The 68,912-nt window shown below is 39.4% G+C and overlaps 8 protein-coding genes across 19 annotated transcripts; 4 read left to right on the forward strand and 4 right to left on the reverse strand.

The window, feature by feature from the left end:
- Positions 1-402: 402 nt before the first annotated feature.
- On the reverse strand, positions 403-4,531 carry btbd17b (BTB (POZ) domain containing 17b). Its single transcript, XM_034710858.1, has 3 exons — positions 4,224-4,531; positions 2,537-2,822; positions 403-2,228 (listed from the first exon to the last, which is right to left on the reverse strand). Exons 1-3 carry the CDS (start codon positions 4,492-4,494, stop codon positions 1,154-1,156), a joined length of 1,632 nt encoding a protein of 543 aa, XP_034566749.1. The 5' UTR covers positions 4,495-4,531; the 3' UTR covers positions 403-1,153.
- A 2,960-nt stretch (positions 4,532-7,491) lies between these two features.
- On the forward strand, positions 7,492-12,499 carry LOC117831952 (G-protein coupled receptor family C group 5 member C-like). The gene is made up of 4 exons (XM_034710859.1): positions 7,492-7,969; positions 8,660-9,650; positions 10,903-11,006; positions 11,094-12,499. Exons 2-4 carry the CDS (start codon positions 8,678-8,680, stop codon positions 11,190-11,192), a joined length of 1,176 nt encoding a protein of 391 aa, XP_034566750.1. The 5' UTR covers positions 7,492-7,969; positions 8,660-8,677; the 3' UTR covers positions 11,193-12,499.
- An 810-nt stretch (positions 12,500-13,309) lies between these two features.
- On the reverse strand, positions 13,310-20,032 carry ccdc137 (coiled-coil domain containing 137). The gene is made up of 6 exons (XM_034710860.1): positions 19,846-20,032; positions 19,464-19,606; positions 18,119-18,344; positions 17,685-17,767; positions 16,827-16,906; positions 13,310-14,294 (listed from the first exon to the last, which is right to left on the reverse strand). Exons 1-6 carry the CDS (start codon positions 19,914-19,916, stop codon positions 14,097-14,099), a joined length of 801 nt encoding a protein of 266 aa, XP_034566751.1. The 5' UTR covers positions 19,917-20,032; the 3' UTR covers positions 13,310-14,096.
- Positions 20,033-21,083: 1,051 nt separating this feature from the next.
- Positions 21,084-23,757, forward strand: LOC117832531 (retinal rod rhodopsin-sensitive cGMP 3',5'-cyclic phosphodiesterase subunit gamma-like). 3 transcript variants are annotated; one of them, XM_034711697.1, is made up of 5 exons: positions 21,084-21,199; positions 21,928-22,026; positions 22,947-23,108; positions 23,186-23,226; positions 23,335-23,757. In XM_034711697.1, the coding sequence occupies exons 3-5, from the start codon at positions 22,963-22,965 to the stop codon at positions 23,409-23,411; spliced, it is 264 nt and encodes an 87-aa protein (XP_034567588.1). In that variant the 5' UTR covers positions 21,084-21,199; positions 21,928-22,026; positions 22,947-22,962; the 3' UTR covers positions 23,412-23,757. The 3 variants fall into 3 exon arrangements, with proteins under 3 accessions (XP_034567588.1, XP_034567591.1, XP_034567590.1); XM_034711700.1 differs by lacking the exon at positions 21,084-21,199 and adding an exon at positions 21,206-21,546; XM_034711699.1 differs by lacking the exon at positions 21,084-21,199 and having other exon boundaries at positions 21,581-22,026.
- A 583-nt stretch (positions 23,758-24,340) lies between these two features.
- On the reverse strand, positions 24,341-27,384 carry LOC117832626 (tetraspanin-10). 3 transcript variants are annotated; one of them, XM_034711835.1, is made up of 4 exons: positions 27,338-27,384; positions 26,317-26,656; positions 25,581-26,176; positions 24,341-25,469 (listed from the first exon to the last, which is right to left on the reverse strand). In XM_034711835.1, the coding sequence occupies exons 2-4, from the start codon at positions 26,404-26,406 to the stop codon at positions 25,154-25,156; spliced, it is 1,002 nt and encodes a 333-aa protein (XP_034567726.1). In that variant the 5' UTR covers positions 26,407-26,656; positions 27,338-27,384; the 3' UTR covers positions 24,341-25,153. The 3 variants fall into 3 exon arrangements, with proteins under 3 accessions (XP_034567726.1, XP_034567725.1, XP_034567724.1); XM_034711834.1 differs by having other exon boundaries at positions 26,317-26,660; positions 27,338-27,357; XM_034711833.1 differs by lacking the exon at positions 27,338-27,384 and having other exon boundaries at positions 26,317-27,108.
- Positions 27,385-32,700: 5,316 nt separating this feature from the next.
- si:dkey-282h22.5 (uncharacterized protein LOC107988040 homolog) lies at positions 32,701-35,543 on the forward strand. Of its 7 annotated transcripts, none has more exons than XM_034710635.1 (4): positions 32,701-32,989; positions 33,757-33,859; positions 33,973-34,102; positions 34,858-35,543. In XM_034710635.1, exons 2-4 carry the CDS (start codon positions 33,766-33,768, stop codon positions 35,135-35,137), a joined length of 504 nt encoding a protein of 167 aa, XP_034566526.1. In that variant the 5' UTR covers positions 32,701-32,989; positions 33,757-33,765; the 3' UTR covers positions 35,138-35,543. The 7 variants fall into 7 exon arrangements, with proteins under 7 accessions (XP_034566526.1, XP_034566528.1, XP_034566525.1 ...); XM_034710637.1 differs by lacking the exon at positions 32,701-32,989 and adding an exon at positions 33,408-33,638 and having other exon boundaries at positions 33,724-33,859; XM_034710634.1 differs by lacking the exon at positions 32,701-32,989 and adding an exon at positions 33,408-33,638.
- Positions 35,544-36,891: 1,348 nt separating this feature from the next.
- LOC117831785 (immunoglobulin lambda-1 light chain-like) lies at positions 36,892-41,731 on the forward strand. The gene is made up of 4 exons (XM_034710632.1): positions 36,892-37,016; positions 37,109-37,434; positions 40,449-40,482; positions 41,208-41,731. The coding sequence occupies exons 1-4, from the start codon at positions 36,977-36,979 to the stop codon at positions 41,531-41,533; spliced, it is 726 nt and encodes a 241-aa protein (XP_034566523.1). The 5' UTR covers positions 36,892-36,976; the 3' UTR covers positions 41,534-41,731.
- Positions 41,732-45,389: 3,658 nt separating this feature from the next.
- Positions 45,390-50,102, reverse strand: LOC117831815 (immunoglobulin lambda-1 light chain-like). 2 transcript variants are annotated; one of them, XM_034710694.1, is made up of 4 exons: positions 49,984-50,102; positions 49,572-49,891; positions 46,874-46,907; positions 45,390-45,873 (listed from the first exon to the last, which is right to left on the reverse strand). In XM_034710694.1, the coding sequence occupies exons 1-4, from the start codon at positions 50,021-50,023 to the stop codon at positions 45,545-45,547; spliced, it is 723 nt and encodes a 240-aa protein (XP_034566585.1). In that variant the 5' UTR covers positions 50,024-50,102; the 3' UTR covers positions 45,390-45,544. The 2 variants fall into 2 exon arrangements, with proteins under 2 accessions (XP_034566585.1, XP_034566584.1); XM_034710693.1 differs by lacking the exons at positions 49,572-49,891; positions 49,984-50,102 and adding exons at positions 47,223-47,548; positions 47,662-47,792.
- Positions 50,103-68,912: the final 18,810 nt, after the last annotated feature.

The following is a 68,912-nucleotide window of genomic DNA, read 5'->3' on the forward strand; positions in this document are numbered from 1 at the left end:
TTCTCAATAAACATAGCAAAGCAGAATACACCCATGTATTCTTGACTCCACCTATTTACATTATGAAAAAAACAATGTTTTGAGATTTTAAAAAAAAGTAGTTTGAATACTAAAGTATTTTTCCTACATCATGCTTCGGGGCTAAAACAGATTTTTACAGAGCCATATATTTGCGCCTTTAGCATTGATCTGTCAGTCAGAGTTGGGTCAGTCAACACTGAGATCCCCATGAAATCTGTTAAAAAAGATAAGCTCAGTATGGACTGAATTAAGCAAATACTCCAAATAATGTCGCTTGTGTACTTTGTCCCCCGTCAGTAATAAACCTTAAACGGTGAAATAACACTTTCATTTTTCATCTTTGAAGATTATTTGTAGATTCCGCACAGACTACAACAGGAATAATTTTGTGTAATTCTCTTTTATTGCTATTTTTTTGTTTGATTCGGGATGAAAATCACATACTAGCATGGTGTCTTTAAAAGACAGATAAGATACATGTGTAAAGACATTTAAGAAAATAAGAAACCAAATGACTACAACTGCAGCCAATACTGTCTTGCAAGTTAACTACAAAGGAACAGTGATGATGGGATTGACCTTCAATTTACACAATGTTGTATGTAAACAACAAACAGGTATATATGTGTCACAGGATACAGTACCATGAACAAAAAAAATCTATCAAAACCTAAGGTTGACCGCTTAATTGTGAAATGCATTAAATTGATAACAATTACATTTGATCTAAAAACAAATCTATGTAAGCTATGCAAACATCATTAACCATGACAGATATTTCACACATTCAAGGAACATACTACCAGACATAAAATACCTGAAAAAAAGAAAATACAGTACACTGAAGTTTATTTTTCTTTCTTAGTAAGCCAGTAATACTGATTAACCCACCATCGTTACACTGATTAACACTGCTGAGCGCTTGAGTTGTGAGTCTTTTTTGTACCAATCACCTCCTTGCTAAATAGTTGGAAGACAACAGAATGCACAAACTACTCAACAATGGAGATGTCACAGACCTGATGCATAAACACGTTCTGTGATATGAACTTACTTTGGAATATGTGTGCGTGTAATTGTGCGATTGTGCAGGGTGGATAACCGATGGTAAGGCCACGCCAGAATACTGCCTTCACTTCCTTGCAACAAGGAGGGTATGGTAGAGAGGTTTTATTATGATGTGCAGGTAGAGGGAGCTGTCAATCAGGTACTCTGATGCACGGCGCTGCAGGTCAGCATCCAACAGGAAATCCCCGGCCTCCTCTGTGCTTTGGTGGAAGTTGTAGACATGACGAACCACCACCTTACCTTGCTGTCTTGCCATCACAATCACTGTCTTCTGGAAACTCACTCCGGCAAAGTCTGGACTTGAAGTAGCTGGTGTTACAATGATGCGAGGTCGACCGCTGTCTGTGCGTGTAGGCTGCATGGCTCCCAGCTCGGTATAGGTTGACCGGGCACTGAGGGGGAGCCAGCGAGGGGAGAATAGGGCGTTCCAGGTCACCTTCTTGCTGGAGTCATGGCCACTTGGGCCGAGTTGGGTCTGGAAGCTGAAGCTGCGGTCATCACGTGTGGGGCTGTTGATGACCCAAGGGGAACCCCAGGAGGAGGACAGGTAGTTACGGGGGGTGAAGATACTGCAATTGACATCAAAATACTTGGCCAGTTGGATAGGTGAGGCAGAGTGAAACTGGAAAGCTAAATAGAGGAGATCTCGGAGAGACTCGTAGTTCTTCTGCATGAGGGCGGATTGCTTCTGAAGACGGAAGAGGTGCTGAGGAGGGATCATGCCGTATCGAATAGCCCTTAAGGCAGTTTCCACCGTCTTGCTGATGGGCTGGTTCTGGCTTATCCAGGCTTCCAGGGCCTCATACAGCTCCAGCTCACTCTGCAGAATGAGGTCAGAGCGCTGGAGCAAAGAGAGAAGCAGGTCTTCACTGATGGAGCTCCATTCTCCGCTCTGTAGCACAGATGACAGGTTCCAGGACAGGTACTGCAGGCAGCTGTCCCGCAGGGCCACGTCACCAATTTGTAGTGCATAGTTGTACCAGCCGACCACATGGCCGGTGGGAGAATCACTTGACAGGTGTTGGGTCATGTACTGGGTCAGACCCTGTTGCAAGCCCCACACGTGGTACTTGCTAGCTAGCTTGTGCAGAGAAATGGCCTGATCCAGCCGTACTGAGATATCACCGCAGTACAGATACCTGCAGGAGGAAAAAAGGTTGCTTCAGTAAAGTGTACTATATTTAAAAAATGTTCTCTCCTCACATGTGAGTCACTGAATAAACCCACACTCTCCGTTTTTCAGCTGTGTGCCTAAAACAGCAGATGTAATTTTAGAATAGTTCACACGCTGGAGCTTCTCATTTCTGCACAGGAGGGAGGCAAATTGGTGAAGAAGATCAGTCTCTTGTACCGTGGAAAATGCAAAGGCATCTACAAGAATTTCAAGAGTTTCTTAAATATGACTGAACATGATGAACTTAAAAACATTTTTTACAGTCAACCTCACCTGACAAACTTGTCAAACACAGCTGCACAGTCGGCCGTCTCCCTCAGCACCATATAGCTGTTGTTACGAGTAAGCAGCAGTTCCTCAAACACGTCACTCTGCAGTGTGAGAACCAGACTGTGGGCCTGGATTACCTTCACCTCATCCGTGCTGATGGTGTGCACCCGGAGAGTGACATCACTGCCATTCCCCATGGCCAGCAGGGTCTCCATGCGCTGCACCAAGCTCATGGAGTGATTCAGCACCGTGGCCCCGGTGTCCAAAGCTGCCTCCTGCTTCAGGGCAGCTGTGAAGAAAGTAGAGCAAGATGGAGGACAAGGTGCACTTAAAGGAAACACAATACACACTTTCTAAATACAGAAGAAATTTGCTTTAAAGTTGCAGCGACACTCTTTTACTTCCATCACCATCATTTTCACCAACCTGGCTCTACTTTCCATAAAAAATGTAAATGCATTTGTTCTTCAACCTAAATCAGATTTGACAAGGCAAGTACTAGAGTAGCATCTCTTTGGCTTAACCACAACTGACAAAATGTGTCAGGGGGAAACCAGAGTTGCATATACTTCCATTTTTCTGGTTCTAATTAATAGAGAAAGAGAGCACAAACCAGGTGGCTGACTCAGAAAGCCTCTATTAACATGCTCTTAGAGAGGATCCTGAGTTTGCAGTGCAACTTTTATGCGCTCTCATGTGCACAAGTACAAGTGGCATAGACTGGAGGAGCACACATGAAAGACTCGGCGTGACAAGTTAGTTTCCATTCTGCTCTGCCACAGCCATCAGCAGCCTTGTTGGCCTGTTACTGAGGGTTTAATGAGACACTGGGGGAGCACTCTTCTTGGCTCCCTGGAATGCTTCACAGTCTTCATATCTTAACCACAACCAAGCACCCCCTCTTCAAAGTAACCTTTTTCCAATTAGTGAGCCAGCACCCTGAGCCAGCTGAGCATGGTGGAGTGCGTGGGGGTGCGTTTCCACAAATGACTGGCACAGTGCAGCCATTGGAAATATAACCAAATTCATTATTACGAGAGAAATAGTGGCTTCTGTTACATTATTTTTTTCTTTTTTTGAATTCTCAAATTAAAAAATAAACATCAGAGAGAATTACAAGAAGACCAAAAACTTATGAATAAAGAATGTCTTAGTCTCTTTAACTTGAGCTGCTAAGAGCTGAAAACATTAAATAAAACATTGTATACTGTACACAGCCCCTAAATATAGGATCAAAAAGTCTGTACTCACATGGAATACAAAACCTAATCTGACAGCAGAGGAATGTGGCCTTCAATAGCCGTGCTTAGGAATCAGTTATAGTCAGATCTTCTTTGAGGAGTAAGAAAAGCTTCCTCTCTCTATGCTTCTGCTCTTTACTGTATCACTGAGCCGGCACAAAGCCAGGCAGCAAATGGACTTGCCTGTCTCTCCCTGCACCCATCAGACAGATAGATGAGGACAGGATGAGTGGAATAGATAAATACCCATGCTCTGCCCTGAGGCTGAGCACGAGCCACACATTCATGCTGTGCCCTACTATCAACTGACTGTATGGAGGGAAGCTGGAGTGAATTAGAACAACACAGCTTGTTTTCAAAGATGCGTTAAAAAAAAGATGGAAAAAGTGATATGACTCTTTTAAATTAAACAATTCAAACTGATGAAGACATTTTTTTTTTTATCTTACCTCCTCTAACTGTGATAGAGTGGATCATGAGGAGCAGGGTGCCCACAAAGACCCATGCAGGGATCCCTTGTTCAAAAGAGCGTACCATGTCTTCTCTCCTGACTCTCTTCCTGTATTCCCCTCTCTTCCTCACTCTTCTCCTGACTCTTCCTCTGGCTGCTGTGCGCCTCTGTCGCGTGCGAGTAGAAAGGTGTGTTGCCCCCCGTGTGTGTGCCGCCCGGCTCCCTGTCCCGCACTCTTTATGTAGGACGCTGGCCTTTCCCTGGCGCATCTCGCAACCCCACGGGCTCCATTGATTGGTGGAATCTGGCAGGGGCGTTGCTATAGCGACAGCTTTGATTTTGAATTTCTCCCTTTTGGATGTTACATGGTATTGATCAGCGGCACCGGGCCAACTGAGGACTCAGCTTAATGGTTTTTGTTTAGCTTGTTTTTTTCAAGTTGAAAAGTTAGGGGAGTTAGGCACTATTAACAATCAATACATCTTTGTGTTTTGATGGTGCTCAGAAAGCAGTAAATCTCTGCACTGCTGCATTTTCTTTATATGTTATTAGTCAATTAATTACAGCAGGTTGCCACTCAAACTGGGAGTAATTGGGTTTCTCATACGTGTGACCAATGGCAGTCAATCAAATTTTATAATCCATTTTGTCAGACAGTTTTTCAACTGAGACAATTATTTTTCTGATGGCATGTTAATCTTACTAATGGGAGGATAATTTATTTGGTGCTCCGTCTGCTCCTCAATTTAAGGGAGGCTCTGTTTATCAAAATCAGCTGCCAATCAGGACACACTCGTACTGAAATAAATGTATTTTCATTCAACTGTGTAAGATACGCTTTCGTGAATGTCACTTTGCATAACTATGATCAGGTGCTGGAATTTGTGTGCGATGCAAACTCCAGTCTCGTATTGAGTTTCTGGACAGTGTATAAGTAAGGTGAGAAAATGTGTATCATGTATGTTGTGTTGTCAAACAATTAAGTGAGAAAATAAACTGAATATGAATGTAATATGAATATATAGACTGCCATATTAAAATCCATGCTGAGAAAATCAATGTAAAAAGCTGTAATGACTCAAAGTAAGTCCTTTGTGGGTATAGAATCACGCAATGTTGTATTTGTGTAGACTAATGTCTGCAAAGCAAATTGCCCCACAGAGACATTAAAGTTTTACTCTACCACTCTACTCTATCCTGCAATAACATACAGCACTGCAGAAATGCTACTTAAAAGTAAAAGTGCAGCAATGAACTACTCCCACATCATGCTTCGGGGCTAAAACAGATTTTGACAGAGCCATATATTTGCGCCTTTAGCATCGATCTGTCAGTCAGAGATGGGTCAGTCAATACTGAGATCCCCATGAAATCTGTTAAAAAAGATAAGCTCAGTATGGATGGAATTAAAAAAACTGAAATCAATGCATCTGACCGTGCCATTAGTCCAATCGTGATATTTACTTTCATGCTGCAATGTGATAAAATGGCTCAGAATCTGCAACAACAGAGACACAGACAAGGACAGACATCATTTTAGAGGGATCTGGGTTGTGGTGAAGCCCCGAGGCCTGCCAGGCTGCAGAAAAAATGCGAGAGAAGAGATGCCCTGTGAGACCCTGACCTGAGCTACTGCTATGAATAACCTGACAGGTTCCCTGAAGGGAGCGGTGCGGCTGAGGAGCCCTAATGAAGCCGGCTGCAACAAAGAGGACCAGACAACACAGAGAGGCATAGACAAGGCAGCGGATCCTTCTGCATATGGCTGCATCTTTGTTTGACTTTCTGGAGGTGGAAACCAATGCACACAAACAGATTCCATGAATGTTATATGACTGCAATAAACCTGCTGATAATAATAATTAGAATAGAGTGATAAGTTAGTCTTCTGTGTGGTATTATAATACTGTATTCTACATGCATATTTGGCCTGGATGTGTTTACAGCTTCAGAAATCAGTTGTTCAGCTTTTGAACCGAATGTACCCCGCCAACCTCTATAAAAACAGGAATGCCCTCCATAAGGGTGACATTGCTCTCTCCTTTTAGATCAGTTCCTGTTAAGATTCTGATATGCAAAGGGATGGATTGATGAGCTGCTGGGTTCGTGAGAGCACCCCTCAGGACGAGATCCATTGAGGGATCGATGCACCACAGGGGGCCCATCACGCAGCATAAACAGTGCGTTTAGTGCAGGCATGATGCCAGAGCAAGGTTTGGCAAGGTTTCCTGGATGACCTTATTTTTGTGCTGAACCCAGGATCAGGTCTTTGAATCGTGACACAAATGGCTTTTGACATAAACACACTTTAACATGTTGCAGGCATCAAATAACTGGTGAATATAAGGGAAGAAGTACTAAATATATAACTCCTAAAATAATCTGCAAACATTTTTTCTGGTTATTTCAATGTGTCAGTCATATTGCAATGCTTGGTAAGTAAAATCAATTGAGTATATTTGATTATTTTTCAGGTGTAACCTGCCCTAACTGTGAATTTCACAAGTAAATGAGGAAGCCAGATGATGAGAGAAGTCTGGGGACTTTTCGGCTACTCTTGACTAGACTCTGCCTCTGGAGAATAAATTCTGTTCTTGTCCTGTCTCAATAATTTAAGATTTGACAGAAAACTAACGTGCATTGTGGTTTTTGAGCATCTTATTCTGCAAAAACATTTTATCTAACTGTAAATGCACTGTAATTTGATAAATTCCAAATGTGTTGGCTTACTTATTGGAAAAAAAAACACTGTACAGAAATACTAAAGACAGTTTAAAAGCTTAAAATCAATAACTTCTATCAATATTGCTTTTAATCAAATGGTTGTTAAATGGCATGGTGACAACAGATCAATAACAAGCCTGTTCTGTTGTGTAATCTAATTTGATTATGCAACACTTCAGTCCATCTTTTCTGTAACAACATTTTCCACCAGGTGGCTCTGCAAACTGGGTGCACAGTTTTGCCCTCTGTTGATGACTGCACTGTAGAGAAAGTAGATTCAGGTTGTAGTAGATTTTGATTGTTGTTAAGATGGCAAATTAAGTGACATAAATGATAAACATTAGAGTTGAATTTCACTTCAAATTAGTTTAAAATAAAACTGAAACCAGCAGCAAAAAAATAAGCATCTTTCATGAGGAATCACCTTTAAAGTTCAATCAAAATGTTGCTCTATCCCTAAAACTATTAGTCACTGATCATCACTGTCCTAGAAATCAAAGTCTGTTCATGTCAATCAGGCCAGACCATGTCCTACGACTTGCAAACACAAGTTACCCTACATGTCGCACTTGAGAGGTGAGTGGGTCCTTTGTTTGGGAGTAAGCTGCCTGAAACAAATAAGCAGGCTGGGTGCTAATCTCACAGAATATGCAAAGCTGCAGAGAGGTTGGATAAAGACAAGGAGCGGTTTCAGCTGGGTCCTTAGAGGAAGTTACACACACTGGACCATAACAAGTGTACATGACAGGAAAGCTATTATGAGGCGACTGCCGGTGAGAGCAGTATAACATGGCTCAATAGCAGCAGGGAAGAGGCGGACAGATGGAGGACTGTCCATGATTCCACCCGGAAAAACACGCTGGATTGAGCAAGTGACGCGAATAAATCCATCGAAATATCCGTAAAAGTTCGACAATATAGAAGAAAGATTAAACATACCGGAAGAGTCAACTTTTTGGGGGTTTTCCTCACTGGGAGTAAATCTACTCGAGTCACCTGTTGGAGCGGTCACAAGTCCAGGTAAGCTGGTCCTGACAGAGCCATTAGATATTATTCTAATACCCCTATAATAACCTTGATTTTGTTGCTCATTGTTGCACTCATGTACATTTTGTTGTAATGATTTCAGCCTGAAATCATTAGTTTGAACTTTAGGGAAGAATCATAATTTGACAATAAGTCTACTTGTCAAAAATGCCTGTTACATTATTGATGTGAATTTAGCTACAGAATTAAACTATTTATCCCTCACCAGTCCAAAGTAAGCCCACTGACTGTGATAAAGGATTATAATCGTGCAAAAAAAACTTTACCTTCAAATCAAGCAGAGTACTTTTGCTAATGTCTCCTGTTGGAATGCTTAAATGAGGCCTCTGAAAATTAGATGTTGTAGGAAGACCAGACTGAGCTGTGATTACATCATGATTCCATGTTGTAATTAAAGACAGGCGAGACAATTTGTTGGATTCTTCAGAGACATGAATGGATTTAATTCAGTCAGGAGTATGACCCAGTTACTTGATAGGCTATGCACAGTGTGAGAATGAAACTTTTCAATGTGTAAATTTAATCTGGGATAACATCATTTGTTTTAAGATGTATTCAAAGTCAGTGTTTGCATCTTCTCCTAAATACTCAAATGCAAATACTCTTGTTTTTCTGACAGAATTTGCATGCATATTTTAATAATCTGGATGTTGTTTTTCTCAGAAAAACTGCAGTGAAGCCATGGATACAACCGGCCCTCCAAAAGGCTGTGGCACCAATATCGGCTTTATATTCTACAACCTTTGTGACCTGACCACAGTGTGGGGGGTAGTTGTGGAGGCCCTAGCTGCTGCTGGAGTTGTGACCTCCTTTGTACTCTTCATCATCCTCATGTCCAGCTTACCATTTGTGACAAACAAGAAGAGGAAGGCAATGGTGGCCCTGCAAGGAGGCATTCTGGTCTGTACCTTGGGACTCTTTGGACTCACTTTTGCCTTCATTGTGGGTCGATACTCCGCCGGCTGTGCTGCACGGAGGTTTCTCTTCGGAGTTTTGTTCTCAGGCTGTCTGTCCTGCCTGATGATGCACGGATTGTGGCTGGCTCTGCTGCAGAGAGGCCGGGGGCCCAAATGCTGGATGTTCTGCCTGGGCGCGCTCGGTCTGTGGCTGGTGGAAGTGATCATCAACACTGAGTGGCTTATCACCACTGTAGTCAGGAGTCCAGCTGGAGTTGAAGCTGTCCCTGAGCTGTCCTGCAGCTTTGCTAACCTGGACTTTGTGATGGCTCTGATCTATGTCATGGTCCTTCTGGTCGCTGTGGTGGTGATGCCGGTGTTCACACTGATACACCAGCAGAAGCAGTGGCGTCGAGATGGAGCTTTCATCCTGGTCACTGGGCTCTTCACCCTAGCCATCTGGGTGACTTGGATTGTCATGTTCCTCTATGGAAATCAAGCAGTTGGAAGTCCCAGCTGGGATGATCCGACTATGGCTGTAGCTTTGGTGTCAAATGCCTGGGTGTTCCTCTTCTTCTATACCATCCCAGAAATCAGCTTACTGACCAAGGAGGACTTCGACCAGGAGCCACTAGACGATGGAGATCATGTTTATCCCACCAGGAGCTTGGTTTATGACAACATCCTGAAGGATCCAGAAACACGCCCACACAACATGTACATAGAAAATAAAGCCTTCTCTATGGATGAGCCTACAGGTAGCCTACACAGTGCTGTCTTGCAAAACTCTTACCATAACTATGTATGCAGACTCCCTTTAATAGTGTGCCATACTCTTAGAAACTGGCCTTTTTTCCTACATTAAATAATGAAGCACTTCACAGTTGTGAATGTGAGGTACTGTTAATCTGCAGCTTCCCCAAGCACACGGAAATATTGGGTACTTGGTAGTTTATTATTTCTATTTTTGACTAACCAGCCAACAAGTGGCTTCTTAACCTATGAAATAGTAATCTGCCAATTGCTTGTTCTCCATGAGCCCAGACCTTCTCAGCAAGTATAACAATGAAATCCACTAGAATAACAACTTACGAGCAGGTCAAACGTTTCCCGTAATGATTCGTCCATAGATTATAATCTTTGTTCGTATCCCTTCACACACAGAGAGAGAAGACTGGTGCAGCAACACATGATGATTATAGTTTTTTGCATTTTTTAAATGGGGGATTATGTTGAATTCTGCCTTTGTGTCATGTGACTAGTCCAGGTGGGAAAACAAAACAGCAGGAGGAAATCTGTTTTGTGTTTGTCTGCAATCAGACCAGCCATGTGACAGTGATCAACCGAAAGAACACAGAATAGCACTGAAGTGAAAAGCAAAAACTCACTGAAAAGACCTGCAAACACACACAACTGCTTGAATTCTGTGAAATAGAATGGATACTGCAATGAAACATGTACATTCATGGCTCTGCCTATTGAACATGTTAAATAGGCCGGCATCTGCCATGCAAACTATGGTGGCTGTTCAGTTCTTTCCGTAAAAATTGGGCTGACGACATAATGGCTGCATTGTAATACATACAGCATCGTCTCTTTAACACAGCGCTGCTTGAGGCGTCAGGACCACAGACTGTTAAGTGCTGTTTTGTCCAGATAGATTAATGTCTGGCAGAACCCCAGGGAGATCTACTGATAAGCATATAAATAAATGTATGCCATTCAGAAACCATTAACCCCTTTTTTAAGGACAGAGGTCTGTTCTACTTACTAAAGGTTGGGTCCAAAGTTACAGAGCAAATACCTCGGTAACTTTGAAGCAACAATCGACACACCTGAACTCATAATGTAGATTTGCATATCAGGGATGTATAATTTTACAAACTTAGCGATGTGCCTGTTTTATTGCACAGATGGTAGGTGACATTTCATAGTGTGGTGCAGTTAGACAGTATTTCATTCCCAACTGATGCCAATTTTTCCATCTTCTTCTACCTTTCCTTTACCCAGTCTCCATAAGGCCAGAGTCCCCATACGGTTCTTACAATGGTCAGCTGCGAAGTTGTGTGTACCAGCCTACCGAAATAGCACTGATGGCCAAGGGTCTAACAAGGGTGAGTGTGTGCATGTACTTTTCCAATGAAAAATACTCCTCCACTATGACGACTGCATCAATCACTTCTTTGTGTGTGTTTCTACAGATGGACCAAGAGGTGATCATCCCAAGAGCCAGAGCCCCGTCTTTGAATCCTGGGAGTGTCAGCTCCCTGGCTCGTTCACACATGTCCTTACCTTCTTAAGGACTGTCACATGCAGGCAGTGTTTCAAGAGTTACAAACACTTAAAGCCATGAGATTAAGCTCCACCAGGGTTTTGTTGTACCCTCAGAGTTCCTAGTATGTTTGTGTACATAGCCTTAATTATTCTCACATGGAAATTTCTACTCTCCCAAACAACGTTTCCTTCCTTCAGTCGACTATAAACCAGCTTTGCTCACTTGTAGAATCAGCTTTATTCGCCAAGTATGCTTGAACACACAAGGAATTTGACTTTTGTAGCTTCACTCATTGGGTTTTAAGAAAGGACAGCAAATCTAGAGAAAGAACTTCATGTATGTATCGCTATGGTAAAGAAATTACTCCACTTTCTGGCTTGGTGAAAGACCTAGAACTGTTGTATCTTGGCCTTTCATGTGCCTACAAAATCAAATCACTGGTTGAAACAATTAATAAAATCTATTGGTGGAAACTTACCGTCTTTATGTGAGACTAGTGGACATGGGTTTGGCACAGAATTTTTAATTTGACTGTTTCATCGTTGTTTATTTTGGGTTTGTTTTGAACAAGTGTTGAAAGATGTCATCAGTTCTTAGAAAGATAATTTGTCAGCTGATTTAAATGTTTTAATTTGTTTGCAGGAAAGCATACTGTTAAATCACTCTGCCATTTAGACTTCCACTGAAAGCCGTACAAGTCTGTAGTGTGTGGGATTTATAGAAATGTAATTTTATGTTAAGTTGTAAAATTCTAAGTTATTAAACCTGTAAAGGGTCCTGAAATGTGAGGCTATTAGATCTTCAGGTTGCAACAGGAAAGGCCGATAAGGGGTAATGAGAGAAACAGTGTCACAGGTATTGTTGGCTGCCCAGGGGGGATTTGCATATTGGTGGATAGTCTTTAACAGTAAACATACTGTTGTGTACAGGGTTTCAGTATGGAAGAAAGCACAGCACATCATCAGGTGGCTATGAGAGGGATGTAAAACTAACCCTGTTGAATATTACAGACATTGAAAGAATTTTAAATCGATTCCAAACTTTCCAAAAGACTGACAATATTGGTGAAGTGGAGAATGCGCCTGCTGCTGCTTTGATTTATGAAGAAGAGTTCTTCCTTTCCTCCACAGGAACAATTATTCACAAATAATTTGTCACACACACATGCTCACACTTTCAGAGCTTCTGAGTGAGCTGCGGCTGCCTAGCAGCAGGCTGAGTAGGCTCTCTCAATCACTCCCACCATCCTGTACTGTCAGCAGCCAGGGGAGGAAATTGCTCACAAACTGGAAATCAGACTGATTAGAAATGTACAACAGAACATGTGTGAAAAATATCACACTGTTACTCCTCCTGCCTGCTCCCCTTTATCTCATTGTTTGGTTATGAAATAGATGCAAAGTGCTGCAAAAGACACGCAGCAGTCTTCACAAACAATGGGATTAATGTACCCAAATTTAAGCAAAGTGAGGCTTTCAGACATCTCTGGATGTTTTCTTTGCATTTCTATCAACAGCCCTCTTTTCACTTGTTGGTTACTCCCTTCTCTATGTTCTGACAAGCTTTAGAGTAATAGGAAAAATGTAAGGCTGACCCAGAAGAGCTGAGTTTAACCCATGCATGTGATCAAGAGTTAACTAGTAAGATGCCTCCTCTTAAGGAAATAACATAAATAGATAAAACCATACGACACATCAATTCCTAATAAATGACTTGTGTTCAAATCCAATCCCTCTCTGCCAGGCAGCAACTTCAAACCCCCTGGTAATATGATTAGCTGTCTTGAGCACACGAACACAGGTGGTTCCATGACCAGTGGTGGTTAAACTCAGCTCAAGGGAGTCAGCACTACCAATCACAGGCAGCTGTTCCCACTTAATGCATTTCATTGTCACTGTGACAACCTTCTGTGGACAAACACAGCTGAAAAAAAAAGAAATGCCTGTGAACCCACAGACCAGAGGACAGGGATTCAGTATTCATAGGTCAACACATATGGTGAATGTTATCAATACTTGTATTTGCACAGTCTGTCCCAGAAGCCTGCATGTAAACAAAGGCCTTGTTCATGAAGGTAAACCTTTTAAGGATTACAAAAAGTAACTAGCTGTGCCAGGTTCTAATGAATTTAAATGCAACGCATTTAAAAAGGCTGATGTGATTTATTTATCCAAGGACTCGGGCTCAAGCAGGGGTACAGAGTAAAACAATTTTTTCACTTCTTTTAATGCTTGTTTAAATATCAAAACATCAAAAGATGTATCTTGAATTTGAAAACTGAGGTTGTGAAATATATCCAAAGATTTTGTAAAATCTATAAATGCTTATAAATAGCTGTGCCAGTGAGATTGTTTTCTCAACAGCTGTTTCTGCCTCATCTTTTAAATTAGTATGCATGAAGAGCATGACAGCGCTCATTTGGAGAATTTACAATTCAGTTAAAAAATTCCTTCTGTTGACAATATAGTCATAAGCTCCACAAAAGTTTCAAAGTAGCCTCCATCGTGAGATGATTCTCCTGACTTTGTTTATTATCTTACTTTTTCTACACAAATCCTGCTTTTTTCCCATTCAGAGGAAAATATGGTTAAACACAGTAGTCATTATTGTACACACATTGTTTTCATTGAATGCAAATAAAACTTTAAAAAGGGTCCAAATGTTCCGTCAGCAACTCAATGAAAACCAGCTTTCTGCATGAGTACTGCCATCTAGTGGAACCACAGCAGACACTCAAATGACTTCCCTCTCACTGTGGCCTGTGGATGCAAATGTTTGCTCATTTGCCCATAGGTAAGCTACACTGTGGTGAGCTCTTCCGCAAACACACCAGCTCCAGAGTAACGGAACACGTAAAGTCAGTCTGCTGGTGATTATCTGATGATCCCTCTCAGTTCTTGAGTGAAGCCCCGGGACATTTAAAAAAACGTCACTTTAGATTTTTGAGTTTTTCCAGGTTGGCAGTCTTGGCTTCTTGCTGTAGCTGTCTCTGTTTCTTAAGATGACGGTAGGCCTCCACTGCTCGCAGCCTCTCTTCCTCCATGATTCTCTGACGGGCCATGGAGGGCTTGGCTGTAGATGCTGTGCTGTTGCCCAAGAGTGAGTGAAGAAGCAGCTGCTTTGATGCCTGGTGGATAATGGAAGCACAGCAGAAAGTGAAGTCGCTATTCAACCATAAGAATTAAAAACATTGGGCCTCATTCACCAACAGTGCATACGCACGAATATGTGCTTAAACTGTGCGTACGAACATTTGAAGCGCAAATCTGGGATTCATCATCATATTCTTACTTGAATTTGTTCTTACACTGCAAACAAAAATAGAACTTCCTCAGACCATGCGTACAGACAAATGATAACGACCAAATTTCTCAGAAAATATAAACACTAGGGGTGCAACGATACACAAAATCTATGGTTCGGTTTGGTTTGATACGTTTTTGTCACGGTTTGATACATTTTCAATACAGACGAAAGGGAAATTTCCATGTGTTTTTTTTACTTGTAGTTTATTGAAATTGCCAACATTTGTTTCAGCTCAAAAGCACAGTTTTTAAATTAAATTAAATGTATCAGGGGCAGCTACCTGACATGTTCTGCTGTGCATGAGGGGGTTGTGTGTGCGTGCGTGCGCGTGTGTGTGTGTCTGCGTGCCCATCTGCCGTGCGGGATACAGAGAGCAGAGGAGAATTGTGAACGCGCGACCATGTAGAGACAGAAATGACATCCCGTCATGTAAATAAGATAAATAGCATAAGGATATTTAGTCTGTTAAATAAAAGAACAAGGTATAGACCTGATCTATGAGAGAGGTAAACTTAAATCACTTCTGCTTTGACTTCCAAGGGGGGGTGGGACCCGGCGGCAGGGAGGGAGGGAAAACACTGTCCGGTATCAGGAAGTCTACACAGCATGCAGTATAAGACCACAAGTAATGCATATACGCACTTTAAAACCATGTCACCCAGTCTAGCATCACTACAGGACCACGGCTCCAACTCTGCTCTGCAACCAAAGAGGACACTTGTGCTTCCCTCTCGTGCGGGCGCGCACTCACACACACATATGTGAACATATGAACCCAGCAGACCGCCGTATGGCAAAATATATATTTCCAGCTGAAGCACAGTTAAAACAAACGTGACCAGCTTGGACTGAATGAATGTGGGAGGAGCGCGCAGTTCAGTGGACCTGCGCTCGACAATGCAGCCCGGAGGTGTCGAGCGCAGATCCTCTGAACTTTCAGCACAGAGTGCCTCATCAGAAGTTGATCAAATAAATATAAAATTGCGTATTGTTCGGTTCATAGGGCGTACCGAACCATGACCACTGTATCGGATGGTTCGATACAGATGCACGTATTGTTGCACCCCTAGTAAACACATACTCTTTACACTTTTAACTAAATGCATGACATATTTTGCTTTTAATTAAATCAAATAATTATTTATTTCTTAAACTGAAACTTTTTATTCTTGACAATCTATTGTCACTATTTTTAATTTCATTTAAATGTCTTTTAATATTCAACTGATTTTTAACTTTATTGATCATTTTATGTAAAGCACTTTGAATTGCCTTGTTGCTGAAATGCGCTTTATAAAAAAAATTGCCTTGCCTTGGCTTGCCTTGCCTTAAATTATTTTCAGTAAAAAAAAAAAAAGCAAAATGACTGTCATATAGCCATCTGGCAAAAAGAATGGCAGAAAACTGATCACATTTTCTATTTTCAAGGTTTTATTTAAAGGTTAGCCATTATTTTTGTCAATATTTTATTTATTATAATGGGTACTATTTTAGACAACTTAAAAAAAAAAAATCTTGGAAGACAACTCACAACCCTACATTTGTGTCTCGCGACCCTCCAGGGGGTCCTGACCGCCACTTTGGGAACCCCTGCTTCCGGGATCCTGGAAGTCCTGTAAATGCGGGAAACACAATGCCCCTGAGTGGACCAATCACAGGGCTTGCGGCCCGTGTCAATTCTACGCCTAGTTACATTTTGAAGGAGGTGCACGTCAGCTACGTGCGTATGCCTCTGCGTAGGTACGGGAGCTACGCGGACCTCCGGCGTAGGGTACGCCATTGATTCGACGCAGAAGTATAAATCAGCCCTAAGAAGCGGATGGCTAGTTGGTGAGCATATTTTATGTTATATTTAGCTTAAGTCTCTATCCTGTTTATGCTTAAATGTTGTTATTTATACATGAGATATGGCCTTAAAACCTGGCTTATGACTCAATTTGTGAGTCCAGAACTTAAGGAGACACAGCATTAACAGCCTAAGTAATTGAACCCAGGCTTTCTTCTTTTTTGTCATGGCGACTCCTGCTGATACGCTTCGGAAAAGTGTTGGTTTTCTTGCCTTAACCTCTGCAACATTTCACATCTACCCGTCTTGATGCACCGAACAATGTCCTTATATAGATAAATTGGGGCATGGTAGTATGCTGATTGCAGGTTGCGGGCATGCGCCTGTCAATTTAGAATGATTCTGATTCACTAATATACGAAGATGGTGAGAACAAAATTGGCTGGTACGCACATGTCATGAATCCGACGGTGATTTTGCGTATGCACTTATTTTATGCGCAGAGTAAGAATATTTCTACGCATTTATTAGTGAATGAGGCCCATTGAGCGTTGCACTGCTGGTTACCTGAGCTTTGATTGGAGCTTTCTTGGGTTTGGCGCTGAAAGAAGGTGGGGCCATTGAAACTTCACCAAATGGAATATCATCTACAAAACAAAAACAAGAACATCACTTAACAGTTATGCTGCAGCTTTTATTCTTCAGTCCTGTTCTATCTAACCTCTAAGATAAATACCTAGCAACTTAGCTACTACACACTCCTTTATGTTCACCAGCTAGTTCCATATGTTAACTGTCATCTGATGCTGTGTAGGTGGAAAACAGTTGGTTTATCTGAGCTGTTTTGAAGAAACATGTAAGGTGTCAGCAAAAATGATTGTCTCTGATGTGGACACACTCACACACACACACTAACTACAAATGGGAAAAAGATGCTATAACCTTTTTTTTTACTAAAACATACTGACAAGTTTGGCATCACCTTCAAGTAAACAATTTTGCAATTCAAAAAAATATATTGCATTTAAGTTAATAAAAAATATAGCAGTCAAATTTTGACAATAATGTGAGACATAAGCATAAATATCTCATTACAAATAATTTAATTAAAAATATGTATTTTTAAAATGCTTTCTTTGACTTACAAATAACTTTAGATAATAATAATCTGTCTGCCCCTGTTAGGAAAAAAATCTAGTCTTGGGGACTTATTGCTTTTCTAATACACTTTAGGAATATTAACCAGTGGTATTTGGTCAATCTTTAGAGAACAGCTGAAATCTAGTACATTTTGGAGATAGAAACTATCTCAAATTGATATCACATTCACCTTAAAAGTGACTGATGCCTGCTCATATTGATTTTAGGGGAAGAATCTACTCCTTTTACATCCCTTTGTATCAGGAAATCACATATTTTTATTACCTATGAACATCTCTTTTTCCATGAGGTCCTCTTGTTTGTTCAACTTCTTCTGGTGAAGCCTCTGTACTCTGATTTTATCATACCTGAACCAGGGGAACAAAGGTCGAAGAAATTAGACATATTTCATTCAGAAACTTTGCACGTCTGTGTTTACCGTTACCTATTATGTACTCATATACTCATCATTTAACTGTTAGCGTGTTGGATGTTACCATTATATATGGGGCAGATAGTATTCAATGCTGTCTTAGGTTGTGTCAAAACATGATTAATTGCCACTGTATAGAAAACCAGAACAAACAAGATCGTTTTTCCATACTTCTGTTAAGCACATGAACAGGAAGTCACAATTCCAAAAAATCCCACTTTTCACCAACACGTCACATCATTTCAGGGGGGACAAATGCTGCTCTGCTGATGACAATAATACTTACTCCTTCTTTTTCTCAGACTTGCCCTTGTCTGCGGGCTTTTCTTGTTTCTCTTCTTCCAACTCAGGCTTCCTCTCCACTTGGTTCTTGGTGAGGAAGAGGACGTGTTTTGTCTCATTATCCATGCGCCTCAGGTATGCTTTCACACTTTCCCGCTTTCCCCTTTTGAAGTGTGGGACAGGTATATCTCCACCCTGGGAATCCCCGGGTTTACCTTTGTGGGAAACAGCTAAGACAAATGAATGTAAGTTAATGTCCTGTTATTATAATATATATCATGACTAGGGATGTAACGGTATATCGGAAGACAGTAAAAAATCGATACAAATAAGGGTGGATTAAAATCGATTCAACAAAATGTATATCCGGACATTATTTTGAAACAGTAGAAGACGCTATCTGCATTATACTCCACTTGTTCAACATCATTAAGTCTCTTGCGCTGCTCTCTCGTCACTCCCTGAGTGGAGGTGTTTTAAGGTTAAAGCATGTTTCAGAATCAGCTGACTGCACACAGCGGAGACGCTCAGCTGGGGGCTGCAGCTGAGTGACAGGTCTCCACGAGCGCTTTGTTTCTCCTGGACTGATTCTGACCCGGTTGCGCTCCCGGCTGACACATGGCTGCGTTTAAATGCTTATTTTTCTCAATAAGAATGAGAAAACTGGACACTGAGTCTAAAATATGTTTCTGTTCAGTTGTCCTGTTGCAAGTAAATCCACATGTTGAAGTCTGAGTCTACAAGTTGATATTCAGCGTGTTAACATTTTGAACACCTCAATATGATCCGTGGCTGTTTACTACAGTCAGCTATATACACTATGCCGTGAAGGAAAATTTGATTAAGGGGAAAAAACCCATTTGACCTTATTTTTGACATGGAAAACGTCTACGTTTTTTTAATCATTAAACGATAATTTATTGTTAACATTTCCAAAGATTGATCACGGAAAATACTTGAAATGTACATCCCTAGTTTAAAGATATTTACCTTTTTTGTTTTAATATTTAATACTTTCATTTGGGAATTGTTCACTTTCCATTTCTCTACAATTGTTCTGAAATTTTCCAACAAGGTATTTTTGTGCGGTGATTTTACTGTGCAATGGTTTTATTTGAGTTACAACACACCTTAAAAAAGAAAAAGGATTACTTGTTTACAAAGGAATAAAAGAGAAAATATATATATTGCAACTGTCCATATCAAAGAATTGAAATAAAATAATAGTTATTTAAATTTTGAGTTCAATCCAGTTTTATTGAAAATCGTGAGTGAATCGTATCGTGAACCAAAAATCGGGATTCGAATCGAATGTGGGTTGAGTGTATCCTTACATCCCTACAACTCACCTTTCTGTAGCTTTTGAACTCTGTTGGGTCCAGATTTCATCCTGTCCTTGCTCTTCATGATCTCTCGGAGTCTGAACGGGATGTGCTTGAGGTGATCCTCTTTGGCTTGGTTAGGTTTTCCATCGCGTTTGGGCTTCTTGTCACTGAGAGTAAAACACAATAACGTTCAGAGAGTATACACGTTTAATAGTAACAGTGCCTTTAACAAAAGCATGCACTTAATAGATATTGTTGCCTCGTTTGAGAAAGAGTAATACGTTTACAAACTAAAGATCGTTATGATAGCTCACAATAGAACTTTAAGAGAACTAAATAACAGCTAGCATCTGTAGCTAGAGAGCTAAATCGCAGCTCTTCTGTCTCATCAGCTCCCTCACGATACCTTGGACGTTGTCCGGCCTTCACTGCTTGTTTTCCCGACTCGTTGGATTTGCTCTTTTTATTCTTTCCCATTTCAGTGTTGTATATTTCACTTCATAGCAAATGAGCTTCACAAATCAACTGTGCATGTGGAGAAGCGTGGTTTGCCTTTAACCTACGAACTTTAACCTCAAGCGATAGACAGGAAATATGTCAAGAAGAGCTCTCACTCTGTGTGCTTTTTAGGCGTGACTTGGACGTTTATATTCCTGTTACTTGGCATGCCCATAGACTGTATGGTCATGCTAGAGGAAAATGTACGTCTCCAAGGGTTTTGAGGAATCTACGGAAGAGGATTAGGGCCACTGAATTTTTTAAAATATTTTTTTATTATTCTAAAAAAAAGTTTCTGACTTTAATCTTAGAATTCTGACTTTAATCTCAGAATTCTGACTTTTTTCTTGGAATTTTGACTTTAATCCACTGAAAAAAAATTAAGACCCAATATATTTGTATTAGTATAATTATTATAATTATTATAATTGTTATGATTATTATAATTTTAATAATAATAATGATAATAATAATTATTATTATTATTATTATTATTATTATGAGAAAAAAGTCAGAATTTTGACCTTAGTCTCAGAATTCTCAGAATTTACTTTATTTTATTTTATTCTATTCTATTTTATTTTATTTTATTTTATCATATTATATTTTACCTTTGTCATTGCTATTATTATTGTTATTATATTTTTTTTAACTATGTTAGTACATTGTTGTATACCCCTGTCCCGTGTTGTAAGCTGCTGTAACAATAGAATTTCCCCCAATGGGGGACAAATAAAGTATATCTTATCTTATCTTATCTTATTCCGACTTTTTTCTTGGAACAATAATAATTTAAAAAACATTTTGGACCTTAATTTATTTATTTTTTCAGTGGCCCTTATCCTCTTCCGTAGGAATCTTTATTTATTATTACTTTATTTATTTTAAGAAAAACATTGTCCTCACCCAAATGCTTCACTTTTCATTTTCAACGAATTCTGAGATTTTAAAGACTAACTCTTTTGCTCCTCATGCTACTGTCTATTTGTCGATTGCAAAGTGTTTTAGAAAGTAAACTCAAATCAAATATGACAGTGTCCAAAAAAAGTACTTCTCAAGTTAGTTTTAACAACACAGCTGAAATTCTGTTGGACAAAAAAACAGAGTGATACGCTCTTTGAACTAACGATCTTTGCTGGAAACGTAAGTGATTCACTAAGTAACCGCTGGTGTTACTACTTGAAACCACTAGATGGCGAGTTTATCTCAGTCTATTTAAATCAATCTGCAGCGATGTAGAGATTCGAGCTCATCTTTTTAAGGTATTTTGTGTGAAGTGCACAAACAGTGCAGTTTATTGTATCGTCCATACCAGGGATGAACTGCATAAGATTAAACCAAAAAAATCTGGTAGTTTGATGTTGTATGATGGGCTACAAGAGTCTCATTTATTAACCACACCATAGTAAGGACTATTGTAGCTAATTTTGAATTTTTGTCTCTAAAAATGATCTGATTGAAAACTTATAATTATCAGTCATAATAATCAAAATCTCCAAATCTGGCACTGTTTAAGGTTTGAGATGCTCTTGTTTGTAAAACTGCTAGAGAGACCTAGATTGGACTAGATTGAGATTTATAACTCAATCTGAGGGACTGCTGATTCAAGGTATATGCAGCCTATAGGCCTATATGTGAGTGTGTTATGGGCTGTAGATATACTATAGCATAATATTACAGTTGGTGGAGAGACACTGAGGATCATGGGAGATAGAGTTAAACCTCCAGAGATGAAAAGTTGTGGAACTATGGAGTTATTCCAGATGCACAATCTAACACATTTTCATTTCTTTCAGACATAAGGGAATTGTTTCCTCTGTCTGGTGTCTGCACCTGTCAGCCTTAGCAGCACTGACCTTATATCCCTTAAATCGCCTTTCAGCCATTCCCTTAATGAGTCTGCTGTTCCATATACAACGAGACAGACAGTGAGTGTACATGTGATGAAGGTCCAGGAGTTTATTTATACGTAGCGTCATAATCTTCTCAGAGCGTGAGGTGTATAAGAGGGCTTCATCAACACAGCTCGTTATGAAACAGCAGACCTGATCTCTACAAGACCAACAAGGATAACACAGCAACACAGGGGGTGAGTATTAGCCACCACTTAGATCATGTTTTTAGGCTGCAGTATGATTGAGCACGTGTGCGACAACTTGTTGGTTAATCCAAGTGTAATGCAATAATTATCAAATTACTCATTTGATTTTTTTTTATTGCCATTTTCATTACTCTCAACTTTAGGTAATGGCAGGTCTCTGTTTCTTTCAAGTGATTGCTTTTTAAAACGTTTTTGGTATTCATTTTCAATTGAAACATCACTTAATATTTTATTTACAGTTTGAAATGTGGCCAAGAAATCTTGACTTCATGTTTTAAACAAGAAAAGTGCTAAAACGCGTGTTTTTTTTAAATATTTTGATTTCATAATAGTACAGTACATCTCCGTCATGACTTTACTTAATGGTAAACTTGTCTTTGAATTTACACATTTAACATTGAGGTAAGCCTAATGACAATTTACTGAAACTTTATACACAAAAGCATTGACTCAAATTTGTCTTGTTTTTACTTTCTTTAAAATGTAGTCAGGCTACTTATCTTTTCAAAAATCAACCATAAATCAGGTTTTTACATGGTCCTTGTAAACAATGTTGATAAGTTGCACAAAGTCCAAACCAGCCTTTCAGTAAGTGATTCATGAGGTGTTGTCAGGTTAGGACCTCAAGCCAATTCAGCATGTCCTCTCAGTAATCTGATTATGAAGGTGCTGTGATGGCATTATGAAGGGATTAGAGGGGCTTTCATTGTCTGTGCCCAAGTTTGTATTTCTGCAGATAATAGTGTTTAAACATGTTTGTAACTACAAGAGGATCATTCAATTTGTATCAGTGTGGCTAGTGTAAATACAGAGTGATGAAAACAGATGCTTGACTTGAATAATATGCATGTAAATTTGGCAAATTAAAGACAAAAAACAGAATATGTCACATTTTTGTCTCATTGCAGTTCAAACTACAAGAGAATGAATTTGGATGTGGCCAAACCAGAAGCAAAGGCTAGCAGCAAAGCCCTGCCACGAGTCACCGGCCCAGGATCTGGTCCACCCAAGTTCAAACAGAGGAGCAGCCGCCAGTTCAAGAGCAAACCTCCCAAGAGGGGAGTGATTGGGTGAGCATGTCATACCTGAATTAAATCAGACACTTAGTCTTTGCGAAATGTAGTTTGTAAATTCCTTTTTCCTGCAGATTTGGAGAGGAGATCCCAGGGATGGAAGGCCTTGGAACAGGTAAGCTGGAGTCAAACAATGCAAGGCCATTGCACCATACATGAAAAAAACACAAATCAAATCTTTGCTTTTCGTCACTCACTTTTACTTATTTATTTTTTTCTCTAGATATTACTGTCATCTGCCCATGGGAAGCATACAGCCATCTAGAGCTACATGAACTGGCTCAATATGGAATCATCTGAGTCTCTTGGCTGATAAGTTATTTTTTATATCTACCAAAGGGAACTGATGGGGCAAACTTCAACTGAATCTGAAACTAAAGAAGTAGCGTGAAAAAGGACACGTGCACATAGATTCTGTTTTTGTCTAAGTTGTTTTATAAATTTAATCTATTTTCATACAAGTCTGAAGATTCTCAAGAAGAGTCATTTCTACATGCACAACCCATTGATGCTCAGTTTGTCCTTAAAGTCTGAGGTTGCAGTGGAGGCAGTGACTGGGATTCTTTGTTAGTATCAAAGGCAGAGTTTTTTTTTGCAAATTTGACAGCATTAGGTCTAATCTGAATAAAACATTGCATTAACTCAACAACAACATCTTATGCTTATGTATTTGAAACATTGCATAATCACAGGGATGTGAAATGTGTGTATTTCTTGGAATTTACAATGCTAAATCCTCCACTTCTCATTTTACTATAACTTAGGAATAGTTGGTCATTTAAAGAGGAGTGCGTTGTTTCTGACTTGCCAAGAGTTACTTGCTAACTTATAGATAGTTACACGAGGAGAGCCCACTATCCTGTCAGTGTGGTACAACATAAATTCCAGATGTAACCACCTAGCTAACTGCCAGTTAGCTCAATTTAGCACAAGGATTAAAACAGGAAAGAAACAATGAACTTGACTCTGTTTGAAAGCTAACAAAAGCTTTCAAATTAGCGTGTTATATTTTGTTTGGGGTTATGTTTTCTTGCTGTATTAGGGACTATTTTGTGGAAAGAAAACCATAGGCTAGCTAGCAGCAAGTTAGCTAAATTTAGAACTTAAGGCATTTTTCGACCGCAGGAACTTTACCCTGGAACTAGGGACTTTACCCCTGAACTACGTGCGTTTCGACTGGAGGAAGCAGGGTTTAAATTTAGTTCAGGGGTAGTTAATCTCCCCCTGAAAAGCCCCTGCTTTGGGGGTAGTACTTTTCAAAGGTCCTGGGACATTCGGCTGAATGTAATGGTGTTTGTGGAGTTAACACCGTTGTTAAAACAGAGGGACTTCCTGGGAATGCAAACTAGTTTAGTTATTTATTAAGATTTCAAATATTATTTAATTTATATATATTTTCTCCATATGTCACTGGCCTGATTTGGCAATTTACCTGGGACTTCAGCCCACGGTCGAAATGCAGACATCAATGGGGGCAGAGGAACCTTTTAGTTCACGGTAAAGTAGTTCTAGGGAACACTTGGTCGAAATGCACTTTAAGTTAGAAAGAGAGGCTTTCACAGCTCTGTTGAAAGGTCATAATAGCTCACTATTAGGCCTGCTTTATGCTTTACAAATAGCAAATGCTAGTCTTATGAGGCTTATACTGTAATGCTTTTTAAAGGAATATTGCTCGAAATGTAAGAATAAGTTTATGCATAGTAGTTTTTGAAAAACTCCTCATTAATGGCCTTATTTCTGTGCTAAAAAGCCCCAAATGATCTCCCCAAGAAGTCTTCACACAACACAATAAATAGAGCACATAATGTTGATTTAGCACTTTAAATTGGGCTTCTGTTACCTTGGTGTCCTTTGGAAAATTAAAAGTTGAACATGCTTCAAAGAGGATTTAAATATAATGTCTTAAATCTCAACATGGATTTTTCCTAGTGGAACCAAGTATTGTTGTTTGTCAACTTTAAACTAGTTCTGAAATATATTTCTTACATGTTATAAACAAGATGGAGATCCAAAATAAGCAAACCTTCATCATATATTAGCCATCAACCTATGTTGCTGTACAGTTTATGCCAGTAGATGCTGTCTAACAGGCGAGTGGTGATAAACAGAGTCATGATTTGGATCCCTAGTAAGGCGATCGCTACAGTTCCTATCAGACCCATGTGCAGCTCAATCCAGCGTGAGATTCCCCCCAGACAGCCACCCAGGAAGATCACGCTCTGGGCAGTGAACTCATCCAGAAGCTGGGCTCCTACACCACACTGAGAGTTCCAAACTGTGCCATTTTCTAGAGGGTCCACACAGCATGTTGCAGGGACGCCACAAGCCAGAATTCCTGGAGCTGAGCAGTTGTAATATCTGTGGAAAGGGAACGAAAAAGTCTATGGCAATCTCAGCAGAAGGTTTACTTTTTTCAAAGTATGCTGACGTCTATGTTTTGATAATTAATAATATTAACCCCCTACTCACATGTTTATCTCCCAGTCACGATAGTCATCTGCCCCACAGCACTGCAGATTTGACTGAATCTCGTCCATGATGAACCTCAGATCCAGATCATCTTGGTAGCGCACCATTGCTGTTGTCATCCCTGACTGCAGGTAGCTTCCAATCTGATCTTGCAAACTGTAGGCCACAATGGTGGCCAGCACCTGGGCTGTAATGAGCACCAGCACTGCTGCAGAGAACAGCCTCAGTAAGGTGCAGTTCTCTCTTATGGCTCCCACACAGCCTGACAGGCAGAGCAGAGTAAGCAGAAAGCCCATAGCCACAATAAGCAGCATTGGATCACTGCCGATACTTCCGATCTTCTCCTGGGCAAACGACTCTTTGCTGACAAGGCCCCACATCCCCACACCGAGAACCAAAAGGCCCACAACAGTGAACAACAGATTGCATAGGAACAGGGCATATTTTAAGAAATAGTCTATGAAAGTGTAACCATAGCGGGGCCGGACACTTGCAAACCCAGGTTTGCTGAGGTCCTGTCCACAGTTTGGCCCTGCTTCACGACATTCAACGGCAAAGTTGCCAAGGTCCCCAGAATCTTCTATGTCAGAGCCTGCCTTTGGAAACACAGGATTTAAACTTAATATCAAAGATTTTAAGAACTGATGCCACCTCAAACATTGAACTACACAGAAATACCTTTAATATTCAGAGAGGAATAAAATAAATACATAAAAGATTCAAAGATAATCCTTACCTTTGGTATAAGTGGACTGGACTCATTTGGTGTTGTGTCCTTCTTTGACCACGGCAAACGAATTCTTTTCATCCACAAATATTTTTTCATGTTGCAAATTTCTGGGAGAGGATTCTCCCTTTGCTCTTAACTGGTCAGAATGATGCAAATTAATTTGTAACATAGGGCGAGCATTCACTGCAGTGGGAACAGAGGAGCATGTGAGCTGAGGTGGAGATACTATGCAGTGTTTAGCCTTTGGCTGCTGGGAGCCGTGGGATTTCTTCATCATGTGAGAGTCACAGTGAGGAGATTACAGTTATCAGAGCATGTAAGGGAGGCTCGGATACACCAGAGTGGGCTGTCTGGAACAAGAAACTTGAAGTTAACTCAAACAAACCACTAAAAATGTCAAGGTGTTTGCAATAAGTTGTTTAAGTTGTTCATCTTCAAACAGGGAAAGTGGAAAGATAGGGAGGAATGTGTTTACCTGGTTGTGTCTGAATGAGAGAGAGAGAGAGAGAGAGAGAGAGAGGAGAGAGAGAGAGAGAGAGAGAGAGAGAGAGAGAGAGAGAATACATTCTTTACACTCGTGTGCACTCTTTCAGTAGCTGACTGGGTTCTTGCACAGCTTTTAACTTCAATAATTATTTGTGTTTGGTTTCTCACTAGGGGGATGAGGCCCCCATATTGGGTCTGAAGATAAATCTGTTAGATTTTGAGGTGATCAATGAGAAAGCAAGCCAGAAAAATAATAGTCAAGCTGGCACCTTTACAGGCTGCAAATAGGCACAGCAGTGCTCTGAGGTAAATGCTAATGTCAAAATGCTAACATGCTCTCCCTGACAATGCTAATAAATAGAGCAATGCGGAGGCTGGCAAGACATCAGAATGTTCTGAGGCAATTAGTTACCTGGTCTATTCAATAGAAAATGTATATTCAGACCAAGCGGCAACCTCCGGTCTCCAATTAAAAAAAGACGATCTTTTCAGCATTAAAGGTGACATATCATGCAAAATTGACTTTTTAATGGTTCTTTACCTGAAATATGTGTCCCTGGCATGTCTACAAACCCCCCAAGAATGAAAAAAATCCATTCTGCCCCTGTTTTGATTTCTACACCTTTCTGTAAATGTGTGTGAAACGAGCCGTTTCAGACTTCCGTGTTTTTGTTACGTAACAACAATATCCGGTCTGTCACGGAGTCAGAGCTCGGAGCTTGTTCAGCCCATAGACTGTATAAAATAATACTGAATCCCTCCCCCGTTTTTCATTACCTGCACAAATATGTGCCAACAAGGAGCTTAGGAGGGAGGCATGCTAGTTGTAGGCTTTCTTAATAAACGCAAAGGTCGGTTTTACTCCCCACGTCTGCAGATTTGAAGATATAGTGGATGATTTTTATTTGTCATGGATAAGTGCTAGCGCTAATTAGCATAGCCACATAGCTATATGTTCATAGCTGTAGCTGTAGCTGTAGCTGTGTACCAAGACACACGTCGACATACTGACAAATAAAACAACAAGAAACACTAAATCTGTGACCAATCCTTCATAAAAGGTCCCGCTGCCTTTCTGGCAGAGGTCGGGTTTACTCCCCACGTCTGCAGATTTGAAGATCTAGTGGATGATTTATCATGGATAAGTGCTAGCGCTAGTTAGCATAGCCACATAGCTACATGCTCGTAGCTGTGTACCAAGACACACGTCTACATACTGATAAATAAAACAACAAGAAACACTAAATCTATGACCAATCCTTCAGAAAGGTCCTGCTACAGGCGCCTCTCCGTCAGGATCAGATTCAGAGGGTTGAAGTAACGCGATCTCTGAGCAGCCGTGTATATTCAGCCAACATGTAAACATTAGATCAACGTGCTGGAGAGCCGAGGCACATCCACTTCCGGAGGGGGCGTGGTCAGAGGGAAAACAGAGTGTTCTGATGAGGAATGAAGAAAAGGACTTTTCAGGCATGCCAAAATCTGATTTCAAAGTGTTTTTTTTGAGCATAAACTTTAAATACATGTTTTTGGGACCTCTTAGACCAATATATATTGATGAAAAAAGCATGATATGTCCCCTTTAATAAACATGTTTACAGCATGGTTCAAAAAACAGCTTGGCTCTACTTAGCTAATTTCTCTATCAGCACACACTTCATGGGGGTGAATTTTTTTCTAACGCAACAGTTCAGAAAATATTAAGATTACGAGTTTTTGCCCAAATAAGGACATGACTGACTTGACTCCCGGACTGGAACACATAGCTGTTGGCTAGGAGGCTCAAACCCTGCCTCTTTACGTCACACTATGCCTGGTTGAGTTCCGCATTTCCAATATGGCTGCCGCCGTCAATTGGCTTCAAAACAGCGCTCAAGAACAGATGGGTGACATCACGGATACTACGTCCATTATTTAACAAACGAAAAGAAGGAAATCACTCAAAAAACAGTCGTAATTGAGAACAACTTATTTAACATGGCTGAACATTTGATAACAGAGTCCGCAGATAAATAATATATTTGGTTCACCAAGTGCAGTTAATGTTAGCAGGGCTAGCACTACCAACTTGTATACATTGTCGAGTGGTTATATGTCAGTTGAACCAGACAGCCTGCATGTAACTTTATCTTGATTTCTAGATCAAAATACTGCCAAACCACTATGAGATGCCATACTGTATGTCATCTTTGTTTGTTTACATGTGGGTAGTTGGGCATTTTTGGCATTATGGCAGTAGCCACTAACCAGAGCTTCAGCCCCTGCTGTGCTACAGCTTAAACACAACATGTGACCAGAATTTTGGGCATCAATCATGAAAATGTGAATTAGTTTAACCAACTGGTAGTACTACTTCTGGTACTGATGAGTGGGTCACTTTATTTAATCATGATGTTGATTAGATGAGCACATCCTTGTAAAGAGTTTTGCCAGTATGCCACAAAATGAACTGGGAATACAAAATATGCAATTCAACCTGGAGAGAAGCTATAATGAGTCAAAGTCATTGCGATCCCTTGAAATGTTGTTGAGACACGTTGCACCAAAGTAGCTTCATTATGTAGACAGGACTTCTGCAATGCTGGTGGCCAGGCCAAGCCAACCTGTCAACCTTAGAGGATGTAGGTATGTACCTTTTGTTCCAGGAAAATACGCTGAATGTTTGTTCTTTTCAAAGTCAGTTAAACATACTCACATAAAGGGTTTAGCAGCCATTGTAAAGGGTTAAACAGACTCTAATGAGTACATCTCTCTTGCCAGGCTTTCATTGGATAATTGTTAAAAGGAAAATAAAGTATAACAACTGAAGACAGCTCCTGTGTCCTATAAACCCTGCTCATCGTGTGACTCAGAAGGAAACATGAGAATCTTTATGGAGCACCTTCTGTTTGGCATCCATGCTTAAATATAAGAGCAGATATATATCAATTTAATGGTCCTCTTTAGATTTCTCTGATAAAGCCATTATGAAGTAATGTTATTGCTGGGAGTTAATAACAAGCAGCATGTGAGGGAACAAATGTGAGTAAAGAAACAGACAGAGAGAGGCCTGGTTATCTCACTCTCTGGCTCTGTGTGTGTGCTGCAGTCATTCTTTCCTCTGGCTGTGCTGCATAGCTGGAGGAAAGTCTGTTTACTGACTGGACTCCAGATAAGGCTAAAAGGACCATACTGTGCTGCCATGGAACGGTTTCTACACTTATGTTAATCAGGAGAAACCTTTCATGAACAACACCTTCTTAACAGATCAGTGTTTTGGTTTGTGTATCCATAATTTTATTGACTTTGCATATGTAGTATATGCTGGGCAGGAAGAACTTGTGTAAAAGAACTATAAACACTTGTACAAGTACTTAACTAGATCATGCAATACTATGGTACTTTCCCTCTCGCTCACTGCAGTTCATAGGGAAATACAATACTCCACCTTACTTATATTCAAGCTGTTGCTCTTTTTTTTAAACTATAAAGACTAAGAATTTAATTAGTTGCATATGATAAGCTCATAAAGTATTATACACTTTTAAAGTTTATAAACTTCTCAAAATAGAAAAGCTTAAGCTAGTGAAATGGAAAAGCTTAAAAGTTGATTGACCAGTTACACCATTAAAAGCTATACGATAACCAAGTTCACTTACCAGTAATGCAATACAAAATATCAATTTAGCATAATGATTAGTTTAAATTTGACACTTTTCTTGCTGCCCCTTTGACTGTGGTCAAGTTCTGAATTCATATAGAAGAAGGTTACTTTACTTTAAAATGTTGTATAATACTTATTCTTCTGCAGATGAGACACATACTTTGTTTTTCTGTACATTTTACAGCACCCTGTGCACATTTTTTTTTACTTGAGAGCAATAGTTGTGTTCACATGATAAAAATGATCACTTTGTGGGATTCTAGGAGGTCCATACATTTTCATTCATGTTGTGGAAAATAGTAAAGCAAACAATGGATGAACTTCAGTCTTTGGTGATAAAAAATAAAACAAAACTGAATAAGATGGCAGTAAAGCTCCTGCAGGAACTTCCTGCTTGTGTCAGTTTAGGTGGCCCCGTGGACAAAGCGGTAGGCCTATATTTAGTGTCTTTGTTGATGTTGTGCTGTACACGTTTAAGCAGTGTCTTCTGCTGATATATCTCATCCAGCTGTAACAGTCAAACACATTACTTAGACATTTACTTCTGTGATAAAAATAATTAAAAGTTGTTTCTTCAATGGGCTGTAACTCACTGTCTGACACAGTTGGACGTGGTGGCTAGAAGTGTTGAAAATGACTCTATAAAAATAAACAGTCTTCTCATTGATGGTCTTGTTTGCTTTTATAAGTCACATAGAGGCATCCGTATTATCCGTAGCTTCAGTATAAAATGCAAAAAATAATCAGTAACAATCAACATTTAGAGAGGACTTTACATTTTTTTAACTATTATCTGTGCATCATTTTGTATTTGCACTCTGGTCAAGTTCCATATGCATGACTTGTGCAGGGGTATTTTAACTTGCTGGAGGTATTATATAACATTTCTTCTTCTGCACATGAGGCACATACCTTCTTTTACTGCTCTGCTGCCACTGTACATTTCTAGTGATGTAGTGGAAAAGAAGAAGAATAGGCCTGATGTACAAATCAACAAATCAAAAGAATATTTTTCATGGTAAACTTTGAAAAAAGGAAATAAGATTGAGATCACAAAATTAAGATTTACAAAATTATATACTAAAAGGTTGTGAGTAAAATGGATTTTGAATGAAGTGTTTGAATTCTTGCACAAATCTCAAAAATCCTACCTGTCTTTATCCTCTGATAATTGACTTCCTGAATGCAACCCATTCTGCAGTGCTGTCAGTGCGGAGGTATGGCACAGGTGGCATGATGTTCATCCTACAAACAGCATGCAGTGCAGTGTGTTCTCTCTATGGGTTTAAATTTGGTACAGATGGCAAATGGATCACAGTTCGGACAGATTCCTTTTCAGCAGTGATGAAAACCTCATGTGATATATCAGGACTGTCTGCAGACATCGGAACAGGAGAATCTTTCAAATGGAAGAAGGAGCTTTAATCTGGGATAGATCAGACCTGGAATTTCCAGTGACAAAAGCCATTTTTGAACTGACCAGGAAAAGCGTTTCTTTCGCCCGGTATTTAGCAGTGAAGGAAATGTGCTTTATTGATTTCAATTCTTCATTTTTTGGGTTCTAGCTGCATTTGCTTGTCAAAAACTGTCCAGATTGTGGACTGAGGATATCTGTTGTAGCATTGAAACTCAAGAAAATATGTTGCTACTCCTCCATCAGCACTGAAATTATAAATCATCTAAGTTATGAATTATATTGTCTTTCTAAAGGTGGATTAAAGTCAAGCTGAGCAGAATAATGGAGTGAATCAGTCAGCAGCAGCGTATTTGAGTTACGGATGTCCACAGCTCAGTGGGGATTGAATCTCTTGGGTGCTGTATATCTTTCCAAACACCATGTAGCAGCTGTTGTTAATACAAATATAAAGGGATATTTTTTAATCTTGAAAAATTAATAACATTTGATTTAATATCCCTCTATTTTGCAGGTCCATCAGCTTGTATGTCTCTCCAAGTGCTCATCATCTGTGCCAGTTAAAAGGACCATTTTCTGGATGGGCCTGTCGTAGGCCAGATGCAGAGCAGATTGTATTACAGTAGGCAGTAAGAATGCAACACTTCAGCCATTCGGCTTCATCAAACACCTCCTCTGGATTACAGCCCATGGGGTGTGCGGCCAACCTACACTGCTCACAGCAGCTACAAGACATGTGGAGGATAGGCTGAGGCTTTAGATAAGAGATTATCAGGACCTCCCATTCAGGCTGGGTTATTCATCGTTGTAGAAGGAGCAGCAGTCTGGGAAACACATTGAAGAGACTTAAGGGGAAATCATGTGTGTTTGCATGTGTTTTGAGAACCTTTGACTTGTTTTCGTGCCATGTGATGTGACCCTGCAGGCAGCAAGTGTGCACAGATGCTGCAAAGGAAGAGAGTGTGACACAGGCCTGCATCACTGAAGTGGGTGGGAGCAGGTGGGGGGAGAAAAAAGGAGGCAGTTATAAGAAAGTTCTGCCAGGGGTATGTTTTCTTATGTGAGTGCTGACGGATCGAACTGCAAAGCGTGTTCTGGTGCATACGGAAAGACTCTTGGCACTACTTCACAGACAGGTACAGTAACAAGCCAAACGTGACTTACTGACTGGGATTAGATTTTATGTTTTAAGCCTTCACAACTATAGATCATAGTGCAAGTACAAGCGCAGAACAGAATTATGATGATTAAGATGTTATCTCAAACAGTAGAGTATATTTACAATCTTGTCTTTCAAAAATAAACAAGTTAGCAGATTGAGTTAATCTACTGATTCAAGTCTGTCTTTGTCACAAGGTGTAAGAGTTTTTCATTTTACAGTGAAAGATAAATGTTTACTTACTCACTAACTGTCTACGCTGCAAAATAGTTATGATAAATAGAGCATGTGTTAGTCTAATTTCTTGTCAAAATATCTTATTACACTTAATATAAGCCATATTGAGCCATCGGGTCCACATATGAATCTCATTCCAAGTTATTACAAGCTTAAGATGAGAACTAGCTTGATTTTATGAGTACAAATTGCTCTATGCAGGAAAACAAATTGTCTTGGGAAGTTCCTGGAAATTTGTCAGGACAATTTTTCTGACATTGGCAGTTATTTCTACTCATTACAGTCAATGAAGTCCTTGTTTTTGGAGCTTGTAATACCTTGATAGAAGATTTAAATCTGGACATGTCAGGTCAACGTGGCTTCAGTGTAATGAGATATTTCGATTGGTAGTAAGATAAATCCCCTTGGTTAGATTTGAGTTTTTTTGCACTGTAAGTCTGCCTGCCGTCACATTGTCATCCACCTGATTCTCAGCAGCACCTGTGTCTTATATTCTGGGATTTTTAGGCGAAGAAGATGACGATGAAGACAGTCCTGATCCTGCTCTGCGTGATTTTAACATGTGGAGCTCAGAAGTGGAAACAGGAAACATCACGTTTGGACCCTAAAGGTTGGAATTGATCATGCTAGATTTTTCTGAAATCTGTGAATGATTATCCTGTCAATAAGTCTTGTTCATACACTTAAGTGTTAATCCTATTTTATTCTACTGTCTGATTTCAGCACCTAACACTAATGGCAAGACTTGTTCCAACCTGACCCAAGTCCTGGACAACTGGAAATTTGCTATTATAACTCAAGTGAAAGATTTGCTGATCAATGACCATGCGTCTGTGCTGCCTGAATACAACAGGTGTGTTACTCCTGTCTCCGATGATAGTGTGCATGGGTTGCAGGTGGAAAAGCTAGAATGAGAAATAAATAAAAAAACACAGAAAGTTAACATGTTATGCAAGAGAGAGGTGCAATATGTGTGAACAACAACAGTTGGTGATGTCAGTGAACATTTTATTGTTCCTCACAGTAATACCAAATGATGAATTATGTAACTGCTGCTTCTCTGCACGTGACCGCTGACCAGTCAGAGCCAGTAATGTGATCCATGATTGCTCTGGTCCACACAAGGCCGAATCAACTTAGTAAATGACCTCACTGAGGAGACGGGGCCAGTAAATTACAGGAAATGTTGCAGCCGTGTGTTCTGTAGGCTGACTGAGGCCCTGAACTATAACACCAATAGTTGAAAAAGTATTTAGCTGTCACTTGGTAACTTTATCTTGTTTTTCTGGCTCACTCTAGGTGTCCTTTCTGACATTTAGGCCAAAAATCTTTTTTTGTACTTTCATCTTTTCTCAAGAGACTTCCGTTCTTTATGCCTGTTGTCCTGATGTTTCCCGCAGATGACGCGGCTGTTCCTCTTTAACAGCATGGCGTGACTTTCTTGTTGCCAGATTTACTTGGTTCTCCTCATGTTTTGCCAGTAAACAATGTTCTGATTCCTTGTGAGCTAATGGAACAACACAGTGCCAAAGCTCTTTGACAGGTCATCCAAACATCTAAAATAATTTACTCGTTTGTACTTTTCTGAACGTCTCTACTTGTGTCTAGGATCCAGCCCCTCTCGAATGCTCTGGGGGACCTCTACAAGCAGTTTAACACGCTAAAAGACGAGCTGACCACACTCTCTTCAAAGTTTGACAATGTGGAGGCTTTTGTGGACGACTTAAAGAGCGGCAGATTCTCTTTGCCCAAGCGGCCAATGCAGAGACTTCCCCCAAGCATTGGACTCAGGTCTCCACTCCGAGCACAGATGAGGGCTCCTGTGAGGGGGATTATCAGAGGGACAACACCGGTCAGAGCGAGGAGGAGAGGGCCACAGATACCTTAGACCTCTTGTCCAGAGATGTTTTATCTTGTATCTATACTGATGTATCAAAAAGAAGAAATGTTTGTATATTTTACAGAAAGTTCTGCTTAACATTATTTATACTAGTCACGCATGGTGTTTATATATAACAACTTTTTAAATCTTCAAATTATGAATTTATTGGTTTCTTTTTATACCCTGTTAATTCTAACCACAAGGTGGCAGCATTTATCAAATTAACTGAATTGTCTTCTACTGTCGTATTACAGCAAGACATAAGAAACTTAAGAGCTGGTCTAGAGTTGTGTGATAATACACTATATAGTTTTTTTTATCGGAATGTATGTCCATTTTATGAAGAGCTTTCCCAACTTATTATTTCACAGAGATTCTTGTGCAACTTCCATTAAAGCTACTGTGAGATTGATTTCTCTTTATGAGCTATTGCCTGGGGGATTGGCAGGGATTTCACCTGCTGTGCTTTTTATAAACCCCCAATAGTGTCACATTGGGGGAAAGACTTCAGGAGGACCCGAGTGCAGATTTTAAAATAAAAAGGTTTTATTAAACAAAAGGTACCAACAAAACATACTAAAACCTTCCAATAATAAATCAAAATAAAACATAGGGATCACAAGAAAAGAAACACAGAGAGAACACAGGGAACACACACAGGGAAGACGAACAATGATCCAACAAGGGACAGAGGAAAATGAGGAACTAAATACACAGAGTAATCAACACAGGTGTGGAACACAGGTGAAACTAATGATACAAATTGACTTTCCTTGTGTTAAGTTAAGTTAAGTTTCTCTATTAAACAATAAAAACTACCTGACTATTGAAGTATGCTGGCAGTTATATGATGCAAGTACCAATAGGCTATATAACAGCAACAAATGGATTGCCTCATTTTTTGCTGCAAAAAATTACGGGTGTCGGGATAAAGAAAACCTACTGCCAGAATCACTGGAGCTCCCACAGAGCTGATTTACAACCACCTCAGCCGCCATTCTCCTCACCTTCCTGAACTAACTTGGTTGGAGGTTGTGTCAAGCCTGCCCAGTCTGATAGATGAAAAAGGAATGGTTTGCAGTTAATGAAGAAGGATTCACCAACTGGATGATGGCTAAAGCATGGAAAGGTTAAACAACAAAATCAGTAAACATAGAAAGTTACAGTCACATTTATAATGCTGGGAAATTGTAGAACAGACAGAGGAAGTTGTTAAAAAGGGCACCGAAAATGGTGCAGCACAACAGAGGAAAGCCAATGGGCTGAGATTAAAATGCACAATAAAGAACACTGGAGGGCAGCACTGGTTTGTAGGTAGAACTGGGTGGGATATCCTTAAAAAGACACACAAACACACACAATATTTGTAAATCTATTTCAGCTGAAGTAGTCGACAGGAAACACCTGTAAGCCTTGTGTCTTTCTTCAGCATCATGTAAATTAAGAGGTTAAGTATCAGTTCTCTGTGAAACTATGAATGACTGAAAACTCGATAACATTCTTATACATACGTTATATTTGTATAGATATTTATTTTTGAAAGGCTGAAACATTGCATGAAATGTGATTCAGATACCATTTTATAAACTACCCCGTAACTGACAACCAGTCACTTGCAACAACTGTAAGGAACATACTTGGAATTTGAGATTTTCTCAGGTACAGAAATGTGTCAAGCCTGCAGATGACTCAAAGCTCCTCCTCCTGTCAGTCCCCCTCAGTCTCAGTGTTGTATTAAATTGCTCCTCCAGCACCTCCTCTCCTCATCCTCCAGAGCCTCTAATCTGTCAGCAGTGAGCTCACTTTACAAGTTCCAAGTCCATTCTCAGAACACACACTGACAACATGCTGGGGACCCTCTGCACTTTCATCACTGCTCTAACGTGTAAGGAGGCTGACTTACTGCAGCTTTGAGCTCATGTTGAATTCATCAGTCTGTGTGTTTCTCTTGACTCCATGTAATCTTATTGTTTCCAGGTGTGAGTGCTGTGACGCTGGTGATACAGAAGCCTCCTGTTGTGACTGTAAGGAGAGGAGAGACAGCCACCATGGACTGTAACCTGGGGACTGTGACTAATTACCAAGCTATCTGGTATAAACAGATTCCAGGAGGAGTTCCTCAGTTAGTGCTGTACAACTATCATGGCTGGAGCTCTCCAACCTATGTCTCTGGTTTCTCCTCTCCAAAGTTCACATCAACACATCAGTCAACAACAGATTATCGTTTGATCATCAGCACTGTGGAGGAGGGAGACTCTGCAGTTTATTACTGTCACACATGGGATAACTCTGCCGATGAGCACGTATCACAGTGATTCACACCGTGACAAAAACCTCCTCACACTTACTTCTGCTTTTTATATCTCTGACCCATTTACCAATACATACAGTAACTACTCTGAACAATACTTTCTTTGACTTCCAGTCACAGTCCTAAAATAATTCTTGATGGAACCATTGTAAATGATTCACTTATTATTTTATTTCATCACTAAACATGAACCGATTTCAATGTTTGTCTTGTTTCGAGGCTCAGAAAAAAGATATGTTAAAACTAAACTCAGAGATTTTCTTTTTACCTCTGGACACACATTGAACACTAAAGCTTGACTTGTTTCGTGTAATGAGGTTAATATAAAGAGCTTAAACTGTATTAACTCAAAAATTGAGATAGATTGAGGATTACTCTACCATCTTTGTGAGTCAAAAGCACACCTCATGAATTTGCCCAAATAAAGTAGAGATCTCTGATATACATTTTATGAAGACAACTGGACCGTTTTTAAATTACCTTATTCTGTATAAAATGTTAATTATGATTTGTTTTTTAATTATTATTTTAATTATTATTTCCAGGCCTCATGTCAGTCATGGGCCCTTAGAATCATCCTAACTTTTCACCTCTATACGGTGCCACTGGGTCAAGGTCAGCTCTCAGTATTATCATTAATGTGGGACCTATAATAATGTCATGCATTGATGTGGACACTGACACCCCCCACTCTAATGTTTATTTTTGTTATTTTGTTATTTTATACATAACCTTTCTAATTAAGAATTGTGCAGTAGTCAGGTACACAGATATTTGTGTGTTATCCTTATGTGGAATGTGCAATAAGGAGGAGCAAGGTTTAAGCAGGCAGTTTGGGGCAGCTTTGGAGCAGTTTTGGGTCTTTTGGGGATGCGCAGGTCAGGTGCACATGCGCAGTGTAGAGAGAGGACCGAAACGTCTATGCTGTACGCAGCTCTGCTACGCTGTTGTAATTGTAACTGTTGAATAATTCCTGGAAGTGAGTAAACTACAAAAAACAACCCATGCACGCCTGGAAAATCACTTTTTGTGTCCAAGTGTGTAACATTAACAATTGTTAAAATACAGATATAAAATCAAAAGCTTATATCCGGATTTAGATACTTCTCTCTAAAATTCAAAAATTAGTGTAAGTTGATTTTTTTTTTTCAAAGACTGCAAAAAGCAGATTTAACAGTTTCAAAACTATGACAAGATGAAAACTCCAATCAATTCAACCAACCCGGAAAGATTAAATATTTGTTTTTAAATCATGGTGATGCAATGAATTGAAGTCAGAGATGTATAATTGCCAGATCTGTCATAATGAACACAGTAAAACATTTACAGTTACACTGATAACCAATAAATGTACGGCAGCTGAAATGAAGCTCCTCCTCCTGTCAGTCCCCGTCAGTCTCAATGTTGTATTAAATTGCTCCTCCAGCACCTCCTCTCCTCATTCTCCAGAGCCTCTAATCTATCAGCAGTGAGCTCACTTTACAAGTTCCAAGTCCATTCTCAGCACCCACTGACAACATGCTGGGGACCCTCTGCACTCTCATCACTGCTCTAACATGTAAGGAGGCTGATTTACTGCAGCTTTGGGCTCATGTTGGATTCATCAGTCTGTGTGTTTCTCTTGACTCCATGTCATCTTGTTGTTTCCAGGTGTGAGTGCTGTGATGCTGGTGACACAGAAGCCTCCTGTTGTGAATGTGAGGAGAGGAGAGACAGCCAACATGGACTGTAACATTGGGACTGTGACTGATAGAGTGCTCGCTGGTATAAACAGATTCCAGGAGGAATTCCTCAGTTTGTGCTGTCTAACTATCATAGCTGGAGCACTCCAACCTATGGCTCTGGTTTCTCCTCTCCAAAGTTCGCATCAACACATCAGTCACAAAAAGATTATCGTTTGATCATCAGCACTGTGGAGGAGGGAGACTCTGCAGTTTATTACTGTAAAACATGGGATGGCACTGCCGATGAGTACGTATCACAGTGATTTACACCGTGACAAAAACCTCCTCACACTTACTTCTGCTTTTTGTGTCTCTGACCCATCTACTAATGCACACAGTAACTACTCTGAACAATACTTTGTTTGACTTCCAGTCCCAGTCCTCAAATAATTCTTGATGGAACCATTGTAAATGAAGTTACTTATCATTTTATTTCATCACTAAACATGAACTGATTTCACTGTTTGTTTTGATTCCAGTCTCAGAAAAAAAGATCTGTTAACAAACTAAACTCAGCTATTTATTTTTTACCTCTGGACACATATTGAACACTAAAGCTTGACTTGTTTGATTATATGAGGTTAATCTAAAGAGCTTAAACTGTATCGACTCAAAAATTGAGATGGATTGAGAGATTACTCTGCGGTCTTTGTGAGTCAAAACATAGGTTGATTACGTTGATGTTACACTAAATTACAGTTCAATTTAACAGTTCAATAAAACTATATATTGTGCAGATAACAGATCCTAGATTCTCATTTGATTGTTTTGGTTCTCAGGAGTCATTATTCATGTGGAGCATGCTCTAAATGAGAAGGTATTTCATGAGATGTGTGATGCATGTGACACAAGCTGATAAATGTTCAATCTGCATCCTTCTCTCTATTGTAAACTGCAAAAAATAAAATGTCAGAAAAGTGTCACAGAACATACACTAACATGTCATTTATACTGACCTAATTTTGTTTAGACTGACTTACAGAGCATCAACAGGCCTCCAAAGACAACCAGAACAATAATAGAACAAAGTAAACAGGCACACTTAATCCAAGATAATCAGGAGAACATTTTTAAAACATGAAAGATCACTGAATAAACTCAAGATACAGGATCAAACAGTCTGATAAAAGTCCATCAGTGTGTTTATAATGTGATCAGAGTGATGAAAGAATGAGATGTTGACAGTGAAAGTTGGTCTCAACAGGATGTTTCAGTTCCACTCCCCTCATCAGTGAGAGTCAGGAGCTTTTGTACAGCCATGTGTACAAACTGAATCACTGTGGTATTCGGAGGAGGCACCAAGCTGATTGTGACAAGTAAGTACCTTTAAACTCATCATTGGGCAACCAATATTATCTGCATCTGATATATATTAACAGAAAATGTTCATTTTATTCATTTGTGACATGAAATGATATTTTGGTTCAGATTGGCTGTTTTTAGCTTTTACCTCAATTTATTTAGAACCAATCTGTGCCAAGCTGTGTCAGTTCAACACATATATCAAGTGTTTGTTGATAATACTTCAGAAACTTTGAGGGCTGATGAAATTTATCTATCAGGAACATTTTCCACATTGTGGGTTTTTTTCTCTAAATCTGTGACAGTGCTCATCATTTCAAAACCTATTGTTAAATTATCTTTAAAAAAGTATTTGATATTCGTACATACATTAAAAAAAACATGGCCTTTAACATCTATATAATGTAGTGTATGTTATGTCTAAGTGATATGATTTATTTGGTCATGTTTTCTCATTACATTTTGTACTTGATGGTTTGATACATTTAAAAAGAGGCAGATGACAACAGATGAGTTGTATGACTTTCAGTCAAATGTAACAGAACTCAATGCTGTTTTACAAAAAAACAAACTATACTGGTCATTGGATGCTTTTTGTAAATTATCATTATATTATGATTTTTCTGTTCTACAATGATCTAATCAGTAGTGAAGTAACTATTTTAAGACCATCATGGCATATTTGTATTATTAACTTCATATGTAGTCATGTGTTGAATGTCCTGTGTGTGTGTTTCAGGCTCCAGCCTCCCTCCTCCTGTCCTCACAGTCTTCCCTCCGTCCAGTGCTGAGCTCCAGTCCAACAAAGTCTCTCTGGTCTGTCTGTCCAGTCAGTCTGTGCCTTTTGCAGATTTGAGCTGGTTAGCTGCTGGGAGTCCAGTGAGCAGTGGGATCTCTACCAGCACGGCTGTTCAGCAAGCAGACCAGACTTTCCAAATCAGCAGCTATCTGTCCATCCAGACGTCCGACTGGAACATGGACAAGGTTTACACATGTAAAGTGTCTCTGGGCTCCCAGACCTCAGAGAAAAACATCAACAAGTCCCTCTGTCCCACTGAAGAATAGTAGAGGAGCACAGAGAGCATTTCTAATCTGCTTCTTTACTCTTTGTGCTCTTTGCTCATTACAAGGTTCACATGTTAGAAAAGATGTGTCTGCATGCTTGGAACAAATGTTGGGACACCTAGCTGGAGGTGTTGGATCAGCTTTGCTACTGCTGCTTTTATCAACAATCATTCAATAAAAACATAAAACCATGTAAAAGAAGTCTTTGTATTTATTTGTACTATTAATAGAATAACTTATAATGATATTTCACCTCAACTCTTTTTCAAGGTACTTTATTTTTCTAATAATTTTCATGTCAGCGGTGATGACAGTATATTCACACACACACACACACACACACACACACACACACACACACACACACACACACACACACACACACACACACACACACACACACACACACACTTGATATATTTCTGTTCAGTATTTACTGCATATTCTAAATCAAATGAAACATTGTTATAAGGTGAAGACAGAGAAGTCATCATACATTTCAGAATCTAGATCACCTTTCAGATCAATGCAACATTTTATTGATCATTGTTCCGCTGTGGTGAGAGAATAGACTCTGTGATGCTGTAGATTATCATTTTTCATAGATACCAGATGATCTTTTAAGGATTTCTGAAGGAGGGAAAATGCAACTTAAAAATGATTATTCCTATGAGCATCAATACATTTGTTTTTTATACATTTTTTTGTTGTTGTTTTTTGGTATATTAAAATCAGCAATGAGCAACAGTTACAAACTATTTTGTTACAAATTTGAGACTCACTAATGTATCTTAAACATTAACTTGTGTTTTAATTGTTTACAGTAAGTAGTTATCATGTTGTCTTTTTATTTGTGTGTTTTCCACTGTAAAGATCTGTGGATTCATTTGTGAATCTCTTTAAAAGATTGAAAAGTTTAAAGATAGAGTTTGAACAAGAGGTGAGCTTTCAGGAAACACTGGCTGTTTGTTTCAAACCACTGTCACTGCATCAGAAGTTAGAAAAGCAGAAGTAAGTGTGAGGAGGTTTTTTTCACGGTGTAAATCACTGTGATACGAAGTCTTCAACAGAGCTGTCCCATGTTTTACAATAATAAACAGCAGAGTCTCCCTTCTCCACATTGGTAATAGTAAAACGGTAATCTCTCCCTGACAGTCGGTTACATTTAAATTTAGGAGGGGAGAAACCAGAGCCATAGGCTGGAGAGCTTAAGCTGTGATGGAAATTTAGTACAAACTGAGGTATTCCTCCTGGAATCTGTTTGTACCAGCGAGGTCCATCTATAGCAGAGTTACAGTCCATGGTTGCTGTCTCTCCTCTCCTCACAGTCACAACAGGAGGCTTCTGTGTCACCAGCGTCACAGCACTCACACCTGGAAACAACAAGATGACATGGAGTCAAGAAAAACACACAGACAGATGAATCCAACATGAGCTCAAGGCTGCAGTTAGTCAGCCTCCTTACATGTTAGAGCAGTGATGAGAGTGCAGAGGCTCCCCAGCATGTTGTCAGTGTGTGTTCTGAGAATGGACTTGGAACTTGTAAAGTGAGCTCACTGCTGACAGATTAGAGACTCTGGAAGATGAGGAGAGGAGGTGCTGGAGGAGCAATTTAATACAACAATGAGATTAAGGGGGACTGAAAGAGGGAGGAGCTTTGAGTTAATCTGCACAATCTGACACATTTTTCCAAAAAAGAAGAAAATGTTTATATTCGGTTGGTAAACCTCTAAGTGAGTGGGTAATTACAATGTTTATCAACATCTATCACATGGGACTTGGCAGTGCTCATCATTTCAAAACCTATTGTTAAATTATCTTTAAAAAAATATTTGATATTTTTACATACATTAAAAAAAACTTGGCATTTAACATCTATATAATGTGATGTATGTTATGTCTAAGTGATATGATTTATTTTGTCATGTTTTCTCATTACATTTTGTACTTGATGGTTTGATACATTTAAAAAGAGGCAGATGACAACAGATGAGTTGTATGACTTTCAGTCAAATGTAACAGATCTCAATGCTGTTTTACAAAAAACAAACTATACTGGTCATTGGATGCTTTTTGTAAATGATCATTATATTTTGATTTTTCTGTTCTAAAATGATCTAATCAGTCGTGAAGTAACTATTTTAAGACCATCATGGCATATTTGTATTATTAACTTCATATGTAATCATGTGTTGAATGTCCTGTGTGTGTGTTTCAGGCTCCAGCCTCCCTCCTCCTGTCCTCACAGTCTTCCCTCCGCCCAGTACTGAGCTCCAGTCCAACAAAGTCTCTCTGGTCTGTCTGTCCAGTCAGTCTGTGCCGCTTGCAGATGTGAGCTGGTTAGCTTCTGGGAGTCCAGTGAGCAGTGGGATCTCTACCAGCACGGCTGTTCAGCAAGCAGACCAGACTTTCCAGATCAGCAGCTATCTGTCCATCCAGACGTCCGACTTGAACATGGACAAGGTTTACACATGTTAAGTGTCTCTGGGCTCCCAGACCTCAGAGAAAAACATCAACAAGTCCCTCTGTCCCACTGAAGAATAGTAGAGGAGCTCAGAGAGCATTTCTAATCTGCTTCTTTACTCTTTGTGCTCTTTGCTCATTACAAGGTTCACATGTTAGAAAAGATGTGTCTGCATGCTTGGAACAAATGTTGGACACTTAGCTGGAGGTGTTGGCTCAGCTTTGCTACTGCTGCTTTTATCAACAATCATTCAATAAAAACATGAAACCATGTAAAAGAAGTCTTTGTATTTATTTGTACTATTACCAGAATAACTTATAATGATATTTCACCTCAACTCTTATTCAAGGTACTTTATTTGTTCAATAATTTTCATGTCGGTGGTGATGACAGTATATTCACACACACAGACACGGAATATATTCCTGTTCAGTATTTACTGTATATTTAAAATCAAATGAAACATTGTTATAAGGTGATGACAGAGAAGTCAGACAAACTGAGAATCAACTGAAACTGAGTTTTCATCCTCCATCAGTGAAGCATCACCTCTTTACTCCTCCCTCTTCTCCTTCCCAGGATGCACCTGCAGGCCTCTTCCCCTTATCTGCGTGTAAATGAAGAGGTCAAAGGTCAAGAATCCATCTACCTAATCGTTATTTTTTTATAACCCATTCCAATTATTTGCTTCTTATTTATATTTAATCTTACTATTAGGGGGGAATAAGCTTCTGGGATTGACCTGATGATCCATAGAACTTTGGATCAACATCAGGTTTCATGATCAAACAAAGTTTTTATCACCTCAACACTTTGGTCTTTATTGACATGCTCCTCTCTGCTGCTTATTCACATGAGTGTGCTCTCCCCCTTTCTTTGCTGTCAGCAGTCTCTATGATTTTCTAAATTTATTTTTATCACTGTTTAATATGTTTTAAATGCTAATAGAGGTGTATTTGGTTCTGCGTTCATTTACATATAAAGCAGGAAATTGAGATCTGATAACAAGTGGTCAGTAGAGGCACATTTGGAGTGTGTGTAACGCTGGGACTAGAGTGGTCCACGTGTATTTACACATGTCAAATAAATAACTACCTGCTGCAGAAAAATGCTTCTACAGTGCCAAGAAAGATGCATGTTTCTGCAACAACTTTTTGATAGATTATTCAAAACAAAATGTAAAAAACAAAACCTTTAGGTGATCCATGATGTCTCCTAGAAACCTCAAGGGGAAGCAAGCCCCAAATGCCCTTAACTGTTTAAACTCCTGTATTTGTACATTTTAAATTAGCATAGTTGTATTGCTGTAAATTAACTCACAAAGAGAATCATTTATCTTCAGGTTTATACACACAACACTTCACTAAAGACAAAAAAGAGTAAAGCTGGATGTTGTCTAGTAAAGAATGCTTTTATTCAAACAACCCATACACAATTCAGCAAAGTTATAGCATGTCCACACCAACGAACAGCAGATCTTCTCTTTTCTTATTTCTAAATCATGTAAAGGCTTCAAAGAAGCACAAGCATTAAAGCTGAAGACACATTTAGACACCCTCTTTGGAGCAGTCAGACACAGTAATGTTTTTCTCTGAAGTCTGGAGGCCCAGAGACACTTTACAAGTGAAAACTTTGCCCATGATCCACTGAGAGGGATTGATGGACAGATAGCTGCTGATTTGGAAAGTCTGGTCTGCTTGCTGAACAGCCGTGCTGGTAGAGATCCCACTGCTCACTGGACACCCATCACCAAACCAGCTCACATCTGCAAAAGGCACAGACTGACTGGACAGACAGACCAGAGAGGCTTTGTTGGACTGGAGCTCAGCACTGGACGGAGGGAAGACTGTGAGGACAGGAGGAGGGAGGCTGGAGCCTGAAACACACACACAGGACATTTTACACATTTCATCAAATCATCCAGAGAAACTGATAGTACCATATTGGGTTCACAAAGACTTTGAATGATAAAAGGGAGGCTGGAACCATTTCAACAATTTAAAATTCTAAATAACATTATTGTAGTACAAGGTTACAAACAAGACAGACAAATTGTCATAAAAACTGTAACTGAACTTCCAAAGATAGAGTTAAATTTTTACAATTCATCTTCTCCAAAGAGTGTATATCCCCATAATAGCAGACAGATAACAAATATTTATAAGCTGAATATACTGTATGTTTAAACGTTTTTTTAAAGTGAGTATTTTATAATACATACTTTAGTTTTTAATGTGACTATAAGCTGTTTCAGCCACAATTTAACAATATCTCTCTCTTTTTTACAACAGTAAAACAATTAAATGAATTAAAAATTATTGTCGGGTACTTCTCTTATTTTACTTACTTTCACACAGATAAGAAACAGATAATAATTGGTGGTGTCTGATGAGTCTAAAAGTAAGTGTGTCTTTCAGCTATTATTTGTGTATACATATTCATTAAGAAAAAAAAACGCATTGATGGCATATCTGTTAAAAGCAATATTATTTTTAACTTTGTAAGAGTAACATTCAGATGGAGTAACAACACTAAACAGCACTCAAAGTGAGGGAACTTTAAATTGTCAAAACAATTATGCAGTCAAAAAAATTCCATACTAAAATTTAACAATCTTAAAGGAGTTTTCTCTTTTATGCAGCAGCCACTAAGGCTAACTGCACACATTTTAAAACATACTAATGTCAAGTGTTCATATAATATTGTTTCTCAAAGTACAGCCTCGTACTGGGGTTTAAACTGATGGGTAAACTATAAACCAATCTATCCTTAAACAGAGTTCAATGACAAAGACAAAGTAAAATAAATAATTTCTGTTAAGATGAATAATAAATGGATAATAATAGATTTAAAATGATGAGTTTAAAAATACTTACCAGTCACAATCAGCTTGCTGCCTCCTCCGAATACCACAGTGATTCAGTTTGTACACATGGCTGTACAAAAACTTCCTGACTCTCATTGATGAGGGGAGTGGAACTGAAACATCCTGTTGAGGCCAACTTTCACTGTCAACATCTCATTCTTTCATCACTCTGATCACATTATAAACACACTGAGGGACTTTTATCAGACTATTTGATCCAGTATCAGGAGTTCATTCAGGGATCTTTCATGTTTTAAGAAAGCTCTCCTGATTATCTTGGATTAATTTGGTCAGATTTCATAGATCTAGTAGTGTGTTACTGACTGAGGTTTTTGTCATGGTGTGTATCACTGTGATACGTGCTCCATGGTAGAGTTATCCCATGTCTGACAGTAATAAACAGCAGAGTCTCCTGCCTCTGCTCTCTTTATGATGAACTGGTAATCTATGTCTGATGAGGATTTAGAGTTGAATCTGTCAGAGGAGAATCCGGATCCAAATGTAGGTGATTTGTGAGCATGGTAAAATTTCAGAACATACTGAGGAGCTTCCCCAGGAATCTGTTTGTACCATTCTACATAGTATGTTTCTGCTCTTTCAATGTTACATTTGAGAACAGCCTCTTGTTCTGTAGAAACCGTGAGGACAGTTGGCGTCTGGGTCAGAATTTTCCCTGCACCAACATCTGTAACACACACAGAGAAAAAAACACAAGTCAAAGGTGTGTGTGCTGTGTATGTATGTATGTGTGTGAAATTATTGTGCTCTTCTTCAACAGGACTAAGAAGACTGTCTTACATGTTAGAGCAGTGATGAGAATGCAGAGGGTCCCCAGCATGTTGTCAGTGTGTGCTGTAAACGTCCCTTACTGTCCAGCTGAGAGGTGAGCAGAGTTGGAGTGTGAGGAGAAGAGAGACTGAAGCTTATAAACACACTGAGGAGAGGACAAGAGGAGGAGTTTCATGTTCTCTTTCATCCTTTTGCCTTCACAGTGAAGAAATTCAGACATCACCAGTGAGTTAGTTCCAAAGTTGAAGATTAAAAACTTTAAAAAGTATCATACATAAAAAAACAAAATACAAGTTGATTGACGATATATGGGTCCATGACTTGGACGTAGAAGATAAGCCTGTTAGAGCCATGAAAGAAAGTCATGTCAATTCTGTGTCTCATTTGATCTACCTTGTTGTGACAGGTCTACTTTGATTTCATCCACTCATACTTTTTTCCTTATCTCCTACTGATATCTTTTTGTGTTTGTCCAGCAGATCATGATACTCGTGCCCTATACGTAGAGTAATCGGGCATGTGAGCACCTGTTGTACTCTCAAATAAGGGAAATAGTGGTGATATGAGAATGAGGGAAACCACACACAAGTTCTTGCCTTCACTCATCTGTATTGAGTTTTATTTCAGTAAAAACTGTAAAACAAACTTGTATATTTCCAAGCACAGTCCCAAGAATCCTCAGTTTCAGGGCCACAAATTCCGTTACAAGTGTTTTTTTTTTAAGTCAATTTTTACAGAAACACGAATTAAGCACAACATTTGTAACCTCTAACTTCTTACTTAAGTATTTATTTACTTATTGCTGCCATGACTTGCCAAAGCACCCTCGCCGGAGTCCTTAACAGCTGAAGTCGGAAGCACAGCTAGCGCCGGTCTCCTCGCGCTAGCTTGCACATCATCTCCATTAGCCAAAACTCGTTCAGTGGTAAACAAGTGCAGAACATACATTTCTTACATATAAATTCACAGCATCACAGGTCATACTATAGTGAACATGTGTCCTTAAGTTTACAGTGTTTTGTGACTAGTAGTTCCTGTAAATAGGGGAACCCCAACTGATATGAGAATGAATGAAGCCACAGTAGCTCTTGCCTTCACTTGTATTTAGTGCTTAACAGCCAGTACAATCTTCTTTAGGAGAAACAAGCTGTAACTGTAGAAACAATGTCAATTCTAAAACACATGCAAAAGTCCAAACAAATGCAACAGTAGAAACACGCTTGAAATAAAAGTTGATGTGCTGCAACTTTTAACAGCAAACATGCTGTAAATACACAGTCAAAAACACACAAAAGCAGAAAAGAACAGAAAAACTTGTCCTAAGATTACAACTTTATTCTTATCTTCCACCTTAATCTTGTAAAAGTATAACTTTTTTCTTATAGTATTACAACTTGAATCTTTAAAATGCATGAGTTTATTTTCCTAAATAAATAACTGCATTATCATAAATGTATGACTTTTTCTCAAAATATTTTTTTTCCTTCCCTGATGTGTACCTAATCATCCAACATTGAAAGAGTCATAGTTTGATGTGATATTTAGCATTCAACATTTAACATTTGGATTTAGATATGACTGATTTATCAAGGTAAAGCAACAACACTAATTCTGAGTATTCATATTCATTGATTAGTAAGTTATGTTTCACATTAATTCATCTTTCAGAGAGAAGTATCATTATTGTCATCTTAAAAGTCTACTGTAGGGTCGATGGAGAGAGCATCAGCTGGTGTGTCACAAACTCAAAAAGTGGAAGTGAGGAGATTACAAAGTTTAAAGATTAGAGTTTGAACAAGTGGTGGGCTCTAAGAAAGCACTGGCTGTTTGTTTCAAACCACCATCACTGTGCATCAGAAGTTAGAAAAGCAGAAGTAAGTGTGAGGAGGTTTTTGTCATGGTGTAAATCACTGTGATACGTGCTCTTTCGCACTGTCGTCCCAAGTTTCACAGATATAGACAGCTGAGTCTGTCTCGTCTACATTCATGATGGTTAAACGATACTCTGTGCCAGACAGGTGACTGGAAGTAAATTTTTCTGGGGAGATTCCAGAGCCATACTTTGGAGAGGAGTAATAGAGATGATTCCTCAAAACAAACTGAAAAGTTCCTCCAGGAACATGTTTATACCAGCGAGACCCATCATCTGTGAAAACATCACAGTCCATGGTGGCTGTCTCTCCTCTCCTCACAGTCACAACCGGAGGCTTCTGTGTCACCAGTGTCACAGCGCTCACACCTGGAAACAACAAGATGACATGGAGTCAAGAGAAACACACAGACTGATGAATCCAACATGAGCTCAAAGCTGCAGTAAGTCAGCCTCCTTACATGTTAGAGCAGTGATGAGAGTGCAGAGGCTCCCCAGCATGTTGTCAGTGTGTGCTGAGAACGTCCCTTACTGTCCAGCTGAGAAGTGAGCAGGGTTGGAGTGTGAGGAGAAGAGAGACTGAAGCTTATAAACACACTGAGGAGAAGACAAGAGGAGGAGGAGTTTACTCACTCAGCACTGTTTCACTCTTTTATATTAGACAGGATTTATGTCTTCATGTTTCATCTCGTCATGATCAATTACAGAGTTACCTTTAAATCCAAATGCATTCTAACTTGGTAATGTTAGTAATCTTGCGGGTTAGCTTACTGATTTTAATTCACAGAATAGCAAGACTGGATTTTTCTTTCTAGTTTCCTCATGAGAGCTTTAAACTCTTAATGTAAGGTCCTCTTGGTATCTTAAATGTTTCCGGTGGGAAAAATAAATCCCTATAATTATCTTTGTCAGTCACTCGTTTTTCGATGAATGTTTCAGACATGTTGCTCGCTGTTGTAAAATAAAGAAAGGATGAAACAAATACGGATTAGGTTATTGTTACATGTTTTAAAATAAATTGAAAAGTATGTTTTAAGTTTCTTTGAAACAGTTCACAGTAAGGGTACATGAAGTATCATGAATTGCCTGATGAACTAGAAGTAATTCACAAGGTATCTCATGCCTGACTTCATGACAGCACATTACATTTATAAATGTAATAATTCATGTGTTGTGTTGATGATCAGGACGTCTTCATGTGTAAGTCAGTATTTAAAGGGACAAGATTTAAAACTATCCAATCTGCTTAATTCCAAGTGTTGTAACCATGGTTACTCCACCATAACTTCAACATGACTTCATATTGTTTGTAGTTGCCCTTAAATAAAGCAGAGCCCTGGTCTGTCTTTTTTATATATATATATTTTTTTATTTTTTATTTTTATTTTTATTTTTATTTTTTTTTGCCTTTTTGCCTGTATTTTGTAGGACAGCTGAAGAGAAACAGGAAATGTGGGGAGTGGAGAGCGGGGAGGACATGCAGGAGATGGTCGTCTGGCCGGGAATCGAGCCCCTGCAACCCCTGCGACCCCTGCGACCCCTGCGACGAGGGCTGTAGCCTCTGTACGTGGGGCGCTTAGACCGCTAGGCCACCAGCGCCCCGAGCCCTGGTCTGTCTTTAACACTGATAAATAACCTACAGTCATTGGTGTGCGGTTGTGAAATCTGTAGCATCCTGTGATGCTTATTCAGCTGCTTTGTTTAAGTCCAGCCTTCACTGGAACTATAAGTTTTGTTGGTAAAAAAAAAAAATGTATCACACAATATAAACTTGAAGCTTACAAACAATAACTAATTAATACTATTGAACATTTAAAATATTGGGTCATTTCAATTAAAATGGTGGAATTGTGTTACATTTAATCTCAAGTGTTAGAGTTATGACTAATTCAGTATTACTTCATCATGGCTGTGGCCCTCTAAATAAAAGGCTCCACTTTATTTGTGAGGCTGCAAACATGATGATATCGTGCATGAATTATCCATGAATTCTTGATCATTTATGTACCTTTACTGGAAAGCGTTACTATATTTCTTCAAAATTGGTATTTCAGGTAGAGAAAAGGACAATGGTACTTGTGTCAGACACTTAAAAACCAGAAGTGTTAACTGAATGTTTGATTATAAATGTTTTAGGGACACTTAGGGTATTTTGACAAATATATGTAGATTGTATTTAAAATGCAGCAGGGTGAATGTGATTAAATGGGGCCTTAGTAGGTGAGTCAGACACGAAAAAAAGCAGAAATAGTTGGTAAGGAGGTTTTTGTCATGGTGTGAATCACTGTGATACAGCTGCAGAAGCAGAGTCATCCCATGTCTGACAGTAATAAACAGCAGAGTCTCCTGCCTCTGCTCTCTTAATGATGAACTGGTAATCTATGTTTGATGTGGATTTAGAGTTGAAGCGATCTGAAGAGAATCCTGATCCAAAGCTGGGTGAACTGTTAGAGTGGTAAAATCTCAGAACATACTGAGGAGCTTCACCAAGAACCTGTTTATGCCAGCTCACAGAATTCCCATCGTATCTCTGGATGTTACATTTAAGAACAGCCTCTTGTCCTGTAGAAACTGTGAGGACAGCAGGCGTCTGGTTCAGCACTATCACCGCATCAACATCTGTAACGCAAACAGAGAAAAACACATCAGTCCAAGGTGTGTGTGAGAGAACTGATGGTGTGTGAAATGATTGAGAGGAATGTCTTACATGTTAGAGCAGTGATGAGAGTGCAGAGGCTCCCCAGCATGTTGTCAGTGTGTGCTGTAAACGTCCCTTACTGTCCAGCTGAGAGGTGAGCAGGGTTGGAGTGTGAGGAGAAGAGAGACTGAAGCTTATAAACACACTGAGGAGAGGACAAGAGGAGGAGGAGGAGTTTTCACAGTCAGCACTGTTTCAGTCATTAATCTCCTTCAACATTTGAGTTGCTTTTTATCATCTCAGATAATCCCAACAATCTTTCTCATACCTTCTGTTGTGGAAAAACAAACATGTCTGCATTTAACTTTAGACATTTGTTGATATCTGTTGAGATCAGAGACAGTTTTGTTTTTACTTTAAATGTTCTCTTTGTCCATTTCTAAAACCAACATGTTCGTTGTTTTGAATTAGAGGAACGCTTGGTGTTACTGCTGATATTTATTTCATGTCTGTGTTTTATGATTTAGAGTTCTCTGCTGATACAATATATCAGACAGTAAAATGACTATCAACATGTCCGATTAATCTGATGCATTCTTCATAAATCTCAGAATCTAGATCACCTTTCAGATCAATGCAACACTTTATTTATTATTGTTCAGCTGTGGTGAGAGAATAGACTCTGTAATTCTGCAGATTATCCTTTTTCATCGTTACCAGATTATCTTTTGATGTTTTTATGAAGTAGTGAAAATGTGACTTTAATATTATTATTTCTATGAGTACTAAATGATTATTATTATAATTGTATTTAATACTATCAGCAATGAGCAACACCTACAAACTTTAGTTTTACATGTAAGACTAATTAATATCTGTAAATCAGGAACTTGTGTTTTAATATTCCACATAAACTGGTTAACATAATCTCTTTTGTATTTGTGTGTTAAAGTAGTCTCCACTAGAAAAATCTGTGAAATTATAAAAGAATCTCTTAAAAGATTACAAAGTTTAAAGATTAGAGTTTGAACAAGTGGTGGGCTCTAAGAAAGCACTGGCTGTTTGTTTCAAACCACCATCACTGTGCATCAGAAGTTAGAAAAGCAGAAGTAAGTGTGAGGAGGTTTTTGTCATGGTGTAAATCACTGTGACACGTGCTCATTGGCAGAGTTATCCCATGTTTTACAGTAATAAACTGCAGAGTCTCCCTCCTCCACAGTGCTGATGATCAAACGATAATCTGTTGTTGAATGATGTGTGGATGTGAACTTCGGAGAGGAGAAACCAGAGCCATAGCTTGGGGAGCTATAGCTATGATACATCCTCAGAATATACTGAGGAACTCCTCCTGGAATCTGTTTGTACCAGCGAGCAGCACTATTAGTCACAGTCCCCAGGTTACAGTCCATGGTGGCTGTCTCTCCTCTCCTCGCAGTCACAACAGGAGGCTTCTGTGTCACCAGCGTCACAGCACTCACACCTGGAAACAACAAGATGACATGGAGTCAAGAGAAACACAGACTGGTGAATCCAACATGAGCTCAAAGCTGCAGTAAGTCAGCCTCCTTACATGTTAGAGCAGTGATGAGAGTGCAGAGGCTCCCCAGCATGTTGTCAGTGTGTGCTGAGAATGGACTTGGAACTTGTAAAGTGAGCTCACTGCTGACAGATTAGAGGCTCTGGAGGATGAGGAGAGGAGGTGCTGGAGGAGCAATTTAATACATCACTGAGATTAAGGGCTACTGAAAGAGGGAGGAGCTTTGAGTTAATCTGCACACTGACACATTTTTCCCCCCGCCAAGAATGATTTGTTTTATATATTCGGTTGGTATACCTCGAAGTGAGTGGGTAATTACCATGTGTATCAACATCTATCACATGGGTACTCTATGAAAAAAATCATTACTAACTGAATAACTAATTGTATTACAATCTCTGTGGTTTTGGACCTATGTATAGTAAAAACTATGGTAATGATATCAACTGAAACCTCAGTGTGTTTCCAGTCATGTCACAGAGAGCTGATACTAAAACTCTTGATTTACATGAAGCTAAAGAAAGGCAAGAGGGTTGCAGGTGCATCCTGTACATGACAGGGGAATTTTTAAAGATTATCTCACTTCTGATGAAACCAACGTTTACTTATGCGGGACTGTCTTTGTGAGGTTTCAGAAAATGTGCAAGTCAGTAAGCACACCAACTCTCTCCCAGCTGTAATCCAGTGCTGCTCTCTAGTGTATGTTCAGTAGAATGACAACACATTTTGTGCTGTTGAAATTGTCATCAGATTGTGTAGATTAACCACACAATTACCAATTTATGAATGTTTTATCCATTGCATGAAATGCTAAGAGTGTATTAAAGATAACAGAAGTAATATCATTTATAGCTTGTACACAAATACACAAATAGTGAGTCCGTCAAAATACAAAAACAGCAAATATACCTAGTAACATACTCAAGTATGAAGCACAATGCACTATGATAATATGGATAATAACCTGTTTAAGGCTTTTAAGTTTCTTCTTTGATGCTATAGAGACAATGAAGTGGCAGTTTCCTTCACTTTCCCTCAATGATGTTTGTTATGCTGCTGACAACCAGCAGAGGGCCAAAATCAAACATCATTATGATAGAGAGAGAAAAGGGGGCATTATTAGGTGAGAAAAATGACTTTCAAATTTTAATGCAATGTAAAAGAAGAAATCCCTATTTTAACTTTAAAGTAAACGTGTTCAGGGTCAGTGTATTTGGTGTTATTGGAACAGTAAAACTCTGTCGAAAGAATCATGCCTCAACGAACCAATGTGAATCTGTGAAATCCATCTACTACAACTGCAGTGGCTCTGAAGGGCAAAACATTTCAGAAAACACAACAGCATTTCAGAAAACAGAACATTTCACAAAACACAACCACATTACATAAAAAAAACGACAACATTTCAGAAAACACAACATTTCACTACACACGATGACATTACAGAAAACACAACAACATTTCAGAAAGCAGAAAGGGGAGGGACAACACTTCTTGTTGCTAGTTGGATAGAACCCCACAGCTCGACATAATTTCCTGTTGCTATTACCACTACTCAGCTGAGTCCCTGCACAAATTTTAAAATGAGTTGAAAGGAATAGAAGAGAAGACAGAAACAACACAGGAATATTCCTACAAAGCATACACATGTAATGTAGCCTTATACTCCTATGGTGTAGCTTACATATAAGAACATCCTCAGGTCTCAGAGCCAGGTGTCAGACCTCAGATGAAAAAGCATCAGGTCTTTTTCACTTTGGAAGCAACATTTTTCTCTTTTAATTTCATTCTGATTACATGTAATTTTACTACCCTTTGGAAAGTACTCTGATTACATGTAATCTACAATGTTACAATGTTACAATGTTACAATGTCATTTAGCAGACGCTTTTATTCAAAGCGACGTACATACGAGAACAAGAACAACACAAGCAAAGATCTAGGCAAGAGGAAACAAGATCAGTACGGGTAACAAAGTGCTTCAAGTCAATTTGGGTGCAGGTACTGCCAAGCAGTGTAAAGGCAATGCACAAAAGTAAATAAGGAATTTTTTTTTTTTTTTTAATAAGGAACATCTTCAGTGAGGCAACCAAACCATTTAAGACCTTCCATTATCATCATCAACAATTAACATCACCACAATAATGACCAAAATAATGACCAATCTGAATGCTTTTGGGAGAGTACTCTGATTACATGTAATCTGATAACTTTAGAAACAGTAACAGGATGATATTCTTTCTGATTAGTTTGGGGAAAGAACTCAGATCATGACAGGCATGTCAATTGCTTGGTGGTTAGCGCAGACAATCTTCAACAAAATAATTCTTGGTTCACATCCCGGACTAAGGCTTTCCATGTGAGGATTTTTTTTTCACACTGTCTAACGTGCTTTGAAAGTATCCCAATAAAATGTTTAAGTGAAAACACCTAAATCTCAGATAGATAAGTACTGCCAGGCAGGCCCGTGGTGAGGTGCTTGGCACTGCATGCTTTCAGTGATATAGATAAGGGTTCAAATCCTGGACAGAGACCTATTTGGTGGTAAACATAAAATGTTTTCATCACAAAGGAGACGAGCTGTGCTTTTCAAGTATCATTACAGTTTTTTTCGACTGCATAAACACTAAAATCAAAAGTATTACACAATTATCAAAACCTTACACTCAAGGAGCAAAACATCGGCCCTGATGTGCACCACTATAAGCTCAATGTCAGCCTCACATTTTGCAAAACAACACACAGTGATTTTCAAAACACCAAACTCACTTGTATACATAAGACACAGAAGCATATCATGATGTCACTTCCTGGCAATTCCAAGGCACTGAGGCTGCTTCCGAAACGGCCTGCTACGTACTACTTACTTATGTAGTAGGCAGTAGGTATTGCCTACTACTTACTGCGTTTGAATTTAGTATGTAGTATGACTGTTCTGTTCGATCTGTCATGCAACATGCTGAGCCAGACTTCGATGGATTTCCGGTTTCGTAAAGCGGAAGTAAACAACGGTGAAGCCGCTAAATAAAATGTTTATTTAGCATCCATTTATGATTTAAAAAGTTAGGAAGTGGTTTATATGTAATTTGATAACTTTCACAGCACCCAAAAACGGATTTCCTCCCGTCAAAAAATGAGGAAAAAGAAAAAGCAGAACGAGCGCTGTGCATTATGGGAAACAGTGTGCGAGGCAGACTGGACCGATGCATACTGAGATATTTTCCCGTATCAGTAGACATCGGGGGAGTTTTGGCATACTGCAGATTTTGCTCTTGTTCACATACTACTTACTACATACTGAATTTTGGACATATCAGTACGTACTGCTAGTATAGTAGGCGATTTCGGAAACAGCCTGACTGTCAAATTACAACACCTACTAGCCAATTGATTAAACACAGCCATCAGGTGCGCAAACACATGATTGCTTAATTGTAGCCACACCAATCAGGATTAAGCACTATAAAAATGCAGCAGGTGAGTTCACCTGTCTTCAACCAAAATGGAAGGTGTCAAAAGAAGAAGAGTGAGGGTATTACAGTTTTTCTCGATTGTTTTCACACAATTTATGAGAGCATGCCTCATACTCTCAGAACTCTACACACAAATAAAAAAAACACTCAAACAATGGGCAAAACCCCTCAGTTCTCCTGCAAAATGAAACTTTACATTCAAAATAATATTATTTCTTCTCAAAATGGTATTTTGTTTTCAGATGACACACACATCCAACATATGAATAGACATTTCTAAGAACCAGTTGAACACTGATGTGCTCAATGTAAAACACTCTGATGAATGGAAAACACTTCTTCTCCATTCATCTTAAAGACTTAGGCCTTTTTTTGTTCAGTGTTACACTTAAGTATTTTAGCAAATATATTTTATTTTTCCCCAAAAAACCAATGTACACAGTGTACATCCCAACCAACACAAAGTTGCACATACAGTGGTCTACATACAAAACAACAGAAGAATGTACTGTATACAGTACAGTCACAGTAAATTAAAAAAATAAAAAACTATGCTGTATCCTCTCTTCCTTTTCGGTCTGGCCACAGCACCTCATCCACATCACAAGCATTGTTTTCCCTGGCCTAGCAGCAGGGAAAATAAAGCTCTGATTGCTAATTGTAAAACTGTTTGACAGGTGTTTGCCCATTTTGAAACAGTGTGTTCCTTGTGAAAACAAGAGATTTTCTTCATGAAAATTGTGCCAAATGCAGAGAATTGTGTGTAGTGTTTTGAAAAAAGTGTGTTTTAGAACTGCAATTTGAGTGTAAAGCAGGAATTGTGCTTGTAGTTTAGCACAATTGGTTCAGGGGGTTGGTGTCTGGGTTACATATTGTGGTCATTGTGTCTCAAGAACCAGTAGTGTGTAATACTAGATACAGTATTTTATGTTTGTCAGATATTTGCTGAGCTTACTGTGTTATGCACGTGTAGCATGACAACTGGGACATTTTTTTGTTGTGATTCTCCATGCTGACATGTTGACTGATTTGGGTATATAGAGAGAAATAAATTATATTTTCATCAGTCTGCAGCGTTGTTCTTGTGTAGTGTTTGGTGAATTTATTGTATATTTGCAGTTTCTCTGTGTACTTCACTTACAGTACTCTTATCACTTAGAAGTAGAATTGCTAAAAAGTGATTCAGGTTAAAAACAGCAGTGTGTAACTGGTTCAAACAGAATTAAGTCATATGAAACGTGTGTGTTTCATATGGTACCAAAATATGGTTTTGATAAATTTGTGTATTTTTACAAGAGTGTTTAATTTTGCAAATGATCTGAGGTGTTTTGCTACTTCTGTTTGTGGTTGTGTGAATTGTGTGTAGTGTTTTGACAAAATGGGCCCTGTTTTCAAAATCGTGTTTAAGCATTCGAAAAAAACTAAGATATAAATGAAAAGACCAAGAGACAAGCAGAGGCAAAGAGGACAGGACTGCTGCCTTTCAACTCAAGGGTCCTGGGTTCAAACTCCAGTGGGGAAAAACTTTCCTCACACTATAGTTTGAACTGTGCTTTTGAAGTACAATGTCCAAATCATAGAATGAAAAAAACCTAAAAAAAGTAAGCTCATCCAAGCAGCCCTGTGGTGTTGAGGAAAGGCCAGCTACTTTTCCATTTGATGGTTCTTGGTTCAAATCCCACTTTGGGCTTCCAATGTCAGGTGGAAATGAAACACTTTCTTCGAAATGTCCATGAGCTATTATTTTAAATTACTACACAAAAAAATTGTGACCTGAAAAGACCTAAAGAGGCAAACACTGCAAAGTTGCCCTGCGGTGTGGTGGACATGGCTGCTTTCCTTTCAATGCAAGGATCCTGGTCTGAATCCTGGCGGGGACTGTCCATGGGAGATGAAAATTAAACACTATCCTTACACCGTAATAAGCACTGTGCTTTTGAAGTACAATATCCATATCGTTGAATGAAAATACCTGAAAAAGAAAGCTCATCCAAGCAGCCCTGTGGTGTTAAGGATAGGCCTGCTACCTTTCAATCTGATGGTTCTGGGTTCAAATCTCACTAAGAATTTCCAATATGAGATGCAAAAGAAACACATTGTAAGGAAACACATTGTTTCCTTACAATGTGGTTGAACTGTGCTTTTAAACCACTTCAACAAAGTGGTGGAAGGAAAACACCTAAAAAGGCTATCACTGCAAAGTTACCCTGTGGTGTGCTTGACAGGGCTACTGCCTTTCATTCCAAGAGTCCTGGGTTTGAATCCTGGAGCAGGGAATGTCCATGTGAGTTGCAAATGAAATTTTTTTCTTACACTTTAGTTCAAACTATGCTTTTGAAGTACAATATCCAAATTGTGGAATGTAAAGACCTGAAAAAGAAAGCTCATCCAAGCAGTCCTTTGATGTTGAGGAAAGGCCAGCTACCTTTCAATTTGATGGCCCTGGGTTCAAAACCAACTATCTGTTGCAAAGTTTACATCAACTTACTACTATAATGCAACAGCCGACCCGTAGCTTTCTTTGCTTTTCGGTGTTCTTCATGAATCCAGCAATGTTCACTTTAATTGAAGTTGGCCTTTTTGATATTGGTACTTACATTGAATTAAAAACAACAAACATTGGATGAATTAACAATGCTAAATGAATATGAATATTGTGTTTAAATGAGTGTGTTTCTTTGTAACTGTGATTGCCTGTGCTGTGAGTGGCAGCCAGGTGCATTAGAAATTTACAGTGTTCTTGTTGTCATCACCAATCAATCAGGCAATCTTTATCTATATAGCGCCAAATCACAACAAATTTTATCTCAAGATGCTTTCACAAACATAGCAGGTCTAGACCATGCTGTATGTTACATTATTAACAAAGACCCAACATCAAGATAGGATAAGATCGAGTCAAATCTTACAGAGGACAGGACCCAGTCTTATCTTAATCCACCCTGAGCAGAGCACTTTGCAGTGTTTTACAAGTTACAGTGGCAAGGAAAAACTAACTTTTAAAAGGCAGAAACCTCGAGCAGAGCCAGACTTATGTTACACAGCCATCTGCCTCAGAGATGAAGAAGAGTTAGGTTAAAGGTGAAACTGATAGTAGTTGTACCAGCTGGAGTCTGGCACGTCTCCAGCAGGCTGTCTATGTCTATGGCAGTGATACAGAGTAGTGGTCTCCACACCTCCAATGAAAACCTCCTCTCCCCAAGCTTACTCCATTGCTGCCCCCGCCCTCTGGAACTCCCTCTCTAGACACATACACAACTCCACTGACTTACAAACATTCAAATCCCAGCTCAAAAGTCACCTCTTCAGAACTGCTTTTAACTGTTAATGTTTTTATATCCACTGTGTTTCTATTTTGTTTATTTTATTATGTCTTTTATTGTGTGTTATTTGTGAAGTGTCTTTGAGTTTTGAGAAAAGATGTAAAATGTATTATAATTATTAAACTATGAGACAAGGGAGCTCAGGTAACTATATCATCAGCTAATGATACATAATAATCTTGATTCAGTAGCCTAGCAGTGATAGTTTAACTGTTACATTAACTGTATTCAGGTACAGAACATTTTTTCTGCAGATAACATAAGAAAGTTAACAAGGACAACAGTCCAATATTAAAAGGGAAGCAGTAACAGATTTGAAATATTTTTCAAGTTATAGTACTATTGTAAGATTGTTTTAGTCTTTTGATGTTGAGGGATGAAGGAAACAGATCTAAATTGTTAAAATCAAATTAACAAATGGATGAAGCAAGGAAGAAGAAAGCAACAAATGATGGAAGTAGTAGGTGTCTAATTACTTTCAAGTTCAAGAAGATTTTGTAGTCTTTATCTCAAATCAATAAACATTAAACACATTTATAATACATGATTGGCTAATTTTAGCTCAAATGTATGAATTCAGTCTTTTACTGATCGGTACGAGATGTACATGGGGTGGAGGTCAAACAGGCAGACATTTAGCCAGAGGAAGTGCATCTTTGTGTAGTTGTGCTCCTCACCTGTCTTCTGAGAGATGTTGTACACATAGTGGCAGTGACCCACAGTAGGCTACAAAGGTGACGCCTTGTTCACAATTTCTAAAGACTCTTAACTCTAGAAATGGCTCCTTAATAATTGTCATATCACTGTTTATAGTCAGTTATAATTTTTGAATGAAACTCGTATTTTAATCTATACTTTAACAGTGTAACAAAGACTTTTGTGAGTGTGGGCCTTTGTCCTTCTAAAACTATGTGCAGTGCACATCCCTGCTTGTACCTCCTCAGGATTATATATCATTATTATTTTGCAAGTCTTTCAGTGTGAGCATTCAGTATTGGCGAGAACTCGCAAGCTTCCATTAGAAATGGCTACGTTGAGTTAAGCGCTAAAACAGCAGCACTTTCTGATTTTGACTTCACAAGAAAAGAACCATTACTATTATTGTGCGTTAATCGGCTTTTATTTCGAAACCGGAAGTATCTTTGTAGGTGTTTTTACACTGCTGCAAGATGTCGCTCACTCTGACTGGAGAGAGGCTGAAACCCAAATGCGCATCGTCTACCGACGCATCTTTTTAAAAGGAACCATCTGCTTTTCTCACAGATAACCGAGTTTCTGATACGGTGCGACAAGCAACCAGAGGTTTATTCTAAACGGGACTCAAATGGGACATACCCAAATGTTTGAAGCAGTCAAGATTTGTGAGAGAACAGAATTGCTGTAAAAAGCGGATAAGCGTTTCTCCGGGTGACCACACTAAACCTGTCCTGACTAGCTGTCACACGAAGGAGGCGCGAGGCGAAATTTTGATGTCAAACAGCCACCAGATGTGTTGAAATGTCAACATCTGTCTCCAGATCTGTTCGCGCTGAAGGAGGAGCAACATTTTCGGGGGTCTCTCTGTGAAGTGCAAAGGAATAAAATGCTGCGCATCACTGCTTCTCGTCCAGGTTACTTGAATCTTAAACGCACCTGAGTCGGGAATTTATCCTCGACCTTTTTGTGTTGAGGCTTCTGCTGTTCAGTGCAACGCAACGAGGAGGATGGTCTTTGCCCTACATGTGATAGTCATGTCTTCGGCGTTTTTCAATCCCAGTTTTGCCTTCAGCTCCCACTTTGACACAGGTAAGGGTCAAATAGAGAATGGCTTGAATGAGGACGTTCGATTTTCTGGAGACCTCTTTATGATTTGTATGTTTCCGTGTGATCAAGGTAACATTTATTTTTGCATCTGATGTTGGATGCGAGGCCATACACAGTGTACTGGTGCTATTTTAGTGACACATCATTTTCCTTGTCACCAGAAGCAGCATCATTGTTTTTACATTATCATCACCACAGTTAGCCTAACGCTCAGATTCGCTTGGTATATGTTTTGTACATGAAGTCCTTAATAGCTTTTAGTCAAGAGGGTTAAACGTGCTGGAACAGATTCTTCATAGTCCCACATCCCTGCAGCTGATTGGGGGCATGTGTGTGCTGTGATCAGGGTGTGTGTGTGTGTGTGAGAGAGAAAGTGAGTGTGTCTGTGTGTGTGTGTGTGTGTGTGTGTGTGTGTGTGTGTGTGTGTGTGAGAGATAACTGACTACAATATTACAGAGGTGACCTGGTGATGGAGGTGTGTGTCTGTACTGCTCGAGGTGCCAATGTGGATGCAGCGTTAATCATCTCCGTTATAGGAACCCTGGCAAAGGAGAACCCAGGTGCTGCTGCAGTGCTGCGGGACCACTGAGCAGGAAGTCATGGCCGTGCTGCTGTGTTAGGGCTTGAGGTAGAGCAGAATAAATAACTGTGTGCAAGTGTAAACAGGACTGAGAGAGTCCCTGCACTGGGCGCAGTGTGCTGAGCATACAAATGCCGGTGAGTCCTGTGGCTCTCAAGTTTCATGCACTATCTGTTCTCCCAAAACCGCTCACTCTCACTGATCTCTTATCCCTTTATGTCCAATTATTCCACTCTCTTTTCCCTTCCTGTAGCCCCCCACTTCTCATTCCTCCAATCTTCTCTCTATCGTTCCTTAGAACGTGACACTAAAAGGGTCCTCCATTTAAAGTCGGATGGGTTATTTATAAGATGAATGCTGTCCCTGTGGATTTGGGAAGTTTCTGTGCTCACAGTTGCAACACACTGTGCAGCATTATAGCATTGGATGCACAACTTAAAAGCACTTCAAATTAATGCATTTATTTATAATATAAGATGAATAGTCTCTAGTGACACTATACCTTTAGGGTCCTCTATAAGATGTACTGCAAAGGGACTGGTTTAGTGACATACATATTTAGAACACCATGACAAAAGCAGTTTTCTGCACAGTATTTGTAGAGGATGCTGAGCTGGCTAGACCTCATTCTGTGCAGTGAAATATGATACTAACCTTCCAGAGGAGTGTAATCTTTTAATTTGAGGCCAGATAAATGCTTCCCAGCTGAATAACGGGTAAAATGCCAGTTAACTGTGGCTCGTCTGGGGCATCACTTTATTTAATTGTGGAGGTATTTTTCTTCCTGGAGGAAATTTCCCATCAGGGACGTGCAGTGAAACATTCACAATATTATTCTTTGGCTGACAGTCACTAATGGACAGCCTTGGTGACAGGCCAAGATTAAATCAAAATATAAGGATTAATGGGGAATGAGTTGGTATGCTCATACAGTTCATAACAAGATTGGGTTTAGTTTGCAAGCCCCTTTTATAATAACCTACATTTTTCATTGATTTTCATGCAGCACCTTCATGTCATTTCCTAGTAAATGCAGTGGGAATCCGTGTTGTCTAGGTGATGAAGGTGGGCGTGTGAGGAGGGACCAATCGTTTTCATGGCAGACAGAAAGGACAGAGAAATGCTCGAGTTCCTTAGGGGATGGACTCAAAGCTTTCATTTAGGTGTGCTTGCTGAATATGCTGCATCTGGTAAAACACAAACATTTATGAACAGCAATTGAACTGAAGCATCTCTAAGCCCCTAGGACTACATTTAAGACAACTTGGTGTGCTCTAATTCTGCACACACCAGACAGAGGTAAGTGGCCATAGGGCTCGGTCACTTGTCACATTGCATGATTATATAAGATGTCAGCAGGGACCAACACACCGTAGAATAATTTTTGATCTCTAGACTAAATCAGCCTTCACATGGGACTTGCTTTGTGTGCATCCAGGAGGGAATTGGCCTGATATGTGTGGCATCCTGCACCAGGGGCAACTGCAGCTTGTACCTGGCGTATTACTGCTTCAGCACCATGGAGAGCTCTCCCATCAAGAGACAGAGCAGATACTGCATGTGTGTGTGTTTGTGTGTTGGAAGGATAACAAAAAACCTTACTGCATCCAGAATTAATATGCATCAGTTGACTGTCAGGGCAAGCAGAAGACAGACTGACCTGGAGGGCGACACTGATACGCCAACAAGCTGACAATGCAGCACTATGGCGGGACTGTCTTTTAAGCAGTGTCCTCTGATTCCTGGAGGTGGCGGTAGCAGCTAGTGTGCATGTCACAGACCATATCTAGATGTAGATGCAATACACGCACACAAACACTCACTTTCTGTCACTCATAATGCATAATGCAGGTTCCACAGGCAGGAGAGCATACACGTGCCTTCCCTTACACATGTGCACACCACATGAGGCTGTAATCATGGTGCTGCTGATACCACAGAGGAAAAGATGTGAGCAATGGTGTCTTGAATTGCACTCAAAGCTCCTCCCACTGACTCGGTCAGTACAAACCAGCCACTGCTGACTCTTTGATTATTTATCTCTCCATGTGTAACACTGAGCACTTTAGTTACATAACTCTGCCTCGAAGGGAATGAAGTGGATTCAAGCAGTCAAGGGGAGCCCTCTATGTCTCCTCTATGTACTTTCTGTGTGATGATGGGGGGATGGGGGTTTTCTCAGTGTTTCCTGCTTTGAGCTTTATGTGCATGCAATTGCGTACTCACTTTCCCCCATGCAGTAATTAACTTGTTACCAAGTATGATTTCTTGTTGTGGAATTTAAATTTGAAAGCTTGTGGAGAGGTGTGCTACGCTATGAAGCAAGACTGAGAATTTGTGGACTGGTTTTTGGAGACTTTTTTATGTAGAAATGTAGAAATATTTACAACTTTTTAACGTTCTCGATACTTATTGTGATACCTGGACTTAAATACTAACTGATACTGAGAATTCCGAATATACCAGTCGGAAAAATTATACAATTATGTTTGTCAAACTTTGATTCGCTGCAGTTTTTTCTAGCTTTTACTTTAACACTTTTGCTCTCCACTAGCACACTGCTTTCGTTTTTGTTTTAATTATTAGAAGAACTATGAAAACCAAAATTTTGAGGAGTTAATAAATGATGGTATCCCAATCTCTGAACCACTTTTGAGTGAATGCAGGTTGACCTGTTGGAACATATGCCATCTTCTCGGTTATTCCAGCGTAGTCAGCAGTTAGCGTTCAAGGACTTCAGCCAAGATTTTTTTTATGTGCAGCGTTTATGTCTGCAACGTAATCGCCATCATTTCTTGATTTATTACATCTCAGAGTAGTGCCCGTCCATTTGTTATGATGAGTTTCAGTTCAACTGTTGATAGTAAATCACATAGAGGCTTTACTGTGATTCTACTTCAATGGGATGAAACCAAGGTACCAATTTCTCATAATTTCTTGTGATTCACAAGTTTTAAGTTAGCTAAAATAACAACATTATGATTGAGATTTGTGAAAGGTAAAAAGGAGAGGAGACGCAATACATTTTAAAATGCTTGTTTTTTAAATGCATACTGCATTGATACTTTCTGGTGCATTCCAGGACGTCGGGAAATCCAAATACTGAGGTGCTTTTGCGGCACAGCATTAAGCAGATTTGTTGCACCAGTTAAAATGTATATCTACCTAGAAGGAATTAAGAGCTGTGCTCGCACATAGGTCTGTTCAAAGAGATACAGTGTCCTTAGCTTATGGCAGGGGGAAGCCTGGGTGTCATCACATGGGTTGTGTTCTGCCTGCTTTTGCTCTTTACACAAACAAATTTTCCTGCACATCCCAAAGACTGCTCATATGTAACTGGTCAATACTACTACTATTACATGCCACAACCATAAACATGCTACAACACTTGAGAATCTGACCCTCGAGTACAGACTTAGTTTTTGTGAAGAATCTAAACATAGAGGTTAATGGTATCATAATGGTCTATTGACTGGTATAGATCTGATACCACAACCTGACCCCCATTACTACATTTTGGGGTGTACCAGAGGCTGGTCCCCAAAAGTTTTGATTCTGAATATGACAAAAAATGAAAGCACATAAATTGTTTTCTTGTATTGGAAAGGAAGTACTCCATTTTGTTCAACCAGGGCATCTACGAAAAGTGTGACAGGCTGTGTGTCAGGATGGAAGTGTTTTCTGCATAACAAAGGCACCAGAAAAAATATAAAATGTTGGCGTGATGACATGTACACACGAACCAGCATAACTTCACTGACGTTTATTTATTTAATTTATTATTTTCATAGGTATGTGTGTATTTCCTCACCAATGCAAATACACAGGCAAGGACAACTCCACACAAATGAACACACCCGGCCAAATTCTGCATTATAAGACTCAGGCTGAAATGTCATCTGAGCTGCATATTTCTATGTCTGCATATGGTCTGCACATGCATCTAATTTGTGTTTGCAACAAGACTAAATACATGTGTGCTTAATCACACTGTCCTGCAGTGTTTGTGCAGAGCTGGATTCTGTCAGGTATATGTTTATGTGGTCTAGTAGTAGCTGACACACTTTAATACAAGTAACATAGATGTAGAAAAGGAATGTAGTAATTAGCCTGAAGTTTCTTTGGTATTGTTGCTCTATGCTTTAAAACAGATAGGGGTCAACCAAAATTTTTTTTGCGGGTCGATACAGATTATTAGTAGCTAATGACACCAATAACCAGTATTCAGAACCAATATGCCTTTAGTGAAAAAAAAGAAAAAAAAACTTTCTGTCAAAATTAAGAATTTGGAATATTACAAACTCCAACACAATACCTTATTGATTTACCTGTAACAAATGTGACAAAACCAAAAATTAAGGAGTTAAAATGTAACCAGTTACAGTTACAGTCACATCACACAGCACATATGATGTTTAGCCAATCAGATAGTGTTATTGGTGGGACGTTTAGTTAGACAAAGTGGTGAGTCGAAGACACACCAGCAGTGGAGCCAGAGTATAGCGCACTTTTTGAATTATTAATTTTTTTGGCCATCATTAAAATAAAACACTGATACAGCTAATAAACCAAATGTTGAATATAAGCTTTTATAATTGGACTAGATCAATCTGTCTATTCCTAAAAACAATCCTGTCTGTTAGGGATATGTCTGAAAAGTACTGGCCCTTTGATATACTATTCCAAGTACGCCATTAGTGAACTGATACACTAGTGACCAGGGATGTGCGTGTTTAACCAACTTAACCATGAAATGCTGTCACCCTTGCTAGTTGGCAACAGAATTAGTAGTCTGTCAGACAAATTGTTGTATTTCTTATTATTTTTATACCAACAATGCAGGTCTTTATTTTTTCTGTCCACGCTGTAGTTCAGCCATCAGACATTAGCCTAGGTTAATGGCTACTGCCACCCTGCTATAATGCTCTACCACCAAGATGTAAACTAACCTGGATAACAGATTGCAGTATTTTAACAACTTTTGGAGTGTTTTCTTACCTTTGGACCAGTTAGTAAGTCAAAAGTTGATTTTTGGTTTAATAACAGGAAAATCAGTCACATCGGAAAAACCCAAATGATTACCATGTAACTGCAAACAGGCGTTCACAAATAGCAAAAAAATTAGTTGCACTTAGCTTAAAATGACTCTTAGTACTGGTTCTTTTTACAGAATTTACAGTTACTATAAACTTTATTGCTTTATTTTGCAAAGAGAATCCTTGAGTCAAGTCTCATCTACTACTTGACTTGAGGATAAGCACATTTTCATTCCATTCTTTCGTTCATTCATTCAGCTGCCTGTATGCCAGTGTGATAAACTGTGAACAGCTTTTGTTCCATTTGTGCAGAAGGAACCGCAGCTCAGATTTGTTCGTGCTGCATAAGAACCACTTAATTCAGCAGATTTCCTTCAAAATTCCACCAAACATCCCACCCAGCACAACGCAGAACAGAGGCCTGCTGATGCTGCAAACACTTTTTGCTTGTACTAATTACAATGTCTCAAATTATTAACTCCCTTTTAATGCCACAACTTGAACCTTTGATGGATCAAGCCCTGATCAAGAGGTATGCAAAATTAACCTTAAATATAGTGGAGTTAATATCCAGTTCTTTCCAGTAGTGTGCCCTTGCTAGAGCAACCAGGAGACGCACATGACAGGCTTGTAACGTTGATCCATAGTGTTCCTCCTGGGCTCTCACTCCCAGCTAATGACAGTTATCATGGCTCTCTGCAGGCCAGCGCATCCCTCTGCAATCTGCAGTCATTCACAGAGAGCATGACTAAAGAACAGCAGAGAGGATGTAAACCAGGAAAGGATACTGCACCCTGCCATTAATCAGGGCCTGCTGGTCCCTCTGCTGTCAACTGTTACCAAGAATGGCATATCTGTGCACATGTGTTTGTGTGTACGTGTGCTTCATTCTGCATGTTCAGCCCCTCCCTCTCATGGTTTGATGCTCCTCGCTCTGCACATCCCTCCCATTTTATTCAGCTATAAAACATGTGCTGTAGCGCTTCTTCTTTATCAAGA

Source organism: Notolabrus celidotus, chromosome 20, assembly GCF_009762535.1.
Source record: "Notolabrus celidotus isolate fNotCel1 chromosome 20, fNotCel1.pri, whole genome shotgun sequence".
NCBI classification, from domain to species: domain Eukaryota; kingdom Metazoa; phylum Chordata; class Actinopteri; order Labriformes; family Labridae; genus Notolabrus; species Notolabrus celidotus.

Bases quoted from the DNA above. Each gene is read 5' to 3' on its own strand.
- si:dkey-282h22.5 (XM_034710633.1), top strand. From the start codon at position 33,592: ATGTCAGGTCAACGTGGCTTCAGT. The intron at 33,616-33,756 runs GTAATGAGATAT...TGGGATTTTTAG, and splicing joins CAGGTCAACGTGGCTTCAGT to GCGAAGAAGATGACGATGAA. The intron at 33,860-33,972 runs GTTGGAATTGAT...GTCTGATTTCAG, and splicing joins ATCACGTTTGGACCCTAAAG to CACCTAACACTAATGGCAAG.
- btbd17b (XM_034710858.1), bottom strand. From the start codon at position 4,494: ATGCGCCAGGGAAAGGCCAGCGTCCTACATAAAGAGTGCGGGACAGGG. The intron at 2,823-4,223 runs GTAAGATAAAAA...CTTTCTTCACAG, and splicing joins CTCTATCACAGTTAGAGGAG to CTGCCCTGAAGCAGGAGGCA. The intron at 2,229-2,536 runs GTGAGGTTGACT...TTCCTCCTGCAG, and splicing joins GTGTTTGACAAGTTTGTCAG to GTATCTGTACTGCGGTGATA.
- LOC117831815 (XM_034710693.1), bottom strand. From the start codon at position 47,701: ATGCTGGGGACCCTCTGCATTCTCATCACTGCTCTAACAT. The intron at 46,908-47,222 runs GTATCACAGTGA...TGAATCACTGTG, and splicing joins ATAACTCTACCATGGAGCAC to GTATTCGGAGGAGGCAGCAA. The intron at 45,874-46,873 runs GTAAGTATTTTT...TGTGTGTTTCAG, and splicing joins CAGCAAGCTGATTGTGACTG to GCTCCAGCCTCCCTCCTCCT.
- LOC117831785 (XM_034710632.1), top strand. From the start codon at position 36,977: ATGCTGGGGACCCTCTGCACTTTCATCACTGCTCTAACGT. The intron at 37,435-40,448 runs GTATCACAGTGA...TGAATCACTGTG, and splicing joins ATAACTCTGCCGATGAGCAC to GTATTCGGAGGAGGCACCAA. The intron at 40,483-41,207 runs GTAAGTACCTTT...TGTGTGTTTCAG, and splicing joins CACCAAGCTGATTGTGACAA to GCTCCAGCCTCCCTCCTCCT.
- ccdc137 (XM_034710860.1), bottom strand. From the start codon at position 19,916: ATGGGAAAGAATAAAAAGAGCAAATCCAACGAGTCGGGAAAACAAGCA. The intron at 16,907-17,684 runs GTAATAAAAATA...TTTGTTTTGTAG, and splicing joins GGAAAAAGAGATGTTCATAG to ATGATATTCCATTTGGTGAA. The intron at 14,295-16,826 runs GTAACCAGCAGT...ATTATCCACCAG, and splicing joins AAGCTCCAATCAAAGCTCAG to GCATCAAAGCAGCTGCTTCT.
- LOC117831952 (XM_034710859.1), top strand. From the start codon at position 8,678: ATGGATACAACCGGCCCTCCAAAAGGCTGTGGCACCAATATCGGCTTT. The intron at 9,651-10,902 runs GTAGCCTACACA...TCCTTTACCCAG, and splicing joins CTCTATGGATGAGCCTACAG to TCTCCATAAGGCCAGAGTCC. The intron at 11,007-11,093 runs GTGAGTGTGTGC...GTGTTTCTACAG, and splicing joins TGGCCAAGGGTCTAACAAGG to ATGGACCAAGAGGTGATCAT.
- LOC117832531 (XM_034711697.1), top strand. From the start codon at position 22,963: ATGAATTTGGATGTGGCCAAACCAGAAGCAAAGGCTAGCAGCAAAGCC. The intron at 23,109-23,185 runs GTGAGCATGTCA...TTTTTCCTGCAG, and splicing joins CCCAAGAGGGGAGTGATTGG to ATTTGGAGAGGAGATCCCAG. The intron at 23,227-23,334 runs GTAAGCTGGAGT...TTTTTTCTCTAG, and splicing joins GATGGAAGGCCTTGGAACAG to ATATTACTGTCATCTGCCCA.
- LOC117832626 (XM_034711835.1), bottom strand. From the start codon at position 26,406: ATGAAAAAATATTTGTGGATGAAAAGAATTCGTTTGCCGTGGTCAAAG. The intron at 26,177-26,316 runs GTAAGGATTATC...GTGTTTCCAAAG, and splicing joins CCAGTCCACTTATACCAAAG to GCAGGCTCTGACATAGAAGA. The intron at 25,470-25,580 runs GTGAGTAGGGGG...CCCTTTCCACAG, and splicing joins CGTGACTGGGAGATAAACAT to ATATTACAACTGCTCAGCTC.